This window comes from Cyrtonyx montezumae, unplaced genomic scaffold, assembly GCF_038088225.1.
Source record: "Cyrtonyx montezumae isolate F1298 unplaced genomic scaffold, pur_monq_1.0 scaffold_26, whole genome shotgun sequence".
Lineage (NCBI taxonomy): Eukaryota > Metazoa > Chordata > Aves > Galliformes > Odontophoridae > Cyrtonyx > Cyrtonyx montezumae.
The window spans coordinates 445,520-515,942 of record NW_027072003.1 but is presented as its reverse complement, the minus strand read 5'-3'; the positions used below and the strand labels follow the sequence as shown (position 1 = coordinate 515,942).

The 70,423-nt window shown below is 51.3% G+C and overlaps 1 protein-coding gene across 1 annotated transcript; it reads left to right on the top strand.

Moving 5' to 3' along the window:
• Positions 1 to 57,817: 57,817 nt before the first annotated feature.
• On the top strand, positions 57,818 to 60,110 carry LOC136050972 (sperm-associated antigen 4 protein-like). Its single transcript, XM_065740168.1, has 6 exons — positions 57,818 to 57,927; positions 57,991 to 58,052; positions 58,378 to 58,490; positions 59,047 to 59,214; positions 59,579 to 59,668; positions 59,892 to 60,110. Exons 1-6 carry the CDS (start codon positions 57,818 to 57,820, stop codon positions 60,003 to 60,005), a joined length of 657 nt encoding a protein of 218 aa, XP_065596240.1. The 3' UTR covers positions 60,006 to 60,110.
• The last annotated feature ends 10,313 nt before the right edge of the window (positions 60,111 to 70,423 follow it).

Genomic DNA, 70,423 nt, shown 5'->3' with positions numbered 1-70,423 from the left:
CTGAAGCAGTTCCAGCTCTTCTCCCTGAATGTTGCCACGGTGACCGCGATGCTGATAAAGAAGGATCCCCCCTTGGAGGTGGCACTGACACAGGCGCTGAGAGCCAGTCAGCAGCAGTTCAGCAACCAGCTGGTCAAGGAGCTGGAAGACTTCATCCAGAAGTATGATGCAGCGCACCTCAGGCACTGAGCAGGAGCAGAGGGGCTGCACTGGCAGAGCCTGGGGCTGTAGGGATGTGGCCTCTCTTGGAGATGGGGGAGGGTGGGGGAAGGGGATCTTAGTTGGGATCTGCTGTGTGCAGGCAGGTAGCTGGGGACTGTGGGCAGGGGACAAGCCGTATGTAAGCCTGTATTTCCAGAGGCATAGGTGGTTTAATTGGAGGGTGAAGGGAGAGCACAGCAGCTGATGGAGAGGGGCCATTCTATCTCCTTATTCTATTCCTGATTTTCTTAAACATTGTTTTAAAACTTTGAGTTTGTTCTTGTTTGCAAAAATAAACGAGTTAGTTATTGCAGCCCTGGTATAGCCTTTGCGCTGCTGTTGCTCTGTTCCTGGCCTCCTGAGGCCAGTGTGCACAGGGAGAGGTCTCACAGTCACACCCCTGCCCAGTCCTTCCCTGGGGCCCCTCAGCTCCCATCCAGCACACTTCTCCAGCAGCACGGTTAACACTGCTGCAAACCCAGACAGGAGAGAAACAGGCCAGGCACGGTCAGCTCTCCTGTATTCAGGTTTCAGCAGAGCTTTATTGGTGGAGCACTGTCTATCATGGCAGCAGAGCTGCCCTGCTGGTCACCCCCCTGCAGTGACGGGGCACGGACACACATGGGGCAGCATCAGCACTTGTCCTTCAAGATGTCCCTGCAGGTGAGAGATTCTCACCTGGCATCTGGATATGACCCTGGTGGCCAGATCACTCCTGTCCAATCTGGGCAGGAGTCCCTGCAGAAGGGGCCAGAGCAGTGCCTGCCCTTGTCCTAAGTCCTCGGCTGCTCTCCTCAGCACAGAGCTGCTCGCTGAGGCTTTGGGCTTGTCTGAGACAGCAGTCAGAGGCCACGCTCCAGTGCAGGCTGCTGGTTCTCTGCTCCCTGCTCGCTTTACCTGTTCCTAAATGAGGGAGAGGCCAGCAGGAACAGCACGCTGTGCTTTGCCAGCAGCTGCCGGTGAAAGATCCAAGTGTATTCTCCCTCCCCCTGCCCCCCCAGCCTTGGGCTGTGTCCAAAAGGGGCTTAGAATGCATTGAGACCACAACAAGTGCTGGCAGGGTGGCAGTGCCATACAAGGCTCTCTCCCACCCCGGTGCATTTGGCATCCTGCTGCCCCCCTGCTTAAAAACCATGCAAAGTGCCACCTTGCCCTGCTGCCTCTGCAGCACTTGGAGATCCCTGCTTGCTGAGTGTCCCTGTGCTAGGACACGCTGCAGTGCTTGCTGCTGCCCCGCAGCTTCGCCATCCTGCCCCCCACCCGCTCCAGGTGCTGGGGCTCCCTGACAAAGAAATTCTTCCCGGGCTTGGGGATGGGTTTCCCAAAGAAGAAACCCTCCTCTTCTGAGTCAGAGTCTGAGGATGAGGAGCAGGTGGGACACCAGGAGTCGTCTTCTTCCATGATATCTTGTGGATCAATGTTCTCCAGACATGTGCTAGGTCGGGCAGGGGACAGACCCTCTTGAAATTGTTGCTTTCCATCACCTGCCAGTGTTCGGGGGCCAGGACCTCCCAGAAGCCTGCTGGCACCCTCTGTGCTGGGCTGGGGGTCTGAGGGGTGGCTGGCTGGTGATCCCAGCATCCCTGTGCACACAGCATCCTTGCTCCTCTCCACAGCCGCTTCATGATCCTCAGGGTTCCTGAATGCAGGATGTGTGGAAGCCTCATCCAGTAGCATCTCTGGAAAAAGATAAACAAGGAAGGGTGAGGAAAGAGGAACATGAGCCTGCCTTGCTGCAACTGCTTGTGCAGTAAGGGCAGTCCCAGGATGCAAAGAAGAACTGTCCCAACCAAACCTCAGCTGTGGGAGGTGGGCTGGGGGCCTGCAGCTGCTGCTACAGCACTGAGTTAAATGTCTATATCAGCTCTTTACCTATTGAATAAGACATAAAAACAGTTGAAAATAGGAAGTTTCTAAAACGGTAGTGTAGGCAATTATGAGATGTGAGGGTTTTATATCTGTATAATTGTGCTTGACCCTTACAGTAGGTGTTCTGTTTTCTTAGAAATTGGCTGTTAGAAATCTACAATGTACCTTCAACTAATAGGCATCAATGATAGAAGCAGTTTTTTGCCAAAGATAACCACAGTAGATATTAAAGTGAAAACAGATGAAGATGTGGTGCCTACTTGAAGGAAAACTCCTCAAGCTGAGCTTCAGCGTTCCTTCTGAGTCCATCTTCCATTTCTGCAGCTCTCTGCCTCTGCCAAGAAAGATTCAGAGCCTTTGATCATGCTCTTGTGTTCGCAGGTGGTCTGAACGCAATCACCGTGAGAAGATTGGGGTCCATGTCCTCTTTGACCAGGTACTAAACATGGAACCTTACTGCTGCAGGGACTCTCTCTCCTCTCTTGACAAAGAGACCTTTGTCTATGACCTCTCCGCTGTGGTGATGCATCATGGTAAAGGGTTTGGCTCAGGACACTACACAGCATATTGCTACAACACAGAGGGAGGTGCGTGTGCCTTATTACAGGGAAACAAATTCAAGAAATTTGTGTTTTATTCCACAGATGCAGTGCATTGTAAAGCTTTGTGATCAAGGTTGTTTAGAAACAAGTTTCCTGACCTTCAGAAGTTTGTTTCCCAGAATATCTTGCTATTAGCATGTTTTCTTTCTCTCTCTCTCTTTTTTTCTTTTTTTTTGGTGTGTGTGTACAGACCATGGATTGCTGCTCTTTGCTTTGCCTCTTATTGCTCACTGTTAACAGCATGAATGCTTCATTTTCTCATGGGATGTAACTCTGTGGAGCTAATCCAGCTGGGTTTTTTCTCAGCATCCTTGGGATGGTGAGATAAACAGAAAGTGTTTTGAAAGTGGACAGGAAGTATTCATGAATAACATCCTCAGGGTTTTTGTGAATCTCCAGCAGTCTCTTTCTTCAACTGAATTGGCATTGATTCTGCCTTTTAACTGATGGAGAAAGAGGTACAAATTGGCTTTCTCCAGGGAATTCTTATTTACCTAATTGAGTTTTGGGGCTATCATATGCAATTGGTTAAATTATGATTTGATATTTCTCAACCATGTTAACAGCACAGAAACAGTAAAATGTTTTCAATATTAGAAACTCCTCCTCAAAGCATCTTTTGGGGAAAAGGCAGAGCAGAGGTGCCTTTTCTCCTACATAACTGTTTTTTCTCTGGGATGTCTTCTATGACCAATTCCAAAATGCAATCAGAAATTACTGACTCATGAAGGAATTGGCTGATGTAGTGGCCAGGCCACTCTCAGTGATATTTGAAAAGTGATGATCAGGTAAAAGCTGGTGACTGGGAAAAAATAATAAAAAAAAGCAGTATAGCTTTCTAACCTTTTCTAACCCTTCTCATTTTTTAAGAAGGGTTAGAGAGGACCCAGAGAACAAGCACTCTGTCTGCCTCTTCTCAGTGCCGTGGCAGATCATGAGTAGATCCTCCTGGAAGCTATGCTGAGGCCCCATAAAGGAGTAGGAGGTGTTATGGGATAACCAGCATGGCTTTCCCAAGGGCAGGTCCTGCCTGACCAACCTTGTCACTTTTTACAATGGTGTAACTGCAACAGTGGACAAGGGAAAAGCCACTTATGTCCTCTGTCTGGACTTCAGTAAGGCCTTTGACATTGTCACCCACGATGTCCTTTTGACGTTTTTATTCGGTGGGTTCATTTAATGGAACTGGTTATGGTATTGTACCTAGAGAGTGACAGTCAGTGTCCAGATGGAGATCGGCGATGAGTGGTTTCAGGGGTCAGTACTGGAACCAGTACTCTTTAACATCTTCATCAGTGACATCAACAGTGGGACTGAGTACAGCCTTAGGAAGTTTGCAGATGACACCAAACATGTGTGTGGTTCAATCCACGTATCTGAGGGACGGGATGCCACCAGAGAGACCCAGACAAGCTGAGAAGTGGGCCCGGGAGAACCTCATAAGGTTCAGCAAAGCCGAGTGCAAGGTCTGCACCTGGGTCATGGCAACCCACACTGTCAGTTCAAGCTGGGGGTGTAAGGATGGAAAGGAACTGGGGATACTGGTGGATGGCAGCTGGGCATGAGCCAGCACTGTGCCCTCACAGCCCAGAAAGCCAACCAGATCCTGGGTGCAATCAAAGCAGCACAGCCACCAGGGCCAGGGAGGGCATCTGCCCCTCTGCTCTGCACTGTGAGACTTCACCTGGAGCACTGCATCCAGATGTGGAGGACACAGACCCATTGGGGCGTATCCAGAGGAGGGACACAGAAGTGACCCCAGGGATGGGACACCTCCCTGCGAGGACAGGCTGAGAGCTGGGGCTGTGCAGCATGGAGAAGAGCAGGCTGTGGGGAGAGCTGAGAGCAGCCTTCAGTATCTAAAGGGGGGAACTATAAGAAGGAAGGGGACAGACTGTTTAGCAGAGTCTCTGTGATAGTACAAGGGGAAATGGTTTCAAACAGAAAGATGGGAGATCTATATTGGGCATAAGGAAGAAGCATTTTACAGTAAGAGCAGTGAGGCATTGGAATAGGTTGTCCAAAGAAGTGGCAGATACTCTATCCTTGGAGGCCTTTGTAGTTAGGCTGGACCAGACTTTGAGCAACCTTACTGAGCAGCAGATGTCGCTGCTCGTTGCAGGGAAGTTGGACTGGATGATCTTTAATGGTCCCTTTCAACTCAAAAGATTCTGTGGTTCTGTGATACCTCCCCTACTAATGTCCTCTTTCTCACTTTGATTCCTAGGCTTCTGGGTCCACTGCAATGACTCAAAACTGAATGTATGCAGCGTGGAGGAGGTGTGCAAAACCCAGGCCTACATTCTTTTTTACACTCAAAGAACCGTGCAGGACAAAGCAAGAATCTCAGAAAAACAACTCCAAGCTCAGGTGCTGTCCAAAAATACTGATAAAGACAGAAGACTGACGTTCCCATGATGGGAAGCTCTATAACTCAACCAACAGTCTCCTGTTTGTTTGTTTTTGTTTTTTAAACCATTGGTGTTTACACCTTTCCTCTATGTAGGGATAAAAGGCTGGCTGCAGGAAGGGGATCAGATCGTGGTGTTTGTTGCCAGGGGTTTGGAGAAGTGTATCAAGCTGTGCATTTCTCATGTGTAAGACTGTAGTCAGAAACTTGTTTTTTTCAACAGCGTTGTTGTTAAATTACTCAAAACAAAAAGAAAGAGTTTGATGCTTTGTATCATTAGTCTCATATTTTTGAGTTTGAGTAAGGTGTCTAAGAAATGAGCACAACCAAGAAATAGAAGCATTCAACTAGCATCCAAAAACCTTTAGTACCCAGCAATGCTCGTAAACCTCCAGAAGGAGTGGGTTTAGTACCTTCCTCTTAAACTATCAGTGGGATTTCCATCCATGTGTTTCTTTTATGGTTGTTGAATAGATGGAGCTGACTGCCCTAAAAGCCTAATTTGCTGAAGAAGTGTTTGGCATTCATCAACAAGAAGAAATGCTCGCCAGCCCTCAGCTATCTCTGTGGTACTGATTGCTTTGCCCTCCAGTAAGGGCAAACAAATGGCTGGCAACTTCTGTCAAGAGCTCTTTCTCTCAGTGTTACTGGGACTATATGCACACTTGATAGTCTATTCTCTAGACTGAACTGAACTGGCAGCTAAATTTGCTAGGAATGTAATTCTGGAAACAGTTCTGCTCTGGAGAATGTTTTTTGTTTTGTTTTATTTTTTAAAACAAATAAACCAAACACCCTGTAATAGAACAGGATCGTACGTGTATGATCAGAGTCATATCTGAGCAAAAACAAAGCCTATACTGCACATTTCTGCTGACATAACTTTGCTGATTGGGGTTAGAAAGAAGTGAAAACCCTGACTTGCACAGATGTGACAGCAGAAGCAGTTACACTGCAGATGAGCACTTTTTGTTTTGGGTTGTTTTCCAAGGTCTGGAGGTAACGCCACAGTGGTCGGTCAGAGCTAGGTGCTGTTAACTCCTGTCGTGGCAATACTGACATACTCTGCCTGTCACATGAGGCCCAGAATGACTGAAGGCAGAGAGGTTGGGCAGATTGAGTGAGTGGAATTTAAACTGTGAAGTTTTTATTCCTGCTGGGTCATAAAGGGAAGGAATTAAGTTAAATGTCATATTCCTCAGTGAGTTTGAAAAACTACGAAACGTGTCTGTAATTATCTTGATTTTAGAACATAAGGTTCTAATTGACTATTTCTAGTCAGTTCTCAGCCTACAGTTGGACCTCAGGAATTTTTATAATTTGGGGTTTGGCTGCTCACATTTCTTATTGGCATCAAATCTGAATATGTGGCTGTAAAGATACATGATGTATTTGAATCTTGATGGTTCCTTTTTCTCCTTTCCTGAAGCAGCTACGGGTTGAAGTATGAGGTTCTCCAAAAACCTGATTCCATTTTCAGGTAGGAGAGCTGGAATCATGCTTTTCTTCCCCTCCTACCTTTATGCTGGTCAGTATCAGATACAAACTGACAGCTGTGCATTATTGTTGGATAGTGCAAAGAGGAAAATCTCCCAAACACAATTCCTTTATTTTTATTTTTATTTTTTACTGCCATTACTGCAACTTTTGATTTCCTGTTCTGTGGGCACTTCAGCTGCTGTTAATCACTTTAGCCATGCAGAGATGAGCAGAGCAAACAAGAAACTCCTCTTCTGTTAGAGCACAGCGCTGTGCTATGTCTCCTCTGTCCGTAAAGAATTCTGTTTCCTCTGTCTCAGCAAAACCTCACTTTCTGAGCCTACACAAACTGATTTTTTAGCAACTAAGAATAATTTGAGTTTATATACTTGCTTTGTGGGGTTTTGTTATTATTGTTATCGTGTTTTATTTTGAGACAAGTCAGTGTGAAAGCTGTATGGGAACAAATTAAAAGGTTTTAATTCTGTTTCTTTAAATGTAGCACGGCCTGGAAGATTTCCTGTGAATGTCTGCGTATCTCTGTATTTACTAGGTAGCTTTATTTTTTTGTGCTCCTAGTAAATAAAATAAATAAAAATGCAATAGGCCAGACTGAGATACAGTGGAAATGTGACCCAGCTTGATGCAGGGGAAGCTGGTCTGGTTTCAGCACAGGCAGTCGTTGACATTTGTGAAAGAACAAAAATGAAATGCATGTGGTTTTCAGATCTGTGCATGAATCTCTGCTAGAGCAGAATACATGCTTTGTGAAGACTACATGTCTCAAAAGGAAAACGAAAGGAAAAAAATGTTCAGTGTTGCCTTCTTAATCTCAGAGGTAGAAGGGAAAATGGAACAGTCATGGTTTGCTGTGACTGCCAAATATTGTGACCAGGTTCTGAATCCCTTACCATGCTGGCCCTGTTCGTATGAAAATTGATTGTTGTTACTGAAGTGAGTTGAGACTCTTTGCTACGAATGCTCATCTTTTGACTGAGTGTTTTGCATTAATATTTGAATTCAGGTAGAAACATGGTTGTCATGTCAATTGACTAGATTACAGAAGGGAGTGGGAGCAGTACTGTCAGCCACGGGTGCGTCCGGTTGCTTAAGCAGATGGTGTAGTGTTTGCTGTTGACATCTTTTGACATTAGTGACTTCTCCATGTGACATTAGCCTCGTTGTGCTGAGATGTGGAGATACTGCAGTCAGAAAAAATATTGCCCTGATAGGGAAGGAACGAATTATACTTCAAAGTAAACTTGCTTTTTCCAGCACTGTGAGGTTTCTGTGATATTTAGCTTTTATTTGGAAGCGATAGCATATAGCATTTTTGATGCTGTTTGGTTTATATTTGTCTAATGCAGGCATCCTTATATAAGCGTAGTGCAATGTCCCTGCCATGGAGAACACTGTTCTATAGTGTCTTGTTTGCCAGAAATTAGAATGGGAAGTCACCTCTCTACATTACTAAGACAGAAATCCAGTTCGCAATTACTGCGATTCCCACTGAAATGAATGCCAGCCTAAGGCAGCCTGTAGTACAAGCTCTGTCCCTCCCTTAACGGTGTGTCTTGAAATCCTGTGAATATCCAGCTGTGTATTTAGAATAATTCCAAATGTAGGCTTTACTCTTGCAAACACCTGAACAAATGATGTAACTTAACTTAGGTCTGGAGGTCACGCAGGATTAGAACCTTTGTTTTGGTTGAACTGGGAGTGGAATTGTTTCCTGTACATGGCAGGCACACCTGTACTGGGGTTTCAGTCATGTAACAAGAAGCCAGTTGCCTTGAGAGGTGCTGAGAGCAAGTGTTAAGTTCTTGGCATTTTGCAGGTTGTTGTGTGAAGGCAAAGTAAACCACAGGATGCTTGCAGGCTGTCAGGCTCGAGAGCATGCAGCCCTTGGCACAGAGCTGTTCCCAGCGTAACGTTATCCTCTTCAGCTTGTACATAAACTGGTGTTCCCTAATTTTGTGCTTTCAAGAATGAAGAATTGTAATGTATTCATGGCCGGGTAGGGTACGACGTTGGCTGTAGTTATTGGAAAACACTTTATTTTAGCTAACATTATGCCTCTAGCAAGGTAGTTGTATAAATTTGCCTTTGTTACCCCTTTACTGCCTGCATGCCCAAGTTAAACTATGCATACTGCAGAAACAGTTTATCTGCAAAGCAGTGGGAAAAAAAAGGAATGAACAACTTTCTTTCCCCCCCCCCCTATTTTAAGCAGAACAATTCTCTGGTGTGGCTTTGAATTTGTCAATATGAAGCAGCAAACAATAATGTGCATTAAATGTCTGACGTCAAACTTTTCTGGGTGGCAGTGTCACCCCCATTTCCTTAGGGGATTCCAGCCATTCTTTTTCAGTGCAGGAATACAACTGGAAACAGTAAAAGCACTAAGTGCATCCTGTGGACTCACTATCAGAAGTTATTTTTGCTTCTGAAAGGCAGAAGACAAGACATCTTCCTAAATCTCCTCTCTTTTAGTTTGAGACCACATTCCCTTGTCCTGTCATACAGCCCCTGCTAAACATCTGTCCCCTTCTTTCTTACAGCCCCTTTAGATACTGAAATATTGTCTCGGTGGTAATTTAGACACATTCACATTGACTGTAACATCCCAAGGCCTGAGTGTGCTTAATTGCATCCTAACAAAACTTCTGGCTGCTGACAGATCCCCCAGGATAAGCTATAGTGGAAGAGACAATAGACAGACATTAGTTTTACCTGCCAATGCAATTTAGTGAGCTACTTTTTTATGATTCCTTAGATTTGGTGCCTTGTATCCATTAACATTTTGCATGGGACAGAAACACTGGGAAATAAGTTCTGGCCGAAGCAGCAGATTTGTGTATTCTCAGCATCACTGGCATTTTCACGTTTCATATCCATATGAAGAAGTTTACCAGCAAGCTCAGAAGCTATCTGTTTTTCATTGTATGTTTGAAATGTCTGTATATGTCATAATTCAAGGAACAAATTGTTCAAAGGCAAATTAGATCTAAATTTTCTTGTGTCCTCCAGGTCCCTTCCACTCAGGTCAGTGAGCTGACTTCTGGCAGAATGTCTGGTATACAGCAAGGAATAAAAGCTCCATTGGGAGTTCTTGGCAGAAAAGCTGTACCTTTGGAAACGGCTTTCTGTCACAAACCTAGGTTTGAATATAAAACCTCAATTAAGTGGCATCTTTCTCGTGTCCATTACATTGATATTAATACCTGTTCATTGCAGATGGGAATGTGAAGCATTCTGGCAAGCTTTTGAATCTTGAAAATCACAGCATAGACTAAATGATCAAAAGCTGAATGTTAGTCACTTGTACCAATTAGTGACTATTTGTCTCAGTTGATTTGAGGGGTATGCTTTTAGGCCGCTCCTGTTGTGCTTATTTTATGTTAAACTCCATGATTCTGTGTGTGTGAATGGGTCCCACGTGTTGAAAGGACAGCTTTACATGGTGGGCCAAAAGAGTTTTGAGAGACCTGATAGTCTTAATAATGCAGTTTGCAATGTACATTTCCAAAAGGGAGGGTGTGGGGGGTAGAGAGAGGAGAAAATTAAAAAACAGACCAGCCCAATGGGCCCAAGGCTGACTTTAACCACTGCTATTTATTGTTCTGAAGTGTATGTGTGATACAGAGGACTGCACTGCAGTTACAGTGAAGTGGTGTACTACTGAGTTTGTACAGGCTGGGGACAGGGAAAGAGAAAGGGAGAATGAAACAACTGGAAAAATAAAACCAAGCTGAGCACAGCAGTGATCTACTTCCAGTGGAGACAGGAAGCATTTGATCTGGTGACCTTATGTGTCAGAGGATCATGTATTTTGTGGGCAGGGACATTAACAAAATCCAAATGCAGTCTCATTAGCTGCAGTCTGGGGGCAAAAATTTCTCCTAGCAGTAATCTCATACTGACAAATGAATGGTGCTTTTCCATTAAATATTCCTAAGTAACAGGACCCTAAATTCTCAAGTTTTAAGAAGGAGTCACCCATTTAAAGCCCACCATGTCACTGTAAATGGTGCTGTACTGGAAGTGAGGAAAAAAAGAGATCATACAGCTGATGATTGGACACCATTTGATTTGCACTTCTTAGCCTCAGTGACTTACTTTCTGTGGAGGTGGCAGGTAGTGAATTTGATTCTTGCTGAACTGCTGGGTCTGGGCCCTGACTTGTCAAGCTAGGACTTTGCGGGGTACAAAATGGCTCCCTCTGTTTCCGCTCCTGCTTTACAGACACTTTCCATGTGAGCACTTCTTCATTGGGTTATAGGGCTCTTGAGTGTGAGGAACTAGCACACCCCTCCAGCATGGGCAGCGTTAAGTGTAAAACCCTTAGGCTATAGCCTTATCTCCTTAGAGAACCATAGCTATGCTACGGGCATCACTGTTATACAGAGTTAGTATGAGTGAATCAATGCAGCATTCATGGATAGACAAGGTTAAAGAATGTATTATACATAACATGGGCAAACCAGAGCTTTGCAGATGAGTAATGTCACTGCAAGCTTGTGGTGCATTGTTGAATGGAATCTGTGGCTGAGGAATTAAGATAGCTACTCGTGTGGCTCCTTCTCTTCTGCACAGAGAGTGTAATGCCTGTTCTGTATAACTCTATACCTCTGACTTAACAAGTTCATCTTCATTCTCCTTACATTTGTTAAATGATGTTACTAAGCCTGGCCCTGATGGCTGTTGCCTATTTTGAGATGAACTACAAATACCCATATGGAAACTAAGTGTATAGCTTGTCAGACATGCTGAGTACAGTAACATGCCACTGACAACCTGTTGAGCCCATTTGGAAGAGGCCCTGTTTCTTTTCTGCTAAACCTAAGCTTTGGTTAAGCAGTCACAAGGCATTTAAGTCACGGCCTTCTACACGTCTACCAAAATGAGAGGTTTACAGGGAAGGAACAAGTGGATAAGTTTATTTCCAGTTAAATTTTAACTACTTTGCTTTTGGGTTAAAACAAAGGTAGTTGCAATGTTAAGGATGGTTAAAACAGCATCTCCAAAAAGAGTGCAACCCAGGCAAGCTCCCTTAAGTTGACAGGCTTTCATTGGATGCTGCCAGGGGAGCCCCCTGTTCTGCTTGTGCGCTGAAAGCTCCACTGTTGACCTGAGCAAGGGCAGAAGGAAAGCTAATCTTCAGAACCTCCTTCGTGCAGGGATCAGGGCTGGAACAATACTTTGGCGACCTGTCACACTTCGATGGGAGGGGGCTCCAAGCCTTTCCCTGGGAGGTAGGTGGGGCTGCAGTTAGGACTGGGAGCACAGGAGCTCTGTGGGACTTGTCTCTGGGGCAGTGGGTGTGGGTACCCTCTACTCCATCCCTTGGGATGCTGAGAAGCTGGGAGAGCACCTCTGTGGTACAGGAGGGAACTGGAAAGGCTGGGAGCTGTGTGTGACTTCAGATGGGAGGGTTTGGGGCTCCCCATCCCTGCCTGGCATGCTGGTGGTGGAGAGGGAGGCTGCAGCAGCGGGGAGGAGGATGCATCCTGCTTTCCTCTCCTTGTGTCCTCTCTGCAGCCCTGTCCGAATCAGGCTGGGCTACCATGTTCCTATGCCCCTGGCCCCTGGGATGCCTACGGTGATGCTCTGTGGGAGCACGAGCGCTGGAGAGCCAGAGGAAGAAGGCATCCGGTAAGAGATCGGGGTGAGCAGCTGTGCAGTGTGGAGTGGGCAGAGCTGTTGGGGTTCTCCTCCAAATTTGGGTTGGCCAAAGGGTGGGAAGAGGAGAGCTGGGGAGAGCTCAGGAGGCAGGGGAACCCAGAGCAAATCCAGCATCCCCATGAAAGCCTGCAGGATGCATGGCTGCTCCGAATGAGCTGTTGTCACTTGTGGTGATTTGCTTTGTCAGACTGATCCCTGGCAGCCCAGGCCTTTCCCTGGCCCTGCTGACTTACACCAGCATGATGAGAATGGGAGATGGGCCGCCCAGAACTATGGTGTGCTGCCACCTCCCTGGAACCACAGAGAGGACCAGCAAAGCCATGAGGTAATGCTTGTCAGGGACTTGGACTCAGTGAGGAGAGGTGGGCTGGGGAGGTATAGGCAGAGAGCAAAAGGGGGCATGGGTGCTTTAGTGGCCTGTGATGAGGATGGCAAACAGTGCTGTTTCCCTGAGCTGTGCTGGCAGCAATGGCAGTGCTCCTCTGCCCTCATGCCAGCTGCTGTGTCTCCTTACTTGCTCACGATGTAAATCACTGCTACTCTCCCCAGAACCTTCGTGGCCCTGTCTCGAGATCGAGACGCTGCCGCTTCCTTCGCCCCATCAAGAGAGAGCCAACAGACCGCAGCCGTTCTCCATCTCCCAGGCGCTCCCAAGGTTGGTGCTGCTGCAGTGCTGGCTGCCAGCAGCTGCCCAGGACCCCTCTGTGGTGTGTGCAGCCAGCAGCTCTGCATGGGGAGGGTGGGCATTTGGGGTATTAAGTGCTGCTGTGTTTCCGCAGGGTACCGTGCATCTTCCAGGCCCTCTCGGTCCTGCTCCCCATTGAGCCAGCCAGGGCTCAGAGAGTACCTTGATGCTCCCCTGTCACCTACGGCCAGCAAGAGCAACATGCAAAGCAAGGAGCAGGTGGATGAGGTAGGTTTTCCCCTGGTACACAGTGGTGACTCAAATGTCATGGCCACCTGGATCTCCTGGTGCTGCTATGCCCTTGACCAGAAGGATTTCCTGCAGGACCTGCTGGTGGGAAGCAGCCAGGCACTGGAACTGGCCAGGCATGCAGAGAAGAGCCCAGAGAAGAGCCCAGCCACTGACCTCCAGGCAGCGGAGGAGCAGCCAGCAGCAGGATCACAGCAGGTATGTGTGCACACCTCTTTCGCAAGTGCATACTGAGATACTTTCACTCCAGGAGCTGCCCAGCTCAAGGGATCCCTTTGAGCTGAGTTAACACCTCGCTTCTCTTTACCTCTTCACCTCAGTATCTCCTGGACAGAATTGGAAGCAGGATGCTTTCCTGACTCTTTTGAGCTGCAAAGCCCTGTTTCCTTTGGGTTTTAGCACTCTGTCTGTCCTGTCTCGCAGCACTTTTCTCTGGGACAGATGACTATCCCTGCCTCACACTATTGCGTGCCTGCAGGTTGAGCCAGATTGTGGACAGGAAGCTGCAGACATCCAGCAGCCCTTTGTTTGGGATTTTGAGCATTTCTCATCAGCAGAGATAAGCTTCGCTGAGAGTGAGGAAAGTTTGGAGATGGTATGTGCTCATGTATCTGTCTCCTCTTTCTGCCTACATGTCGTGCCATGAGGGGGGTGGGGTTTTGCAGTCCCTTCCATGAACCTCACTTTTCCATTTGCTCGGGGTATATCAAAGTGCCTGTCTGTGGACTCTGAAATGTAACTGTGGTGCTTTACACAGATAAATCTGGGCAAAGTGAGGATGGTGCAAGTGCTGAGTCGTATCCCTACAGTCCATTATCTCTGGAGCCCTCTGAGACTCTTAATGCTGACCTGATGATTTTGGAGGTACGTGCTGGGCTCTGCCTGCCCTCCCAGGGTTGGTGGCATCTGCCACATGTTGCTGGTGAAGCCAGTGCAGCAGCTGCCTGAGATGGGGTGGCTTTTAGCCTGTGGCTGCACTACTCTGCGTGGTTTCCTCCTGGGACAGAGTGCTTGAGGATCCCCTTCCTTTCCTGAAGGCAGAAGCATTAGCTTGCAATGTTGGCTCCTGCTGCTCTCACACAGCTTCTGCCTTCATCCCCTGGTTGCTTTCCCACTGCTTCTCTGTGGCCTTCACCAATCTGAAAACTCACAGATCCCACTGGAAGCTACTGTGGAGCCCAGCACGCAGCACAGCAAGGCCAGCTCCAACGTCTGCACTGAGGCAGCAGCATCACCCTGGAGTGTGTGCCCTACCAGGGATGAGACAGAGCTGGTATGTGCACAGCCCTGCCCTCTCCTGAGCACTGTGCAGGAATGGTGCCCTTGTGTCTCTGGGAAGTACCTGCAGGGAGGCTCAGGAACACTGGGGGAGGAGGAGCCTGGGGGGAGTTTCTCTCTGGCATTCCCAGTCACAGGATTATGTCCTGGGGTTAAAACCTTGCTTTGTTTGGGTGCGGAGCCCACATCAGCCCTGGTGCTGGATGTTCAGGAGAGGCTGGTATATTGGAGACAGTTTAGAGAAAGGCCAAAAAAATGACCTGGGGACTGAGAGCGTGCCAGAGCGTGAGCAAGTCCAGGAGTTGAGCTTTAATGAAGCAAACATTTAATTCATGCCTGGTGGGGAAAAGAAATCAGCCAATGAGACCCTCAGGCCTTGAAGGCAAGGCTGCTGGGGCTGCAGTGGAAGAGGGAAGCAAGGGGCAGCAGCCAGCATGTGAGGGGAGGTTGGTGAGGTCCCAGCAGGTTCCCCCACAGGGTGACTGGTCCCCAGCTGGCAGCTCCGGTGTACTGCCAGCTCCACACCTGTTCCCTTGCCCAGACCTTCTCCCCTTCAAAGCATCCAGCTTTACCTCGCTTCTTCCACTGCCCAGGCTGCAGGCTGCCAGGACTTACCCCGCTTCTTTTGCTCCACACCTCCCTGCACCACTGCAGACCCACGCTCTGCCACCATCTTCACCAAGGAGAACATCGAGCAGGTGAGTCCCAGCAGAGAAGGGGGCATTTGGGACTGCTCATGGAGAGGAGAACTCTCAGGAGGTTGAAACCTAACATGGGCAAAAAGCAGTGCTGGGTGATGGGCGGTTCAGCATAGGTGCTGCGGGAAGAGGCTGCCACCTATGGGACACCCTAAAGGAAAAAGAAAATTCCCAGGCAGGGGGTTTCATGCTGCTGGTGGGGATGATTTGGGGTGCCCCGTGCTGACCCCATTCTGCTCCCTGAAGCAGTTCCAGCTCTTCTCCCTGAATGTTGCCACGGTGACCGCGATGCTGATAAAGAAGGATCCCCCCTTGGAGGTGGCACTGACACAGGCGCTGAGAGCCAGTCAGCAGCAGTTCAGCAACCAGCTGGTCAAGGAGCTGGAAGACTTCATCCAGAAGTATGATGCAGCGCACCTCAGGCACTGAGCAGGAGCAGAGGGGCTGCACTGGCAGAGCCTGGGGCTGTAGGGATGTGGCCTCTCTTGGAGATGGGGGAGGGTGGGGGAAGGGGATCTTAGTTGGGATCTGCTGTGTGCAGGCAGGTAGCTGGGGACTGTGGGCAGGGGACAAGCCGTATGTAAGCCTGTATTTCCAGAGGCATAGGTGGTTTAATTGGAGGGTGAAGGGAGAGCACAGCAGCTGATGGAGAGGGGCCATTCTATCTCCTTATTCTATTCCTGATTTTCTTAAACATTGTTCTAAAACTTTGGGTTTGTTCTTGTTTACAAAAATAAACGAGTTAGTTATTGCAGCCCTGGTATAGCCTTTGCGCTGCTGTTGCTCTGTTCCTGGCCTCCTGAGGCCAGTGTGCACAGGGAGAGGTCTCACAGTCACACCCCTGCCCAGTCCTTCCCTGGGGCCCCTCAGCTCCCATCCAGCACACTTCTCCAGCAGCACGGTTAACACTGCTGCAAACCCAGACAGGAGAGAAACAGGCCAGGCACGGTCAGCTCTCCTGTATTCAGGTTTCAGCAGAGCTTTATTGGTGGAGCACTGTCTATCATGGCAGCAGAGCTGCCCTGCTGGTCACCCCCCTGCAGTGACGGGGCACGGACACACATGGGGCAGCATCAGCACTTGTCCTTCAAGATGTCCCTGCAGGTGAGAGATTCTCACCTGGCATCTGGATATGACCCTGGTGGCCAGATCACTCCTGTCCAATCTGGGCAGGAGTCCCTGCAGAAGGGGCCAGAGCAGTGCCTGCCCTTGTCCTAAGTCCTCGGCTGCTCTCCTCAGCACAGAGCTGCTCGCTGAGGCTTTGGGCTTGTCTGAGACAGCAGTCAGAGGCTCCGTGTCGTAGTGTCCCCGTCGCCTCTTTCCGTCCATCGGAGCGTCTCGATAGCCGCTTGCCACGCAGCTTTATCCTCGCTGCCTGCCCTCACCGGGGCGTCGGAGCTCTCCGTTCGCAGCCCGGCTTGCCGAGCTCCAGGGGCGGCCCCACCTCGGGGACAGCTCCGCATCAACCGGTGCGAATCCCACCCCAGTCCTTCTGCGCACTCGGCGTTCTTGCTCGCAGCCCGCTCATCCCGGCCCCGGCCCCGGCCCCGGCCCCGGCCCTCTGCCCCCGATGGATGACCGACGCCGTTCCCAGGCGCGCAACTGGCCCTGCAGGCACAGGCTGAGCTGCGCAGGGAGTCTGGGGAGCGCTGCGTGCTGTGAGGGACAGGGTCTGCACCGCCTTCCTTCGCTGTTGGTGGTGCTGCACTGTGCTTCAGGGGGCCCAAGTGCTCAGGGATCAGCTGAGCAGGGACAGCTGCTGATAACCCACACCTCTTTCTTTGCAGCTGAGTGCTCCAAAAGAGCTAAGGAGCTCTTCCCTGTAGAGACCAAGGCTAGAACAGCTCCTTGGCAAGATGTACTCACAGTTATGCAGGAGTGAGCCCCAAACCTTTCCCTGGGAGGTAGGTGGGGCTGCAATTGGGGCTGGGAGTGTGCATGGATACCCATTGCTCCATCACTGGATGGATCAAGTTGTCACTTGTGGTGATTTGCTTTGTCAGACTGATCCCTGGCAGCCCAGGCCTTTCCCTGGCCCTGCTGACTTTCACCAGCATGATGAGAATGGGAGATGGGCCGCCCAGAACTATGGTGTGCTGCCACCTCCCTGGAACCACAGAGAGGACCAGCAAAGCCATGAGGTAATGCTTGTCAGGGACTCGAGAGGAGAGGTGGGCTGGGGAGGAACAGTGGTGTGATGAGGGTGGCTGACAGGGTCCTGTTTCCCTGACCTGTGCTGCTAGTGGAGGCAGATGAGGAAGGCTGCTGTTATGGATGCTCCGGATCACTGAGTGCCGAGCCTGCCTTGTATCCATGCACACACTGTGGCACATAGAGAAGGTCTCAGTGGGAAGAAAGAGCGCTTTCTCGCTCGCTTCTGGGTACATGCTGTGTTGCCTTTCTGTCTTTTGAGACAATAAGGGCTGGAGAGCACTGCCACCTGGAGCAGCCAATGTTTTTTGCACCCCAACTGTAGCAGTTCTTGCTTCTGCCTTATCCCCCTGCCCTTCTTTCCTCAGCCACTGGGGTTTGTCCTTTTAGAATCCTGTTCCACTGCTCCAAGAGCTGCAGTTTCAGTCTTTGCTGCTTGTTTTTTCTCTTTTGCTTTTTTTTTTCTTTTTTGAGAGCAGCTCCTGGCAGGATGCTCAGGGTGCTTGCCTGCCCTGGCTGCCCCGGCAGCCTGCTTGTCCCCAGGTTGGTGGTGTCGGGTCAGAGCCAGCCCTGCTTGCCTTGGTGGTATCCTGTGCAATGAGCACTGAACCCACTGTGGGGAGAGGTCACCAGTGCATTCCCAGTCCTGGTATCTCTACAGAGTTCAGCCCCTGCAGAGAGCAGGGACTGTGTCTGACTCTGGGGCAGCGTGAGCAGCTTGTCTGTGAGCCGACACAATAGGAACAATAGTGGGGTGCTGCTGCCAGGCACTGTGACCTGTGCAGTGTGCCCCCGGCATTGGAAGCATCGCAGTGAGCAGGTGCAGATCTGGGATGGGTGGGGAGACACAGGAGCAGACGTGTGCAGTGTGAGGGAACAGCAGCAGCACTGCGGGGGACCTTGTCCCCTCCAGGGATGGGGAGAGGGTCTGCACCGCCTTTGCTGAGTGCTGCAGCACGCAGTGTGCTTCAGGGGGCCCAAGTGCTCGGGGCTCAGCAGAGCAAGGACAGCTGTGGGTGGCACCCCTGGGAAACTGAACCCAAAGAGATGGTAATGCCCGTCCTGCAGGATGTGCTCACCCATACCTCTTTCTTTGCAGCTGAATGAATACTCACTGAGGACCTCCTTCGTGCAGGGATCAGGGCTGGAACAATACTTTGGCGACCTGTCACACTTCGATGGGAGGGGGCTCCAAGCCTTTCCCTGGGAGGTAGGTGGGGCTGCAGTTAGGACTGGGAGCACAGGAGCTCTGTGGGACTTGTCTCTGGGGCAGTGGGTGTGGGTACCCTCTACTCCATCCCTTGGGATGCTGAGAAGCTGGGAGAGCACCTCTGTGGTACAGGAGGGAACTGGAAAGGCTGGGAGCTGTGTGTGACTTCAGATGGGAGGGTTTGGGGCTCCCCATCCCTGCCTGGCATGCTGGTGGTGGAGAGGGAGGCTGCAGCAGCGGGGAGGAGGATGCATCCTGCTTTCCTCTCCTTGTGTCCTCTCTGCAGCCCTATCCGAATCAGGCTGGGCTACCATGTTCCTATGCCCCTGGCCCCTGGGATGCCTACGGTGATGCTCTGTGGGAGCACGAGCGCTGGAGAGCCAGAGGAAGAAGGCATCCGGTAAGAGATCGGGGTGAGCAGCTGTGCAGTGTGGAGTGGGCAGAGCTGTTGGGGTTCTCCTCCAAATTTGGGTTGGCCAAAGGGTGGGAAGAGGAGAGCTGGGGAGAGCTCAGGAGGCAGGGGAACCCAGAGCAAATCCAGCATCCCCATGAAAGCCTGCAGGATGCATGGCTGCTCCGAATGAGCTGTTGTCACTTGTGGTGATTTGCTTTGTCAGACTGATCCCTGGCAGCCCAGGCCTTTCCCTGGCCCTGCTGACTTACACCAGCATGATGAGAATGGGAGATGGGCCGCCCAGAACTATGGTGTGCTGCCACCTCCCTGGAACCACAGAGAGGACCAGCAAAGCCATGAGGTAATGCTTGTCAGGGACTTGGACTCAGTGAGGAGAGGTGGGCTGGGGAGGTATAGGCAGAGAGCAAAAGGGGGCATGGGTGCTTTAGTGGCCTGTGATGAGGATGGCAAACAGTGCTGTTTCCCTGAGCTGTGCTGGCAGCAATGGCAGTGCTCCTCTGCCCTCATGCCAGCTGCTGTGTCTCCTTACTTGCTCACGATGTAAATCACTGCTACTCTCCCCAGAACCTTCGTGGCCCTGTCTCGAGATCGAGACGCTGCCGCTTCCTTCGCCCCATCAAGAGAGAGCCAACAGACCGCAGCCGTTCTCCATCTCCCAGGCGCTCCCAAGGTTGGTGCTGCTGCAGTGCTGGCTGCCAGCAGCTGCCCAGGACCCCTCTGTGGTGTGTGCAGCCAGCAGCTCTGCATGGGGAGGGTGGGCATTTGGGGTATTAAGTGCTGCTGTGTTTCCGCAGGGTACCGTGCATCTTCCAGGCCCTCTCGGTCCTGCTCCCCATTGAGCCAGCCAGGGCTCAGAGAGTACCTTGATGCTCCCCTGTCACCTACGGCCAGCAAGAGCAACATGCAAAGCAAGGAGCAGGTGGATGAGGTAGGTTTTCCCCTGGTACACAGTGGTGACTCAAATGTCATGGCCACCTGGAACTCCTGGTGCTGCTATGCCCTTGACCAGAAGGATTTCCTGCAGGACCTGCTGGTGGGAAGCAGCCAGGCACTGGAACTGGCCAGGCATGCAGAGAAGAGCCCAGAGAAGAGCCCAGCCACTGACCTCCAGGCAGCGGAGGAGCAGCCAGCAGCAGGATCACAGCAGGTATGTGTGCACACCTCTTTCGCAAGTGCATACTGAGATACTTTCACTCCAGGAGCTGCCCAGCTCAAGGGATCCCTTTGAGCTGAGTTAACACCTCGCTTCTCTTTACCTCTTCACCTCAGTATCTCCTGGACAGAATTGGAAGCAGGATGCTTTCCTGACTCTTTTGAGCTGCAAAGCCCTGTTTCCTTTGGGTTTTAGCACTCTGTCTGTCCTGTCTCGCAGCACTTTTCTCTGGGACAGATGACTATCCCTGCCTCACACTATTGCGTGCCTGCAGGTTGAGCCAGATTGTGGACAGGAAGCTGCAGACATCCAGCAGCCCTTTGTTTGGGATTTTGAGCATTTCTCATCAGCAGAGATAAGCTTCGCTGAGAGTGAGGAAAGTTTGGAGATGGTATGTGCTCATGTATCTATCTCCTCTTTCTGCCTACATGTCGTGCCATGAGGGGGGTGGGGTTTTGCAGTCCCTTCCATGAACCTCACTTTTCCATTTGCTCGGGGTATATCAAAGTGCCTGTCTGTGGACTCTGAAATGTAACTGTGGTGCTTTACACAGATAAATCTGGGCAGCCAAAGTGAGGATGGTGCAAGTGCTGAGTCGTATCCCTACAGTCCATTATCTCTGGAGCCCTCTGAGACTCTTAATGCTGACCTGATGATTTTGGAGGTACGTGCTGGGCTCTGCCTGCCCTCCCAGGGTTGGTGGCATCTGCCACATGTTGCTGGTGAAGCCAGTGCAGCAGCTGCCTGAGATGGGGTGGCTTTTAGCCTGTGGCTGCACTACTCTGCGTGGTTTCCTCCTGGGACAGAGTGCTTGAGGATCCCCTTCCTTTCCTGAAGGCAGAAGCATTAGCTTGCAATGTTGGCTCCTGCTGCTCTCACACAGCTTCTGCCTTCATCCCCTGGTTGCTTTCCCACTGCTTCTCTGTGGCCTTCACCAATCTGAAAACTCACAGATCCCACTGGAAGCTACTGTGGAGCCCAGCACGCAGCACAGCAAGGCCAGCTCCAACGTCTGCACTGAGGCAGCAGCATCACCCTGGAGTGTGTGCCCTACCAGGGATGAGACAGAGCTGGTATGTGCACAGCCCTGCCCTCTCCTGAGCACTGTGCAGGAATGGTGCCCTTGTGTCTCTGGGAAGTACCTGCAGGGAGGCTCAGGAACACTGGGGGAGGAGGAGCCTGGGGGAAGTTTCTCTCTGGCATTCCCAGTCACAGGATTATGTCCTGGGGTTAAAACCTTGCTTTGTTTGGGTGCGGAGCCCACATCAGCCCTGGTGCTGGATGTTCAGGAGAGGCTGGTATATTGGAGACAGTTTAGAGAAAGGCCAAAAAAATGACCTGGGGACTGAGAGCGTGCCAGAGCGTGAGCAAGTCCAGGAGTTGAGCTTTAATGAAGCAAACATTTAATTCATGCCTGGTGGGGAAAAGAAATCAGCCAGTGAGACCCTCAGGCCTTGAAGGCAAGGCTGCTGGGGCTGCAGTGGAAGAGGGAAGCAAGGGGCAGCAGCCAGCATGTGAGGGGAGGTTGGTGAGGTCCCAGCAGGTTCCCCCACAGGGTGACTGGTCCCCAGCTGGCAGCTCCGGTGTACTGCCAGCTCCACACCTGTTCCCTTGCCCAGACCTTCTCCCCTTCAAAGCATCCAGCTTTACCTCGCTTCTTCCACTGCCCAGGCTGCAGGCTGCCAGGACTTACCCCGCTTCTTTTGCTCCACACCTCCCTGCACCACTGCAGACCCACGCTCTGCCACCATCTTCACCAAGGAGAACATCGAGCAGGTGAGTCCCAGCAGAGAAGGGGGCATTTGGGACTGCTCATGGAGAGGAGAACTCTCAGGAGGTGTAAACCTAACATGGGCAAAAAGCAGTGCTGGGTGATGGGCGGTTCAGCGTAGGTGCTGCGGGAAGAGGCTGCCACCTATGGGACACCCTAAAGGAAAAAGAAAATTCCCAGGCAGGGGGTTTCATGCTGCTGGTGGGGATGATTTGGGGTGCCCCGTGCTGACCCCATTCTGCTCCCTGAAGCAGTTCCAGCTCTTCTCCCTGAATGTTGCCACGGTGACCGCGATGCTGATAAAGAAGGATCCCCCCTTGGAGGTGGCACTGACACAGGCGCTGAGAGCCAGTCAGCAGCAGTTCAGCAACCAGCTGGTCAAGGAGCTGGAAGACTTCATCCAGAAGTATGATGCAGCGCACCTCAGGCACTGAGCAGGAGCAGAGGGGCTGCACTGGCAGAGCCTGGGGCTGTAGGGATGTGGCCTCTCTTGGAGATGGGGGAGGGTGGGGGAAGGGGATCTTAGTTGGGATCTGCTGTGTGCAGGCAGGTAGCTGGGGACTGTGGGCAGGGGACAAGCCGTATGTAAGCCTGTATTTCCAGAGGCATAGGTGGTTTAATTGGAGGGTGAAGGGAGAGCACAGCAGCTGATGGAGAGGGGCCATTCTATCTCCTTATTCTATTCCTGATTTTCTTAAACATTGTTCTAAAACTTTGGGTTTGTTCTTGTTTACAAAAATAAACGAGTTAGTTATTGCAGCCCTGGTATAGCCTTTGCGCTGCTGTTGCTCTGTTCCTGGCCTGCTGAGGCCAGTGTGCACAGGGAGAGGTCTCACAGTCACACCCCTGCCCAGTCCTTCCCTGGGGCCCCTCAGCTCCCATCCAGCACACTTCTCCAGCAGCTCGGTTAACACTGCTGCAAACCCAGACAGGAGAGAAACAGGCCAGGCACGGTCAGCTCTCCTGTATTCAGGTTTCAGCAGAGCTTTATTGGTGGAGCACTGTCTATCATGGCAGCAGAGCTGCCCTGCTGGTCACCCCCCTGCAGTGACGGGGCACGGACACACATGGGGCAGCATCAGCACTTGTCCTTCAAGATGTCCCTGCAGGTGAGAGATTCTCACCTGGCATCTGGATATGACCCTGGTGGCCAGATCACTCCTGTCCAATCTGGGCAGGAGTCCCTGCAGAAGGGGCCAGAGCAGTGCCTGCCCTTGTCCTAAGTCCTCGGCTGCTCTCCTCAGCACAGAGCTGCTAGCTGAGGCTTTGGGCTTGTCTGAGACAGCAGTCAGAGGCTCCGTGTCGTAGTGTCCCCGTCGCCTCTTTCCGTCCATCGGAGCGTCTCGATAGCCGCTTGCCACGCAGCTTTATCCTCGCTGCCTGCCCTCACCGGGGCGTCGGAGCTCTCCGTTCGCAGCCCGGCTTGCCGAGCTCCAGGGGCGGCCCCACCTCGGGGACAGCTCCGCATCAACCGGTGCGAATCCCACCCCAGTCCTTCTGCGCACTCGGCGTTCTTGCTCGCAGCCCGCTCATCCCGGCCCCGGCCCCGGCCCCGGCCCCGGCCCCGGCCCCGGCCCCGGCCCTCTGCCCCCGATGGATGACCGACGCCGTTCCCAGGCGCGCAACTGGCCCTGCAGGCACAGGCTGAGCTGCGCAGGGAGTCTGGGGAGCGCTGCGTGCTGTGAGGGACAGGGTCTGCACCGCCTTCCTTCGCTGTTGGTGGTGCTGCACTGTGCTTCAGGGGGCCCAAGTGCTCAGGGATCAGCTGAGCAGGGACAGCTGCTGATAACCCACACCTCTTTCTTTGCAGCTGAGTGCTCCAAAAGAGCTAAGGAGCTCTTCCCTGTAGAGACCAAGGCTAGAACAGCTCCTTGGCAAGATGTACTCACAGTTATGCAGGAGTGAGCCCCAAACCTTTCCCTGGGAGGTAGGTGGGGCTGCAGTTGGGGCTGGGAGTGTGCATGGACACCCATTGCTCCCTCACTGGATGGATCAAGTTGTCACTTGTGGTGATTTGCTTTGTCAGACTGATCCCTGGCAGCCCAGGCCTTTCCCTGGCCCTGCTGACTTTCACCAGCATGATGAGAATGGGAGATGGGCCGCCCAGAACTATGGTGTGCTGCCACCTCCCTGGAACCACAGAGAGGACCAGCAAAGCCATGAGGTAATGCTTGTCAGGGACTCGGGAGGAGAGGTGGGCTGGGGAGGAACAGTGGTGTGATGAGGGTGGCTGACAGGGTCCTGTTTCCCTGACCTGTGCTGCTAGTGGAGGCAGATGAGGAAGGCTGCTGTTATGGATGCTCCGGATCACTGAGTGCCGAGCCTGCCTTGTATCCATGCACACACTGTGGCACATAGAGAAGGTCTCAGTGGGAAGAAAGAGCGCTTTCTCGCTCGCTTCTGGGTACATGCTGTGTTGCCTTTCTGTCTTTTGAGACAATAAGGGCTGGAGAGCACTGCCACCTGGAGCAGCCAATGTTTTTTGCACCCCAACTGTAGCAGTTCTTGCTTCTGCCTTATCCCCCTGCCCTTCTTTCCCCAGCCACTGGGGTTTGTCCTTTTAGAATCCTGTTCCACTTCTCCAAGAGCTGCACTTTCAGTCTTTGCTGCTTGTTTTTTCTCTTTTGCTTTTTTTTTTCTTTTTTGAGAGCAGCTCCTGGCAGGATGCTCAGGGTGCTTGCCTGCCCTGGCTGCCCCGGCAGCCTGCTTGTCCCCAGGTTGGTGGTGTCGGGTCAGAGCCAGCCCTGCTTGCCTTGGTGGTATCCTGTGCAATGAGCACTGAACCCACTGTGGGGAGAGGTCACCAGTGCATTCCCAGTCCTGGTATCTCTACAGAGTTCAGCCCCTGCAGAGAGCTGGGACTGTGTCTGACTCTGGGGCAGCGTGAGCAGCTTGTCTGTGAGCCGACACAATAGGAACAATAGTGGGGTGCTGCTGCCAGGCACTGTGACCTGTGCAGTGTGCCCCGGGCATTGGAAGCATCGCAGTGAGCAGGTGCAGATCTGGGATGGGTGGGGAGACACAGGAGCAGACGTGTGCAGTGTGAGGGAACAGCAGCAGCACTGCGGGGGACCTTGTCCCCTCCAGGGATGGGGAGAGGGTCTGCACCGCCTTTGCTGAGTGCTGCAGCACGCAGTGTGCTTCAGGGGGCCCAAGTGCTCGGGGCTCAGCAGAGCAAGGACAGCTGTGGGTGGCACCCCTGGGAAACTGAACCCAAAGAGATGGTAATGCCCGTCCTGCAGGATGTGCTCACCCATACCTCTTTCTTTGCAGCTGAATGAATACTCACTGAGGACCTCCTTCGTGCAGGGATCAGGGCTGGAACAATACTTTGGCGACCTGTCACACTTCTATGGGAGGGGGCTCCAAGCCTTTCCCTGGGAGGTAGGTGGGGCTGCAGTTAGGACTGGGAGCACAGGAGCTCTGTGGGACTTGTCTCTGGGGCAGTGGGTGTGGGTACCCTCTACTCCATCCCTTGGGATGCTGAGAAGCTGGGAGAGCACCTCTGTGGTACAGGAGGGAACTGGAAAGGCTGGGAGCTGTGTGTGACTTCAGATGGGAGGGTTTGGGGCTCCCCATCCCTGCCTGGCATGCTGGTGGTGGAGAGGGAGGCTGCAGCAGCGGGGAGGAGGATGCATCCTGCTTTCCTCTCCTTGTGTCCTCTCTGCAGCCCTATCCGAATCAGGCTGGGCTACCATGTTCCTATGCCCCTGGCCCCTGGGATGCCTACGGTGATGCTCTGTGGGAGCACGAGCGCTGGAGAGCCAGAGGAAGAAGGCATCCGGTAAGAGATCGGGGTGAGCAGCTGTGCAGTGTGGAGTGGGCAGAGCTGTTGGGGTTCTCCTCCAAATTTGGGTTGGCCAAAGGGTGGGAAGAGGAGAGCTGGGGAGAGCTCAGGAGGCAGGGGAACCCAGAGCAAATCCAGCATCCCCATGAAAGCCTGCAGGATGCATGGCTGCTCCGAATGAGCTGTTGTCACTTGTGGTGATTTGCTTTGTCAGACTGATCCCTGGCAGCCCAGGCCTTTCCCTGGCCCTGCTGACTTACACCAGCATGATGAGAATGGGAGATGGGCCGCCCAGAACTATGGTGTGCTGCCACCTCCCTGGAACCACAGAGAGGACCAGCAAAGCCATGAGGTAATGCTTGTCAGGGACTTGGACTCAGTGAGGAGAGGTGGGCTGGGGAGGTATAGGCAGAGAGCAAAAGGGGGCATGGGTGCTTTAGTGGCCTGTGATGAGGATGGCAAACAGTGCTGTTTCCCTGAGCTGTGCTGGCAGCAATGACAGTGCTCCTCTGCCCTCATGCCAGCTGCTGTGTCTCCTTACTTGCTCACGATGTAAATCACTGCTACTCTCCCCAGAACCTTCGTGGCCCTGTCTCGAGATCGAGACGCTGCCGCTTCCTTCGCCCCATCAAGAGAGAGCCAACAGACCGCAGCCGTTCTCCATCTCCCAGGCGCTCCCAAGGTTGGTGCTGCTGCAGTGCTGGCTGCCAGCAGCTGCCCAGGACCCCTCTGTGGTGTGTGCAGCCAGCAGCTCTGCATGGGGAGGGTGGGCATTTGGGGTATTAAGTGCTGCTGTGTTTCCGCAGGGTACCGTGCATCTTCCAGGCCCTCTCGGTCCTGCTCCCCATTGAGCCAGCCAGGGCTCAGAGAGTACCTTGATGCTCCCCTGTCACCTACGGCCAGCAAGAGCAACATGCAAAGCAAGGAGCAGGTGGATGAGGTAGGTTTTCCCCTGGTGCACAGTGGTGACTCAAATGTCATGGCCACCTGGATCTCCTGGTGCTGCTATGCCCTTGACCAGAAGGATTTCCTGCAGGACCTGCTGGTGGGAAGCAGCCAGGCACTGGAACTGGCCAGGCATGCAGAGAAGAGCCCAGAGAAGAGCCCAGCCACTGACCTCCAGGCAGCGGAGGAGCAGCCAGCAGCAGGATCACAGCAGGTATGTGTGCACACCTCTTTCGCAAGTGCATACTGAGATACTTTCACTCCAGGAGCTGCCCAGCTCAAGGGATCCCTTTGAGCTGAGTTAACACCTCGCTTCTCTTTACCTCTTCACCTCAGTATCTCCTGGACAGAATTGGAAGCAGGATGCTTTCCTGACTCTTTTGAGCTGCAAAGCCCTGTTTCCTTTGGGTTTTAGCACTCTGTCTGTCCTGTCTCGCAGCACTTTTCTCTGGGACAGATGACTATCCCTGCCTCACACTATTGCGTGCCTGCAGGTTGAGCCAGATTGTGGACAGGAAGCTGCAGACATCCAGCAGCCCTTTGTTTGGGATTTTGAGCCAATCTCATCAGCAGAGATAAGCTTCGCTGAGAGTGAGGAAAGTTTGGAGATGGTATGTGCTCATGTATCTATCTCCTCTTTCTGCCTACATGTCGTGCCATGAGGGGGGTGGGGTTTTGCAGTCCCTTCCATGAACCTCACTTTTCCATTTGCTCGGGGTATATCAAAGTGCCTGTCTGTGGACTCTGAAATGTAACTGTGGTGCTTTACACAGATAAATCTGGGCAGCCAAAGTGAGGATGGTGCAAGTGCTGAGTCGTATCCCTACAGTCCATTATCTCTGGAGCCCTCTGAGACTCTTAATGCTGACCTGATGATTTTGGAGGTACGTGCTGGGCTCTGCCTGCCCTCCCAGGGTTGGTGGCATCTGCCACATGTTGCTGGTGAAGCCAGTGCAGCAGCTGCCTGAGATGGGGTGGCTTTTAGCCTGTGGCTGCACTACTCTGCGTGGTTTCCTCCTGGGACAGAGTGCTTGAGGATCCCCTTCCTTTCCTGAAGGCAGAAGCATTAGCTTGCAATGTTGGCTCCTGCTGCTCTCACACAGCTTCTGCCTTCATCCCCTGGTTGCTTTCCCACTGCTTCTCTGTGGCCTTCACCAATCTGAAAACTCACAGATCCCACTGGAAGCTACTGTGGAGCCCAGCACGCAGCACAGCAAGGCCAGCTCCAACGTCTGCACTGAGGCAGCAGCATCACCCTGGAGTGTGTGCCCTACCAGGGATGAGACAGAGCTGGTATGTGCACAGCCCTGCCCTCTCCTGAGCACTGTGCAGGAATGGTGCCCTTGTGTCTCTGGGAAGTACCTGCAGGGAGGCTGAGGAACACTGGGGGAGGAGGAGCCTGGGGGGAGTTTCTCTCTGGCATTCCCAGTCACAGGATTATGTCCTGGGGTTAAAACCTTGCTTTGTTTGGGTGCGGAGCCCACATCAGCCCTGGTGCTGGATGTTCAGGAGAGGCTGGTATATTGGAGACAGTTTAGAGAAAGGCCAAAAAAATGACCTGGGGACTGAGAGCGTGCCAGAGCGTGAGCAAGTCCAGGAGTTGAGCTTTAATGAAGCAAACATTTAATTCATGCCTGGTGGGGAAAAGAAATCAGCCAGTGAGACCCTCAGGCCTTGAAGGCAAGGCTGCTGGGGCTGCAGTGGAAGAGGGAAGCAAGGGGCAGCAGCCAGCATGTGAGGGGAGGTTGGTGAGGTCCCAGCAGGTTCCCCCACAGGGTGACTGGTCCCCAGCTGGCAGCTCCGATGTACTGCCAGCTCCACACCTGTTCCCTTGCCCAGACCTTCTCCCCTTCAAAGCATCCAGCTTTACCTCGCTTCTTCCACTGCCCAGGCTGCAGGCTGCCAGGACTTACCCCGCTTCTTTTGCTCCACACCTCCCTGCACCACTGCAGACCCACGCTCTGCCACCATCTTCACCAAGGAGAACATCGAGCAGGTGAGTCCCAGCAGAGAAGGGGGCATTTGGGACTGCTCATGGAGAGGAGAACTCTCAGGAGGTGGAAACCTAACATGGGCAAAAAGCAGTGCTGGGTGATGGGCGGTTCAGTGTAGGTGCTGCGGGAAGAGGCTGCCACCTATGGGACACCCTAAAGGAAAAAGAAAATTCCCAGGCAGGGGGTTTCATGCTGCTGGTGGGGATGATTTGGGGTGCCCCGTGCTGACCCCATTCTGCTCCCTGAAGCAGTTCCAGCTCTTCTCCCTGAATGTTGCCACGGTGACCGCGATGCTGATAAAGAAGGATCCCCCCTTGGAGGTGGCACTGACACAGGCGCTGAGAGCCAGTCAGCAGCAGTTCAGCAACCAGCTGGTCAAGGAGCTGGAAGACTTCATCCAGAAGTATGATGCAGCGCACCTCAGGCACTGAGCAGGAGCAGAGGGGCTGCACTGGCAGAGCCTGGGGCTGTAGGGATGTGGCCTCTCTTGGAGATGGGGGAGGGTGGGGGAAGGGGATCTTAGTTGGGATCTGCTGTGTGCAGGCAGGTAGCTGGGGACTGTGGGCAGGGGACAAGCCGTATGTAAGCCTGTATTTCCAGAGGCATAGGTGGTTTAATTGGAGGGTGAAGGGAGAGCACAGCAGCTGATGGAGAGGGGCCATTCTATCTCCTTATTCTATTCCTGATTTTCTTAAACATTGTTCTAAAACTTTGGGTTTGTTCTTGTTTGCAAAAATAAACGAGTTAGTTATTGCAGCCCTGGTATAGCCTTTGCGCTGCTGTTGCTCTGTTCCTGGCCTCCTGAGGCCAGTGTGCACAGGGAGAGGTCTCACAGTCACACCCCTGCCCAGTCCTTTCCTGGGGCCCCTCAGCTCCCATCCAGCACACTTCTCCAGCAGCACGGTTAACACTGCTGCAAACCCAGACAGGAGAGAAACAGGCCAGGCACGGTCAGCTCTCCTGTATTCAGGTTTCAGCAGAGCTTTATTGGTGGAGCACTGTCTATCATGGCAGCAGAGCTGCCCTGCTGGTCACCCCCCTGCAGTGACGGGGCACGGACACACATGGGGCAGCATCAGCACTTGTCCTTCAAGATGTCCCTGCAGGTGAGAGATTCTCACCTGGCATCTGGATATGACCCTGGTGGCCAGATCACTCCTGTCCAATCTGGGCAGGAGTCCCTGCAGAAGGGGCCAGAGCAGTGCCTGCCCTTGTCCTAAGTCCTCGGCTGCTCTCCTCAGCACAGAGCTGCTCGCTGAGGCTTTGGGCTTGTCTGAGACAGCAGTCAGAGGCTCCGTGTCGTAGTGTCCCCGTCGCCTCTTTCCGTCCATCGGAGCGTCTCGATAGCCGCTTGCCACGCAGCTTTATCCTCGCTGCCTGCCCTCACCGGGGCGTCGGAGCTCTCCGTTCGCAGCCCGGCTTGCCGAGCTCCAGGGGCGGCCCCACCTCGGGGACAGCTCCGCATCAACCGGTGCGAATCCCACCCCAGTCCTTCTGCGCACTCGGCGTTCTTGCTCGCAGCCCGCTCATCCCGGCCCCTGCCCCGGTCCCGGCCCCGGCCCTCTGCCCCCGATGGATGACCGACGCCGTTCCCAGGCGCGCAACTGGCCCTGCAGGCACAGGCTGAGCTGCGCAGGGAGTCTGGGGAGCGCTGCGTGCTGTGAGGGACAGCGTCTGCACCGCCTTCCTTCGCTGTTGGTGGTGCTGCACTGTGCTTCAGGGGGCCCAAGTGCTCAGGGATCAGCTGAGCAGGGACAGCTGCTGATAACCCACACCTCTTTCTTTGCAGCTGAGTGCTCCAAAAGAGCTAAGGAGCTCTTCCCTGTAGAGACCAAGGCTAGAACAGCTCCTTGGCAAGATGTACTCACAGTTATGCAGGAGTGAGCCCCAAACCTTTCCCTGGGAGGTAGGTGGGGCTGCAGTTGGGGCTGGGAGTGTGCATGGATACCCATTGCTCCATCACTGGATGGATCAAGTTGTCACTTGTGGTGATTTGCTTTGTCAGACTGATCCCTGGCAGCCCAGGCCTTTCCCTGGCCCTGCTGACTTTCACCAGCATGATGAGAATGGGAGATGGGCCGCCCAGAACTATGGTGTGCTGCCACCTCCCTGGAACCACAGAGAGGACCAGCAAAGCCATGAGGTAATGCTTGTCAGGGACTTGGACTCAGTGAGGAGAGGTGGGCTGGGGAGGTATAGGCAGAGAGCAAAAGGGGGCATGGGTGCTTTAGTGGCCTGTGATGAGGATGGCAAACAGTGCTGTTTCCCTGAGCTGTGCTGGCAGCAATGGCAGTGCTCCTCTGCCCTCATGCCAGCTGCTGTGTCTCCTTACTTGCTCACGATGTAAATCACTGCTACTCTCCCCAGAACCTTCGTGGCCCTGTCTCGAGATCGAGACGCTGCCGCTTCCTTCGCCCCATCAAGAGAGAGCCAACAGACCGCAGCCGTTCTCCATCTCCCAGGCGCTCCCAAGGTTGGTGCTGCTGCAGTGCTGGCTGCCAGCAGCTGCCCAGGACCCCTCTGTGGTGTGTGCAGCCAGCAGCTCTGCATGGGGAGGGTGGGCATTTGGGGTATTAAGTGCTGCTGTGTTTCCGCAGGGTACCGTGCATCTTCCAGGCCCTCTCGGTCCTGCTCCCCATTGAGCCAGCCAGGGCTCAGAGAGTACCTTGATGCTCCCCTGTCACCTACGGCCAGCAAGAGCAACATGCAAAGCAAGGAGCAGGTGGATGAGGTAGGTTTTCCCCTGGTGCACAGTGGTGACTCAAATGTCATGGCCACCTGGATCTCCTGGTGCTGCTATGCCCTTGACCAGAAGGATTTCCTGCAGGACCTGCTGGTGGGAAGCAGCCAGGCACTGGAACTGGCCAGGCATGCAGAGAAGAGCCCAGAGAAGAGCCCAGCCACTGACCTCCAGGCAGCGGAGGAGCAGCCAGCAGCAGGATCACAGCAGGTATGTGTGCACACCTCTTTCGCAAGTGCATACTGAGATACTTTCACTCCAGGAGCTGCCCAGCTCAAGGGATCCCTTTGAGCTGAGTTAACACCTCGCTTCTCTTTACCTCTTCACCTCAGTATCTCCTGGACAGAATTGGAAGCAGGATGCTTTCCTGACTCTTTTGAGCTGCAAAGCCCTGTTTCCTTTGGGTTTTAGCACTCTGTCTGTCCTGTCTCGCAGCACTTTTCTCTGGGACAGATGACTATCCCTGCCTCACACTATTGCGTGCCTGCAGGTTGAGCCAGATTGTGGACAGGAAGCTGCAGACATCCAGCAGCCCTTTGTTTGGGATTTTGAGCCAATCTCATCAGCAGAGATAAGCTTCGCTGAGAGTGAGGAAAGTTTGGAGATGGTATGTGCTCATGTATCTATCTCCTCTTTCTGCCTACATGTCGTGCCATGAGGGGGGTGGGGTTTTGCAGTCCCTTCCATGAACCTCACTTTTCCATTTGCTCGGGGTATATCAAAGTGCCTGTCTGTGGACTCTGAAATGTAACTGTGGTGCTTTACACAGATAAATCTGGGCAGCCAAAGTGAGGATGGTGCAAGTGCTGAGTCGTATCCCTACAGTCCATTATCTCTGGAGCCCTCTGAGACTCTTAATGCTGACCTGATGATTTTGGAGGTACGTGCTGGGCTCTGCCTGCCCTCCCAGGGTTGGTGGCATCTGCCACATGTTGCTGGTGAAGCCAGTGCAGCAGCTGCCTGAGATGGGGTGGCTTTTAGCCTGTGGCTGCACTACGCTGCGTGGTTTCCTCCTGGGACAGAGTGCTTGAGGATCCCCTTCCTTTCCTGAAGGCAGAAGCATTAGCTTGCAATGTTGGCTCCTGCTGCTCTCACACAGCTTCTGCCTTCATCCCCTGGTTGCTTTCCCACTGCTTCTCTGTGGCCTTCACCAATCTGAAAACTCACAGATCCCACTGGAAGCTACTGTGGAGCCCAGCACGCAGCACAGCAAGGCCAGCTCCAACGTCTGCACTGAGGCAGCAGCATCACCCTGGAGTGTGTGCCCTACCAGGGATGAGACAGAGCTGGTATGTGCACAGCCCTGCCCTCTCCTGAGCACTGTGCAGGAATGGTGCCCTTGTGTCTCTGGGAAGTACCTGCAGGGAGGCTGAGGAACACTGGGGGAGGAGGAGCCTGGGGGGAGTTTCTCTCTGGCATTCCCAGTCACAGGATTATGTCCTGGGGTTAAAACCTTGCTTTGTTTGGGTGCGGAGCCCACATCAGCCCTGGTGCTGGATGTTCAGGAGAGGCTGGTATATTGGAGACAGTTTAGAGAAAGGCCAAAAAAATGACCTGGGGACTGAGAGCGTGCCAGAGCGTGAGCAAGTCCAGGAGTTGAGCTTTAATGAAGCAAACATTTAATTCATGCCTGGTGGGGAAAAGAAATCAGCCAGTGAGACCCTCAGGCCTTGAAGGCAAGGCTGCTGGGGCTGCAGTGGAAGAGGGAAGCAAGGGGCAGCAGCCAGCATGTGAGGGGAGGTTGGTGAGGTCCCAGCAGGTTCCCCCACAGGGTGACTGGTCCCCAGCTGGCAGCTCCGGTGTACTGCCAGCTCCACACCTGTTCCCTTGCCCAGACCTTCTCCCCTTCAAAGCATCCAGCTTTACCTCGCTTCTTCCACTGCCCAGGCTGCAGGCTGCCAGGACTTACCCCGCTTCTTTTGCTCCACACCTCCCTGCACCACTGCAGACCCACGCTCTGCCACCATCTTCACCAAGGAGAACATCGAGCAGGTGAGTCCCAGCAGAGAAGGGGGCATTTGGGACTGCTCATGGAGAGGAGAACTCTCAGGAGGTGGAAACCTAACATGGGCAAAAAGCAGTGCTGGGTGATGGGTGGTTCAGCGTAGGTGCTGCGGGAAGAGGCTGCCACCTATGGGACACCCTAAAGGAAAAAGAAAATTCCCAGGCAGGGGGTTTCATGCTGCTGGTGGGGATGATTTGGGGTGCCCCGTGCTGACCCCATTCTGCTCCCTGAAGCAGTTCCAGCTCTTCTCCCTGAATGTTGCCACGGTGACCGCGATGCTGATAAAGAAGGATCCCCCCTTGGAGGTGGCACTGACACAGGCGCTGAGAGCCAGTCAGCAGCAGTTCAGCAACCAGCTGGTCAAGGAGCTGGAAGACTTCATCCAGAAGTATGATGCAGCGCACCTCAGGCACTGAGCAGGAGCAGAGGGGCTGCACTGGCAGAGCCTGGGGTGTAGGGATGTGGCCTCTCTTGGAGATGGGGGAGGGTGGGGGAAGGGGATCTTAGTTGGGATCTGCTGTGTGCAGGCAGGTAGCTGGGGACTGTGGGCAGGGGACAAGCCGTATGTAAGCCTGTATTTCCAGAGGCATAGGTGGTTTAATTGGAGGGTGAAGGGAGAGCACAGCAGCTGATGGAGAGGGGCCATTCTATCTCCTTATTCTATTCCTGATTTTCTTAAACATTGTTCTAAAACTTTGGGTTTGTTCTTGTTTGCAAAAATAAACGAGTTAGTTATTGCAGCCCTGGTATAGCCTTTGCGCTGCTGTTGCTCTGTTCCTGGCCTCCTGAGGCCAGTGTGCACAGGGAGAGGTCTCACAGTCACACCCCTGCCCAGTCCTTCCCTGGGGCCCCTCAGCTCCCATCCAGCACACTTCTCCAGCAGCACGGTTAACACTGCTGCAAACCCAGACAGGAGAGAAACAGGCCAGGCACGGTCAGCTCTCCTGTATTCAGGTTTCAGCAGAGCTTTATTGGTGGAGCACTGTCTATCATGGCAGCAGAGCTGCCCTGCTGGTCACCCCCCTGCAGTGACGGGGCACGGACACACATGGGGCAGCATCAGCACTTGTCCTTCAAGATGTCCCTGCAGGTGAGAGATTCTCACCTGGCATCTGGATATGACCCTGGTGGCCAGATCACTCCTGTCCAATCTGGGCAGGAGTCCCTGCAGAAGGGGCCAGAGCAGTGCCTGCCCTTGTCCTAAGTCCTCGGCTGCTCTCCTCAGCACAGAGCTGCTCGCTGAGGCTTTGGGCTTGTCTGAGACAGCAGTCAGAGGCTCCGTGTCGTAGTGTCCCCGTCGCCTCTTTCCGTCCATCGGAGCGTCTCGATAGCCGCTTGCCACGCAGCTTTATCCTCGCTGCCTGCCCTCACCGGGGCGTCGGAGCTCTCCGTTCGCAGCCCGGCTTGCCGAGCTCCAGGGGCGGCCCCACCTCGGGGACAGCTCCGCATCAACCGGTGCGAATCCCACCCCAGTCCTTCTGCGCACTCGGCGTTCTTGCTCGCAGCCCGCTCATCCCGGCCCCTGCCCCGGTCCCGGCCCCGGCCCTCTGCCCCCGATGGATGACCGACGCCGTTCCCAGGCGCGCAACTGGCCCTGCAGGCACAGGCTGAGCTGCGCAGGGAGTCTGGGGAGCGCTGCGTGCTGTGAGGGACAGCGTCTGCACCGCCTTCCTTCGCTGTTGGTGGTGCTGCACTGTGCTTCAGGGGGCCCAAGTGCTCAGGGATCAGCTGAGCAGGGACAGCTGCTGATAACCCACACCTCTTTCTTTGCAGCTGAGTGCTCCAAAAGAGCTAAGGAGCTCTTCCCTGTAGAGACCAAGGCTAGAACAGCTCCTTGGCAAGATGTACTCACAGTTATGCAGGAGTGAGCCCCAAACCTTTCCCTGGGAGGTAGGTGGGGCTGCAGTTGGGGCTGGGAGTGTGCATGGATACCCATTGCTCCATCACTGGATGGATCAAGTTGTCACTTGTGGTGATTTGCTTTGTCAGACTGATCCCTGGCAGCCCAGGCCTTTCCCTGGCCCTGCTGACTTTCACCAGCATGATGAGAATGGGAGATGGGCCGCCCAGAACTATGGTGTGCTGCCACCTCCCTGGAACCACAGAGAGGACCAGCAAAGCCATGAGGTAATGCTTGTCAGGGACTTGGACTCAGTGAGGAGAGGTGGGCTGGGGAGGTATAGGCAGAGAGCAAAAGGGGGCATGGGTGCTTTAGTGGCCTGTGATGAGGATGGCAAACAGTGCTGTTTCCCTGAGCTGTGCTGGCAGCAATGGCAGTGCTCCTCTGCCCTCATGCCAGCTGCTGTGTCTCCTTACTTGCTCACGATGTAAATCACTGCTACTCTCCCCAGAACCTTCGTGGCCCTGTCTCGAGATCGAGACGCTGCCGCTTCCTTCGCCCCATCAAGAGAGAGCCAACAGACCGCAGCCGTTCTCCATCTCCCAGGCGCTCCCAAGGTTGGTGCTGCTGCAGTGCTGGCTGCCAGCAGCTGCCCAGGACCCCTCTGTGGTGTGTGCAGCCAGCAGCTCTGCATGGGGAGGGTGGGCATTTGGGGTATTAAGTGCTGCTGTGTTTCCGCAGGGTACCGTGCATCTTCCAGGCCCTCTCGGTCCTGCTCCCCATTGAGCCAGCCAGGGCTCAGAGAGTACCTTGATGCTCCCCTGTCACCTACGGCCAGCAAGAGCAACATGCAAAGCAAGGAGCAGGTGGATGAGGTAGGTTTTCCCCTGGTGCACAGTGGTGACTCAAATGTCATGGCCACCTGGATCTCCTGGTGCTGCTATGCCCTTGACCAGAAGGATTTCCTGCAGGACCTGCTGGTGGGAAGCAGCCAGGCACTGGAACTGGCCAGGCATGCAGAGAAGAGCCCAGAGAAGAGCCCAGCCACTGACCTCCAGGCAGCGGAGGAGCAGCCAGCAGCAGGATCACAGCAGGTATGTGTGCACACCTCTTTCGCAAGTGCATACTGAGATACTTTCACTCCAGGAGCTGCCCAGCTCAAGGGATCCCTTTGAGCTGAGTTAACACCTCGCTTCTCTTTACCTCTTCACCTCAGTATCTCCTGGACAGAATTGGAAGCAGGATGCTTTCCTGACTCTTTTGAGCTGCAAAGCCCTGTTTCCTTTGGGTTTTAGCACTCTGTCTGTCCTGTCTCGCAGCACTTTTCTCTGGGACAGATGACTATCCCTGCCTCACACTATTGCGTGCCTGCAGGTTGAGCCAGATTGTGGACAGGAAGCTGCAGACATCCAGCAGCCCTTTGTTTGGGATTTTGAGCCAATCTCATCAGCAGAGATAAGCTTCGCTGAGAGTGAGGAAAGTTTGGAGATGGTATGTGCTCATGTATCTATCTCCTCTTTCTGCCTACATGTCGTGCCATGAGGGGGGTGGGGTTTTGCAGTCCCTTCCATGAACCTCACTTTTCCATTTGCTCGGGGTATATCAAAGTGCCTGTCTGTGGACTCTGAAATGTAACTGTGGTGCTTTACACAGATAAATCTGGGCAGCCAAAGTGAGGATGGTGCAAGTGCTGAGTCGTATCCCTACAGTCCATTATCTCTGGAGCCCTCTGAGACTCTTAATGCTGACCTGATGATTTTGGAGGTACGTGCTGGGCTCTGCCTGCCCTCCCAGGGTTGGTGGCATCTGCCACATGTTGCTGGTGAAGCCAGTGCAGCAGCTGCCTGAGATGGGGTGGCTTTTAGCCTGTGGCTGCACTACTCTGCGTGGTTTCCTCCTGGGACAGAGTGCTTGAGGATCCCCTTCCTTTCCTGAAGGCAGAAGCATTAGCTTGCAATGTTGGCTCCTGCTGCTCTCACACAGCTTCTGCCTTCATCCCCTGGTTGCTTTCCCACTGCTTCTCTGTGGCCTTCACCAATCTGAAAACTCACAGATCCCACTGGAAGCTACTGTGGAGCCCAGCACGCAGCACAGCAAGGCCAGCTCCAACGTCTGCACTGAGGCAGCAGCATCACCCTGGAGTGTGTGCCCTACCAGGGATGAGACAGAGCTGGTATGTGCACAGCCCTGCCCTCTCCTGAGCACTGTGCAGGAATGGTGCCCTTGTGTCTCTGGGAAGTACCTGCAGGGAGGCTGAGGAACACTGGGGGAGGAGGAGCCTGGGGGGAGTTTCTCTCTGGCATTCCCAGTCACAGGATTATGTCCTGGGGTTAAAACCTTGCTTTGTTTGGGTGCGGAGCCCACATCAGCCCTGGTGCTGGATGTTCAGGAGAGGCTGGTATATTGGAGACAGTTTAGAGAAAGGCCAAAAAAATGACCTGGGGACTGAGAGCGTGCCAGAGCGTGAGCAAGTCCAGGAGTTGAGCTTTAATGAAGCAAACATTTAATTCATGCCTGGTGGGGAAAAGAAATCAGCCAGTGAGACCCTCAGGCCTTGAAGGCAAGGCTGCTGGGGCTGCAGTGGAAGAGGGAAGCAAGGGGCAGCAGCCAGCATGTGAGGGGAGGTTGGTGAGGTCCCAGCAGGTTCCCCCACAGGGTGACTGGTCCCCAGCTGGCAGCTCCGGTGTACTGCCAGCTCCACACCTGTTCCCTTGCCCAGACCTTCTCCCCTTCAAAGCATCCAGCTTTACCTCGCTTCTTCCACTGCCCAGGCTGCAGGCTGCCAGGACTTACCCCGCTTCTTTTGCTCCACACCTCCCTGCACCACTGCAGACCCACGCTCTGCCACCATCTTCACCAAGGAGAACATCGAGCAGGTGAGTCCCAGCAGAGAAGGGGGCATTTGGGACTGCTCATGGAGAGGAGAACTCTCAGGAGGTGGAAACCTAACATGGGCAAAAAGCAGTGCTGGGTGATGGGTGGTTCAGTGTAGGTGCTGCGGGAAGAGGCTGCCACCTATGGGACACCCTAAAGGAAAAAGAAAATTCCCAGGCAGGGGGTTTCATGCTGCTGGTGGGGATGATTTGGGGTGCCCCGTGCTGACCCCATTCTGCTCCCTGAAGCAGTTCCAGCTCTTCTCCCTGAATGTTGCCACGGTGACCGCGATGCTGATAAAGAAGGATCCCCCCTTGGAGGTGGCACTGACACAGGCGCTGAGAGCCAGTCAGCAGCAGTTCAGCAACCAGCTGGTCAAGGAGCTGGAAGACTTCATCCAGAAGTATGATGCAGCGCACCTCAGGCACTGAGCAGGAGCAGAGGGGCTGCACTGGCAGAGCCTGGGGCTGTAGGGATGTGGCCTCTCTTGGAGATGGGGGAGGGTGGGGGAAGGGGATCTTAGTTGGGATCTGCTGTGTGCAGGCAGGTAGCTGGGGACTGTGGGCAGGGGACAAGCCGTATGTAAGCCTGTATTTCCAGAGGCATAGGTGGTTTAATTGGAGGGTGAAGGGAGAGCACAGCAGCTGATGGAGAGGGGCCATTCTATCTCCTTATTCTATTCCTGATTTTCTTAAACATTGTTCTAAAACTTTGGGTTTGTTCTTGTTTACAAAAATAAACGAGTTAGTTATTGCAGCCCTGGTATAGCCTTTGCGCTGCTGTTGCTCTGTTCCTGGCCTGCTGAGGCCAGTGTGCACAGGGAGAGGTCTCACAGTCACACCCCTGCCCAGTCCTTCCCTGGGGCCCCTCAGCTCCCAACCAGCACACTTCTCCAGCAGCACGGTTAACACTGCTGCAAACCCAGACAGGAGAGAAACAGGCCAGGCACGGTCAGCTCTCCTGTATTCAGGTTTCAGCAGAGCTTTATTGGTGGAGCACTGTCTATCATGGCAGCAGAGCTGCCCTGCTGGTCACCCCCCTGCAGTGACGAGGCACGGACACACATGGGGCAGCATCAGCACTTGTCCTTCAAGATGTCCCTGCAGGTGAGAGATTCTCACCTGGCATCTGGATATGACCCTGGTGGCCAGATCACTCCTGTCCAATCTGGGCAGGAGTCCCTGCAGAAGGGGCCAGAGCAGTGCCTGCCCTTGTCCTAAGTCCTCGGCTGCTCTCCTCAGCACAGAGCTGCTCGCTGAGGCTTTGGGCTTGTCTGAGACAGCAGTCAGAGGCCACGCTCCAGTGCAGGCTGCCGCCATGCCGCCCGCGTCGCGGAATACTGACTTCTCCTCAGGATCGCAGCGTGGGGGCGAGGCAATTTCTGGAAACGTCTCGTCCTCTGCGCATGCGCAGTAACGGCCAACGACGTGCGGCCGCCTCGCGCGCGTCATTGCTGCGGTTACGGCAGCTGCGCTCCGCTCCTCGTAGTGCAAGCAGCTGCTTGCACGGCGCACCGAGCTCCGTGTCGTAGTGTCCCCGTCGCCTCTTTCCGTCCATCGGAGCGTCTCGATAGCCGCTTGCCACGCAGCTTTATCCTCGCTGCCTGCCCTCACCGGGGCGTCGGAGCTCTCCGTTCGCAGCCCGGCTTGCCGAGCTCCAGGGGCGGCCCCACCTCGGGGACAGCTCCGCATCAACCGGTGCGAATCCCACCCCAGTCCTTCTGCGCACTCGGCGTTCTTGCTCGCAGCCCGCTCATCCCGGCCCCGGCCCCGGCCCCGGCCCCGGCCCTCTGCCCCCGATGGATGACCGACGCCGTTCCCAGGCGCGCAACTGGCCCTGCAGGCACAGGCTGAGCTGCGCAGGGAGTCTGGGGAGCGCTGCGTGCTGTGAGGGACAGGGTCTGCACCGCCTTCCTTCGCTGTTGGTGGTGCTGCACTGTGCTTCAGGGGGCCCAAGTGCTCAGGGATCAGCTGAGCAGGGACAGCTGCTGATAACCCACACCTCTTTCTTTGCAGCTGAGTGCTCCAAAAGAGCTAAGGAGCTCTTCCCTGTAGAGACCAAGGCTAGAACAGCTCCTTGGCAAGATGTACTCGCAGTTATGCAGGAGTGAGCCCCAAACCTTTCCCAGGGAGGTAGGTGGGGCTGCAGTTGGGGCTGGGAGTGTGCATGGACACCCATTGCTCCCTCACTGGATGGATCAAGTTGTCACTTGTGGTGATTTGCTTTGTCAGACTGATCCCTGGCAGCCCAGGCCTTTCCCTGGCCCTGCTGACTTTCACCAGCATGATGAGAATGGGAGATGGGCCGCCCAGAACTATGGTGTGCTGCCACCTCCCTGGAACCACAGAGAGGACCAGCAAAGCCATGAGGTAATGCTTGTCAGGGACTCGTGAGGAGAGGTGGGCTGGGGAGGAACAGTGGTGTGATGAGGGTGGCTGACAGGGTCCTGTTTCTCTGACCTGTGCTGCTAGTGGAGGCAGATGAGGAAGGCTGCTGTTATGGATGCTCCGGATCACTGAGTGCCGAGCCTGCCTTGTATCCATGCACACACTGTGGCACATAGAGAAGGTCTCAGTGGGAAGAAAGAGCGCTTTCTCGCTCGCTTCTGGGTACATGCTGTGTTGCCTTTCTGTCTTTTGAGACAATAAGGGCTGGAGAGCACTGCCACCTGGAGCAGCCAATGTTTTTTGCACCCCAACTGTAGCAGTTCTTGCTTCTGCCTTATCCCCCTGCCCTTCTTTCCTCAGCCACTGGGGTTTGTCCTTTTAGAATCCTGTTCCACTGCTCCAAGAGCTGCAGTTTCAGTCTTTGCTGCTTGTTTTTTCTCATTTGCTTTTTTTTTTCTTTTTTGAGAGCAGCTCCTGGCAGGATGCTCAGGGTGCTTGCCTGCCCTGGCTGCCCCGGCAGCCTGCTTGTCCCCAGGTTGGTGGTGTCGGGTCAGAGCCAGCCCTGCTTGCCTTGGTGGTATCCTGTGCAATGAGCACTGAACCCACTGTGGGGAGAGGTCACCAGTGCATTCCCAGTCCTGGTATCTCTACAGAGTTCAGCCCCTGCAGAGAGCTGGGACTGTGTCTGACTCTGGGGCAGCGTGAGCAGCTTGTCTGTGAGCCGACACAATAGGAACAATAGTGGGGTGCTGCTGCCAGGCACTGTGACCTGTGCAGTGTGCCCCGGGCATTGGAAGCATCGCAGTGAGCAGGTGCAGATCTGGGATGGGTGGGGAGACACAGGAGCAGACGTGTGCAGTGTGAGGGAACAGCAGCAGCACTGCGGGGGACCTTGTCCCCTCCAGGGATGGGGAGAGGGTCTGCACCGCCTTTGCTGAGTGCTGCAGCACGCAGTGTGCTTCAGGGGGCCCAAGTGCTCGGGGCTCAGCAGAGCAAGGACAGCTGTGGGTGGCACCCCTGGGAAACTGAACCCAAAGAGATGGTAATGCCCGTCCTGCAGGATGTGCTCACCCATACCTCTTTCTTTGCAGCTGAATGAATACTCACTGAGGACCTCCTTCGTGCAGGGATCAGGGCTGGAACAATACTTTGGCGACCTGTCACACTTCTATGGGAGGGGGCTCCAAGCCTTTCCCTGGGAGGTAGGTGGGGCTGCAGTTAGGACTGGGAGCACAGGAGCTCTGTGGGACTTGTCTCTGGGGCAGTGGGTGTGGGTACCCTCTACTCCATCCCTTGGGATGCTGAGAAGCTGGGAGAGCACCTCTGTGGTACAGGAGGGAACTGGAAAGGCTGGGAGCTGTGTGTGACTTCAGATGGGAGGGTTTGGGGCTCCCCATCCCTGCCTGGCATGCTGGTGGTGGAGAGGGAGGCTGCAGCAGCGGGGAGGAGGATGCATCCTGCTTTCCTCTCCTTGTGTCCTCTCTGCAGCCCTATCCGAATCAGGCTGGGCTACCATGTTCCTATGCCCCTGGCCCCTGGGATGCCTACGGTGATGCTCTGTGGGAGCACGAGCGCTGGAGAGCCAGAGGAAGAAGGCATCCGGTAAGAGATCGGGGTGAGCAGCTGTGCAGTGTGGAGTGGGCAGAGCTGTTGGGGTTCTCCTCCAAATTTGGGTTGGCCAAAGGGTGGGAAGAGGAGAGCTGGGGAGAGCTCAGGAGGCAGGGGAACCCAGAGCAAATCCAGCATCCCCATGAAAGCCTGCAGGATGCATGGCTGCTCCGAATGAGCTGTTGTCACTTGTGGCGATTTGCTTTGTCAGACTGATCCCTGGCAGCCCAGGCCTTTCCCTGGCCCTGCTGACTTACACCAGCATGATGAGAATGGGAGATGGGCCGCCCAGAACTATGGTGTGCTGCCACCTCCCTGGAACCACAGAGAGGACCAGCAAAGCCATGAGGTAATGCTTGTCAGGGACTTGGACTCAGTGAGGAGAGGTGGGCTGGGGAGGTATAGGCAGAGAGCAAAAGGGGGCATGGGTGCTTTAGTGGCCTGTGATGAGGATGGCAAACAGTGCTGTTTCCCTGAGCTGTGTTGGCAGCAATGGCAGTGCTCCTCTGCCCTCATGCCAGCTGCTGTGTCTCCTTACTTGCTCACGATGTAAATCACTGCTACTCTCCCCAGAACCTTCGTGGCCCTGTCTCGAGATCGAGACGCTGCCGCTTCCTTCGCCCCATCAAGAGAGAGCCAACAGACCGCAGCCGTTCTCCATCTCCCAGGCGCTCCCAAGGTTGGTGCTGCTGCAGTGCTGGCTGCCAGCAGCTGCCCAGGACCCCTCTGTGGTGTGTGCAGCCAGCAGCTCTGCATGGGGAGGGTGGGCATTTGGGGTATTAAGTGCTGCTGTGTTTCCGCGTGGGGCAGCATCAGCACTTGTCCTTCAAGATGTCCCTGCAGGTGAGAGATTCTCACCTGGCATCTGGATATGACCCTGGTGGCCAGCAGGAACAGCACGCTGTGCTTTGCCAGCAGCTGCCGGTGAAAGATCCCAGTGTATTCTCTCCCCCCCTTCCCCCCCCAGCCTTGGGCTGTGTCCAAAAGGGGCTTAGAATGCATTGAGACCACAACAAGTGCTGGCAGGGTGGCAGTGCCATACAAGGCTCTCTCCCACCCCGGTGCATTTGGCATCCTGCTGCCCCCCTGCTTAAAAACCATGCAAAGTGCCACCTTGCCCTGCTGCCTCTGCAGCACTTGGAGATCCCTGCTTGCTGAGTGTCCCTGTGCTAGGACACGCTGCAGTGCTTGCTGCTGCCCCGCAGCTTCGCCATCCTCCCCCCACCCGCTCCAGGTGCTGGGGCTCCCTGACAAAGAAATTCTTCCCGGGCTTGGGGATGGGTTTCCCAAAGAAGAAACCCTCCTCTTCTGAGTCAGAGTCTGAGGATGAGGAGCAGGTGGGACACCAGGAGTCGTCTTCTTCCATGATATCTTGTGGATCAATGTTCTCCAGACATGTGCTAGGTCGGGCAGGGGACAGACCCTCTTGAAATTGTTGCTTTCCATCACCTGCCAGTGTTCGGGGGCCAGGACCTCCCAGAAGCCTGCTGGCACCCTCTGTGCTGGGCTGGGGGTCTGAGGGGTGGCTGGCTGGTGATCCCAGCATCCCTGTGCACACAGCATCCTTGCTCCTCTCCACAGCCGCTTCATGGTCCTCAGGGTTCCTGAATGCAGGATGTGTGGAAGCCTCATCCAGTAGCATCTCTGGAAAAAGATAAACAAGGAAGGGTGAGGAAAGAGGAACATGAGCCTGCCTTGCTGCAACTGCTTGTGCAGTAAGGGCAGTCCCAGGATGCAAAGAAGAACTGTCCCAACCAAACCTCAGCTGTGGGAGGTGGGCTGGGGGCCTGCAGCTGCTGCTACAGCACTGAGTTAAATGTCTATATCAGCTCTTTTTTTTTTTTTTTTTGGTGTGTGTGTACAGACCATGGATTGCTGCTCTTTGCTTTGCCTCTTATTGCTCACTGTTAACAGCATGAATGCTTCATTTTCTCATGGGATGTAACTCTGTGGAGCTAATCCAGCTGGGTTTTTTCTCAGCATCCTTGGGATGGTGAGATAAACAGAAAGTGTTTTGAAAGTGGACAGGAACTATTCATGAATAACATCCTCAGGGTTTTTGTGAATCTCCAGCAGTCTCTTTCTTCAACTGAATTGGCACTGATTCTGCCTTTTAACTGATGGAGAAAGAGGTACAAATTGGCTTTCTCCAGGGAATTCTTATTTACCTAAATGAGTTTTGGGGCTATCATATGCAATTGGTTAAATTATGATTTGATATTTCTCAACCATGTTAACAGCACAGAAACAGTAAAATGTTTTCAATATTAGAGTCTTACAGAGTCTGAGAGCCTTACAGAGTCTGACAGAGTCAGAGAGTCTTACAGAGTCAGATAGACTGAGAGTCAGAGAGTCTTACAGAGTCTTACAGTCAGAGAGTCTCATAGATTCTCATGGAGTGTCATGGAGTCTCATGGATTCTCCTAGAGTCATAGAGGCTTACAGTGTCATATAGGCTTAGTGTCATAGAGGCTTACAGTGTCTTACAGAGCCTTACAGTCAGAGAGTCTTACAGAGTCTTACAGAGTCAGTCTTACAGAGTCAGAGAGCTTTACAGAGTCTTACAGAATCTGAGAGTCTTATGGATTCACCTAGAGTCATAGTGTCTTACAGTGTCGTGGAGGCTTACAGTGTCTTACGGAGTCACAGAGTCTTACGGAGGAGTCTTAGTGAGCCTTACAGAGTCGTACATGGTCAGAGACTCTTTCAGAGTCAGAGACTCTCAGGGAGTCTCACCGAGTCTCACAGAGTCAGAGAGTCTCAGAGAGTCTTACAGAGTGTCACAGAGTCTCAGAGAGTCAGAGAGTCTTACAGAGTCTTAGAGCCTTACAGAATCAGAGAATCTTGCAAAGTCTTACAGAGTCTTAGTCAGAGAGTGTTATAAAGTCAAATGGAGTCTTAAAGAGTCAGAGAGTCTTACAGACTCAGCGAGTCCCTTAGATTCTCATGGAGTGTCATGGAGTCTCACGGATTCTTCAAGAGACATAGAGGCTTACAGAGTCATAGAGGATTACAGTGTCATAGAGGCTTACAGTTTCATAGAGCCTTACAGAGCCTTAGAGAGTCCTCCAGAATCTTACAGAGAGCCTTACAGAGTCCTACAGAGTAAGAGAGCCTTACAGAGTCTTACAGATTCAGAGAGTCTTACAGAGTCAGAGAGACTTAGAGTCTTACAGAGTCAAATAGACTGAGAGTCAGAGAGTCTTACAGAGTCTTACAGTCAGAGAGTCTCATAGATTCTCTGAGGAGAGCATACAGACATATCAAGTCGGCCTGAAAGGGTTGCATAAAGATTACAGATAACATCTCCTGAAAGGGAGAGGTATATGAAGCGATCTTGGGTAGGTCTGTACAACTCTGAACATTCCGTGACAAAGTACTGAAAGGGTTGCATAAAGATTACAGATAACATCTCCTGAAAGGGAGAGGTATATGAAGCGATCTTGGGTAGGTCTGTACAACTCTGAACATTCCGTGACAAAGTACAGGTGCAAAGTAAAAAGAACTACCACATGAATACATGAACAAAATAATCAGTTTGGCGATCAGTAACAAACCACAATGATTATGTAACTAACAGATGTAATTAACTTAGAACAAAGGATTCGCTTCATGTAACTAGCATCTAACATGATATAAATAACAGTGCTATTCAAATAAACTTTGCTACATGCCAGCAGAGCAGTAGCCTGTCTGTTCTTCAGGCGTCCTTGTGAGCTGGTCTCCGTCATTTGGTGCTGAAACCCGGGAAACATCGGTCACCAAGGGACAGGACGTCGCTTGCCCTATGAGCCGCGGTTGGTGAGTTATTGGGAAAGGGTAAAGGACTGCTTATAGACAGATGTAAACAAAATGAGGGTAGCCTCCAGCAAAGAGCGTAGTATATTTGCTGCAATGTTAAAATCCCTTTTAACGGCAAGAGGGATAAAAGTTACTAAGAAACAAATAGATCGGTTTTTAGAATTTGTAGAAACTGTGTGCCCTTGGTTTCCTAGAGATGGCACTATCAATCTAGAAACATGGAATAAAGTTGGAGATAAGATTCAGGGATATTATGCAGTTCACGGACCTGAAAAGGTCCCTATAGATACTTTTACTCTATGGTCTTTAGTTAAGGAATGTCTGAGGGGAGACACAGGTGATGAGAAGTGGCACAGGGAAATGCATTACATTAAGACCCCGTTAGTACGGTCAAAATCTCTCGACAATTTCCCTTCCATTCCTTCTGCCCATCCACCTTCCCCTCCTAGATACGAGCAACCTTTGGTGTCCCCGCAAAAATCCCTCAAAAATGAAATAAAAAAATGAACAATTAAGCCCGGAAGATTGGGATGAATTAAATAATGAAGCAGTCTAATACCATCCCAAAGAACTTGCTGCCTTCCCAGCCATAAAAGAAGTCGGGGTTCAGGCGCAAGCAATAGAGCAGCCTGTTAATATTTTGCCAGCTTTTCGAGAAAGCCCCCCACTTTAGGACCAGAGGATCTTATAATGCAAGATTCTCCTTTACGATTAGCTTTAAAAGAAGCCAGAAAGGCTGGTGAAATAATGGTAGGATTTTCAGTACAGGCATATCCAGTGATACAACGACAAAATGAAGCGGGAGGATTTCTTAATGACTACGAGCCAATTCCTTTTAAACAACTGAAGGAATTGAAAGTTGCTAGCGCGCAGTACGGACCCACAGCCCCCTTTACTCTTGCAGTTTTACAGACAATTACATCTCATATGCTCCCGCCATCAGACTGGAAATCCTTAGCTAAAGCAGTACTGACCGGGGGAGAATACTTACTATGGACTTCTGATTATTCTGAGCATTGTGATTCCTATGTACGCTCTCCGCAGTGCCAGCAATTAGGAATAACTTATGATCAGTTGGTAGGAGCAGGTAATTTTGCAGGAGTATTTCAACAACTTAATTATAACCCGCAAATCTATGATTTCATACGAGAAATTGGATTGGCTGCCTGAAAAAAAAAGAAAAAGAAAAGAGAAAAAAAAAAGATTACCAAAATCTGGAGTACAAAAGGAGGAACTGACCAAAATAAGTCAGAGTCTTGATGAACCCTACCAGGATTTGGTAGCTAGGCTGTTACAAACTTCAGCTAGAGTAATAGAAGACTCAGACTCAGCTTTATAAAAACAGACAATGGTCCTGCCTATACCAGTCAAGCTTTTACAAAATTCTGCCAACAACTGAACATCCAACACAAAACGGGGATCCCGTACAATCCTCAAGGTCAGGGCATCATTGAAAAATATAACCATCTGCTGAAAACGCAACTGAATAAAATAAATAAGGGGGAATGGGGAATAGGGATTAAAGATACCCCTTTCTCTTTAATATCTCATGCATTATTTGTTCTGAATTTTTTACCTTTTGATGATGATGGATTAACTGCTGCCGATAGGCACTGGAATCCATCACGAAAAGAGAAACCTTTGGTTTTCTGGAAAGGTCCAGTAGACGGAAAAATGCGCGGTCCAGAACCAGTACTAATGTGGGGTCAAGGATATGTTTGTATATTTCCCACAGATGAGACATCTCCTCGCTGGATCCCAGAGCGCTGCGTACGCCATGCCCAAAACAAGAATGGGAAACTATGACGGAGGATGCAAAGATTGTTCCTGAATCGGAATGAGGAAAACATCCGACGTCGAAGAATTCAACTACTAGCCCTACTACTAATTACCCTCTAGATTCTAAGATGAGGATGTGCAGCTGAAACATATTGGGCTTTTATCCCTAATTCACCAGTTATTCATCCTGTAACATGGATATTTATATGAATTTTATTTATATGCATATTTATAATAACCAAACAATGTTTATGGGACAGTATTTGGACACACATATTAGAACTTATTCTGCTAAAATCAACTATACTGGAAAACTTAATGGTCTACCTATATGTTTTCAAACCAATCAAACATCGCCCCTGTGTGAAAAAGTTGTTATGCGACATGATTGGGATACTAATGTGACAGCGGGAATACAATTGGGCCTAATTTTTATTACCCTGAATTAGCACAAGGAAAAAGGGGGCGTGGAATCCCTCCTCCAAACATTCCTCCATGCTGATACGTATCTGTTCAAAGAGGGAGTCTTGCTCCTGTCTGGAGAATATGTCATTCGAATGAAACGGTATGCTTGAATACCTCTTTATGTGATTGGAGTTCCCTAGACGAACAAAATAGACCCATTAATTTGGTAACAGGGATATGGACAAAAAATAATCACACCTATTATTCCCAATTATGGAAGGCAGTAGCAGCATTGGGCGAAATAAAAGCTAAAAAGATTGAACATGGAAGCAAATAGAAAATGTATGGGCAATGGAGGAAAGTCAAAATGTAACAAAGATATATATGCGAGCATGTTTACCAGAACCCTATGCACTCACAGGAAATGGAAAATTGCAAATAGACAATAATACTATTAATTGTAGTAACTGCCAGATTTCAAATTGTCTAAATAGCACCTATAATTCCTTCATTATAGTAAAGCAACCTGATTATGTATATTTGCCTGTCAATCTTACACATGACTGGTATGCTGACAGAGGAACTGAAGTGTTAGAAATAGTCACTCAAAAACTATTGCGAAGATCAAAGAGGGTAATCGGATTAATAATTGCTGGAATAGCGGCACTAATTACTGCTATAGCTGTAACCACAATAGCCTCTATATCTTTAACAACAGGTATACAAACATCTACGTTCATTAATGAATTATCAGTCAATGTGACAAAAGCGCTTCAAAGCCAAGAGCGGTGGGATGAAAAAATAGAAATGCGACTAAATTATCTTAAAGACACAGTCGATCTTTTGGGGAGACAAGTTCAAATCCTAAATATCCGCGAATCCCTCATATGCCATGCTGAATTTCGTGTAATTTGTGTAACACCAGTAAAATACAATCAAACTCAATTTGAATGGTCAAAAGTACAAAATCATCTCCAAGGGATATGGGATAATGCAAACACCTCGCTAGATCTGCAAGAATTAAAACATCATATAAAAGACATGATTAATTCAGAAACATTAGATCTTTCAATAGCTATCGAGCTAAGGGTTTTGTAGAAACCCTGAAAGCCTTTCCTGTCCTTCGACCTTTTTAAATATAATCTGTATAGTATTATTGTGTTGAGTACACTAATCTTTGTGATCTTACTGATCTGCCCATGTGTCATAAAAATAATCACCAAGCAAATATCATGGATTACCATTAATTTGAAAAGGCTTCAGATGGAGCAACGAAAAAATATAGGACCCCTACCTACAATTTAAAAATTAAAAAGAAAAGGGTGGAATGAGGAGAGCATACAGACCTATCAAGTCGGCCTGAAAGGGTTGCATAAAGATTACAGATAACATCTCCTGAAAGGGAGAGGTATATGAAGTGATCTTGGGTAGGTCTGTACAACTCTGAACATTCCGTGACAAAGAACAGGTGCAAAGTATAAAGAACTACCACATGAATACATGAACAAAATAATCAGTTTGGCGATCAGTAACAAACCACAATGATTATGTAACTAACAGATGTAATTAACTTAGAACAAAGGATTCGCTTCATGTAACTAGCATCTAACATGATATAAATAACAGTGCTATTCAAATAAACTTTGCTACATGCCAGCAGAGCAGTAGCCTGTCTGTTCTTCAGGCGTCCTTGTGAGCTGGTCTCCGTCAATTCTCATGGAGCATCATTGATTCTCCTAGAGTCATAGAGGATTATAGTGTCATAGAGGCTTACCATGTAATAGAGGCTTACAGTGTCTTACAGAGTTTTACAGTCTTACAGTGTCAGATAGCCTTACAGAGTCTTACAGAGTCCTACAGAGTCCTACAGAGTCCTACATGGTCCTAAAGAGTCAGAGTGCCTTACAGAGTCTTACAGAGTCAGAGATTCTTATAGAGTCAGAGATTTTTCCAGTGTCCTACAAAGTCCTAAAGAGATTCTTACAGAGTCACAGGCTGTTCAAGACACCTACAGAGTTCTACAGAGACCTACAGAGTCTTACAGAGTCAGAGAGAGTTACAGTCAGAGTCTTACAGTCAGAGAATCACATAGATTCTCATGGATTGTCATGCAGTCTCATCGATTCTCCTGGAGTCATAGAGGCTTACATTGTCATAGAGGCTTACCATGTAATAGAAGCTTACAGTGTCTTTCTGAGTTTTACAGTCTTACAGTGTCAGATAGCCTTACAGAGTCTTACAGTCCTACAGAGTCCTACAGAGTCTTACAGACTCAGAGAGCCTTACAGAGTGTTACAGAGTCAGAGAGTCTTACAGAGTAAGAGTCCTACAGAGTCCTACAGATTCCTACAGTGCCTTACAGAGTCCTACAGTCAGAGAGTCTCATAGATTCTAATGGAGTGTCATGGAGTCTCATGGATTCTTCTAGAGTCATAGAGGTATATAGTGCCATAGAGGCTTACAGCATCAGAGAGTCTTACAGAGTCAGAGAGTATTATGGAGTCTTACAGAGTCTTACAGATACTCTCTGACTTGGTAAGACTCTGTAAGTCAGATAGTCTAACAGAGTCTTACAGTCAAAGAGTCTCGTAGATTCTAATGGAATGTCATGGAGTCTCATGGATTCTCCAAGAGTCATAGGGGCTTACAGTGTCATAGAGGCTTACAGAGGCTTACAGAGGCAGTCTTACAGAGTCTTACTGAGTCAGAGAGTGCTACAGAGTCCTACAGAGCCTTACAGAGTCCTACAAAGTCCTACAGAGTACTACAGAGTCCTGCCAAGTCCAGCTGAGCCTTACAGAGTCTTACAAAGTCAGAGAGCCTTACAGTGTCTTTGAGTCAGAGAGTCTTTCAGAGCCTTACAGAGTCTTATAGAGACTTAACTGACTGTTAACAGATTCTTACGGATTCATAGAGGCTTACAGTGTCTCACAGAGTTTTACAGAATCTTACAGTGTCAGATAGCCTTGAAGAGTCTTACAGAGTCCTACAGTGTCCTACAGAGTCCTACAGAGTCTTACATAGTCAGAGTCTTACAGTCAGTCTTACAGAGAGTCATACAGAGTCCTGCCGAGTCCTACAGAGACCTGCTAAGTCCTACAGAGTCCTGCCGAGTCCTACAGAACCTTACAGAGTCTTACAGTCAGAGAGTCTAACACAGTTTTACAGAGTCTTAACAGAGTCTAAACAAAGTCTAACATTCAGAGAGCCTTACAGAGTCTTACAGAGTCAGTCTTATAGTCCTACTGATTCAGAGTTTTACAGAGAGTCTTACAGATTCTTATAGTCAGAGAGTCTTACAGAATCTTACAGAGTCAGAGTCTTAAAGAGTCCTACAGATTCCTACAGTGCTTTACAGAGTCTTACAGACAGAGAGTTTCATAGATTCTAATGGAGTGTCATGGAGTCTCGTGGATTCTCCTAGAGTCTCCTGGATTCTCCTACAGTCATAGAGGCTTACAGTGCCATAGAGGCTTACAGAGTCTTACAGACTAAGAGTCTTACAGACTAAGATTCTTACAGCCTTAGAGAGTCTGTAGAGTCAGAGAGTATTATGGAGTCTTACAGAGTCAGAGAGCCTTAGATTCAGATAGTCTTACAGAGTCTTAACAGAGTCAGAGAGTCTTAGAAAACTCTCTGACTCTAATACTCTCTGACTTGGTAAGACTGTGAGTCAGAGAGTCTAACAGAGTCTTACAGTCAAAGAGTCTCATAGATTCTAATGGAGTGTCATGGAGTGTCATGGATTCTCCGAGAGTCATAGAGGCTTACAGTGTCATAGGGGCTTACAGTGTCATAGGGGCTTACAGTGTCATAGGGGCTTACAGAGTCTTACAGAGGCAGAGTCTTACAGATTCATACAAAGTCATAGAGTCCTACAGAGTCTTACAGAGTCTTACTGAGTCACAGAGTGCTACAGAGTCCTACAGAGTCCTACAGAGCCTTACAGAGTCTTAAAGAGTCAGAGAGTCTTACAGAGTCTTACAGAATCTTATAGAGTCTTAACAGTCTTAACAGCGTCTTACAGTCAGATAGCCTTACAGAGTCATTCAGAGTCAGAGTCCTACAGAGTTGTGCCGAGTGCTACAGAGTCCTTCAGAGTCTTACAAAGTCAGAGAGCCTTACAGTGTCTATGAGTCTGAGAGTCTTTCAGAGCCTTACAGAGTCTTATAGAGACTTAACTGTTAACAGATTCTTACAGATTCAGAGAGGCTTACAGCGTCTTACAGACTCCTACAGAGTCTTACAGATTCAGAGATTCTTACAGAGTCAGAGACATTTCAAGAGACCTACAGAGTCCAACATAGCCTTTCAGAGTCCTAGAGAGTCCTACGGAGACCTACACAGTCCTACAGAGCCTTACAGTGTCAGACAGCCTTACAGAGTCTTACAGAGTCCTATAGGGTCCTAAAGAGTCCTACAGGGTCCTAGAGAGTCAGAGAGCCTTACATAGTCTTATAGAGTCAGAGATTCTTACAGGGTTAGAGACTTTTCAAGAGACCTACAGAGTCCTACAGAGACCTACAGAGTCCTACAGAGTCCTACAGAGTCTTACAGAGTCAGATAGCCTTACAGAGTCTTTCAGAGTCAGAGAGCCTTACAGAGTCTTACAGGTTCCTACATGGTCCTAAAGAGTCATACAGTGTCCAACAGATTCAGAGAGCCTTACAAAGTGTAACAGTGTCAGAGAGTCTTACAGAGTGAGCAAGTCCTACGGAGTCCTGCAGAGTCCTACAGAGTCCTTCAGAGCCTTACAAAGTCAGAGAACCTTACATAGTCTAACAGAGTCTGAGAGTCTTACAGAGTCTTACAGAATCTTACAGATTCCTACATGGTCCTAAAGAGTCCTACAGGGTCCTACAGATTCAGAGAGCCTTACAAAGTTTTACAGAGTCTGAGAGTCTTACAGAGTCAGACTGTTACAGTATGAGTCTTACAGAGATTCTTACAGAATTCTACAAAGTCCTACAGAGTCCTGCTGAGTCCTACAGAGTCCTACAGTCTTACAGAGTCTTAACTGACTGTTAACAGAATCTTACAGATTCATAGAGGCTTACAGTGTCTTACAGAGTTTTACAGAATCTTACAGTGTCAGATAGCCTTAAAGAGTCTTACAGAGTCCTACAGTGTCCTATAAAGTCCTACAGAGTCCTACAGAGTCAGAGTCTAACAGAGTCTTACAAATTCAGAGATTCTTACAAAGTCAGAGACTTTTCAAGAGACCTACAGAGTCCTACAGAGACCTACAGAGTCCTACAGAGTCTTAAAGTGTCAGACAGCCTTACAGAGTCCTACAGGGTCCTGCAGAGTCCTACAGGGTCCTACAGAGTCCTACAGAGTCCTGCAGAGTCCTACAGGGTCCAACAGATTCAGAGAGCCTTTCAAAGTCTTACAGAGTCAGAGTGTTACCGTCAGAGTCTTACAGAGATTCTTACAGAGTTCTACTGAGTCCTACAGAGTCCTACAGAGTCCTACAAAGTCTTAAAAAGTCAGAGAGCCTTACAGAGTCTTACAAAGTCAGAAAGCCTTACAATGTCTTTGAGTAAGAGAGTCTTTCAGAGCCTTACAGAGTCTTATAGAGACTTAACTGACTGTTAACAGATTCTTACGGATTCATAGAGGCTTACAGTGTCTTACAGAGTTTTACAGAATCTTACAGTGTCAGATAGCCTTGAAGAGTCTTACAGAGTCATACAGTGTCCTACAGAGTCCTACAGGGTCCTTCAGAGTCAGAGAGTTCATAGGTTCATAGGTTCATAAGGTTGGAAAGGACCTACAAGATCATCTAGTCCAACCATCCTCCTATCACTATCCCTACCCAAGTACTAAATCAAATCCCTTAGCACCTCATCTAAACGCTTCTTGAACAGCACTAGGGATGGTGCCTCAACCACCTCCCTAGGCAGGCCATCCCAGTGCCTGACCACTCCTTCAGAAAAAAAATGTTTCCTCAGGTCTAATCTAAATCTTCCCCGGCGCAACTTCTGGCCATTCCCTCTCGTCCTGTCATTATTTGTCAGGGAGAAAGGAGGAGGCCCACCCTCTCCTCACCAGAACCCCCCCTTCAGGAAGTGGTAGAGTGCAATAAGGTCTCCTCTGAGCCTCCTCTTCTCCAGACTAAACAATCCCAGCTCCCTCAGCCGCTCCTCATAAGACTTGTGCTCCAGACCCCTCCCCAGTTTTGTTGCCCTTCTCTGAACACACTCCAGGGCCTCAATGTCCTTCTTGTAGTGAGGGGCCCAAAATTGAACACAGTACTCGAGGTGCAGCCGTACCAGAGCTGAGTACAGGGGGATGATCACCTCCCTGCTCCTGCTGGCTACACTATTTCTAATACAGTCTTACAGAGTCTTACAGAGTCTTACAGAGTCAGAGATTCTTACAGAGTCAGAGACTTTTCAAGAGACCTACAGAGTCCTACACAGTCCTACAGAATCTTACAGTGTCAGATATCCTTAGAGTCCTACAGGGTCCTACAGTGTCCTACAGAGACTTACAGAGTCAGAGAGAATTACATACCCTTCAGCAAGTGAAACATCAGTCCAAAATGGGAAGGGCTCAGAGTTGCTCTGCCCCGTGATGTCTAGAATGCACCGCACGCCCTTGGGATGGTCAGTGTACGTGTGCTGGTCCTGGGACAGAGTACTGCGGCCTGAGGCTGGGGAACTGGGCTGGTATGAAGTGTTACCGATGGGCTGCCCTGACAGAGGCCGCAGTTGAGCTTTGTTTGCTTCGTGACCATTGCAAGTTTGAGCCCCCAGCACGAGAGAGATGTGGAGCAGCTGGAGCAGGTCCAGAGGGGGCCAGAAGGATGCTCTGAGGGCTGGAGCTCCTCTCCTGCGAAGGGAGCCTGAAGGAGCTGGGGGTGTTCATCCCAGAGAAGAGATGGATCTGGGAGACCACGTGGTGGTCTTGCGCCCCTTAAAGGGTATTGACAAACAGGAGGGAGAGAGACTCTGAACGTGGGCAGGAGGTTATAGGCTGGGAGCTCGGCGGGGGGGGATTGTTTTACATTAAAAGAGGGGAAACTGAGGTGAGATGTGAGGAGGGAATTCTTTACTGAGAGGGCGGTGAGGCCGTAGCAGTGCTGCCCAGTGCACTGTGGCTGCCCCGTCCCAGGTGCGTGAGGCCATGGGAAGGGTCCTGGGCAGCTGGAGCTGGGGCGGGCAGCCAGTCCATGGCAGGGCTGGGGCTGGGGGGGCTGTGAGGTTACTTCTAACAGCACCATCATTTGATTTTATGGTTCTGTGAACCTTACTGTCTTTTACAACCCATCTATTCTTTGTTCTAGGATCTTTAAGGTCGCTTCAATGCCAGCTGCACAGTGATGCTTTCATTCTGTAAGTCAGATGTGGAGAGCCACCCCACTACCCCTCTATGGCAATGGTGAGACTGGGTGGGGATAGGGGCAGTGACAGTAGCACCAGTGGGATTGGGTGGGGCACACGGGGACACTGCATGGGAGGGGGGAGTGATGACTACAGCAGGCACCAGGATGGACAGATGCCACCTGGGGACAGCACTGATGGCACCAGGCCCTGCCTAGGACAGTGTCCTTTCCGGCTGGCAACATAAGAAGCTGTTGTGGTGTTGTGGTTTGTATGCCAGTATTCCACATCAGGACATCATGCAGGCAGTTAAGGAGATAATGCTGCTGGGGAGCAGCAGAGGCTTGGAGCTCCACACCGGATGCCACGCCCGCTCTCTCTCTTGGTGCTCCCTCCACTGCTGCTGCGGAGAATCAGCACATGTGCCTCCCTTGCAGTTCCTCCCTAAGGTAAGCTCTCAGTTTTGGTTTGGAAACTTTGTCTCTCTGAACTGTTAAATTTGATTAGATTTAGTAAAGTTACCGTTCCTTGTCAAATCGTGCTGTTGTTTTTTTGTAGACCCATCTATTCCCTGTTTCCCCCTCCCCCCGGAGCGCACAGCTCTGCTCGGGCAGCCACGTGGCCACTGACAGTGCAGGTTTTTTTCTCTCTCTCTCCCTTCTCAGTTTCCCTTGTGTCACTGTCACGGGTAACACCGTGACACAAGCATAGAGGACAAGCTCTGCTAGTGTCCCACGGGGACAGCCCCATTGTCCCTAGTGCGTGTCACCCTGACAAGACAGAGATGCCACTCAGCTTCTGAAAGTGACCTCAGAAATAGTTTTATTTAACAGAGGTGCCAAGTGGCTTGAGAGAACCAGTCTGAATTTAGAGAGAAAAGTTGGACCGAGGCTGCCATGGAGGCAGTCGGGCATCAGATGGGTGACCGGGTGGGTGACCTGGAAATGGATGCCCCGGTTCCTCAGCCAGTGGGGAAAGGGAGCGGGTCTCATGTGGCTGGGAGGTAGGGACTGGAAGGGGTTGGAGCTTTGAGAATGTCTGAGAGTTTCTACAGCAGTTTTTGTTCAAGGCAGAAAATCCTTTAGTCGAAAAAGGTTACGTGTTCAGAACCCCTCTATCAGCTCTTGGAACCTACAACTCTGGCAAAACATTTCTGAACACCGCAGTGGGTCTGGGGGTGCAGGGAGGTCCCTTCCAACCCAACTCTGCTGTCATTCCATGGCGCTACGCTCTTCAAGGTCCCTTCCAACCCAATGGTGCAGTGAATCTGCAATTTGGTGAAGAAAACCTGTGTGCATCACAGGGAGAGCTGAGGCTGAAATTTGGCCAGCCTCCTTCTCCCCTCAGGTCTGACATGACACGTCCACCCAGATCTCATGGATCAGTGCCAAGATGCAGAGATCACTGCTTAGTGTGCTGCCTGTTGCTTTTCCCCTAGTGCTGGATGACATCTGCAGAGTCAGTTTTCTGGAGAAAAAGGCAGACTGAGGAGGAACTGGGAAATTGCCCTCCACCTCCCTGACTGCTCAGCCTGCCTGGCTCATGGTGCTGGGCGTGGCCCTGCCCTCTATGACATCACAACTGCCTCTGCTCACTGCAGTGGCAGCAGCGTTCCATAGAACAAGTGGGCGCAGAGCTCTCGGGACAACCGTGCTGAAAGGTTGTGCTGCCTCCAGGGCTCTTGCTGAGGAGAAGGTCTCCAAGAAGGGCATCCAGAGGCTCCCCAAGAAGCCAGGCTGGCAAGAAGGGGCGGCAAGTCCCCGCAAAGAGTGCAACAATGCCGAAGGAAGAGTACAAGGTGGGGCGAAGGCGTACCAGGGCCCGTCCTCTGGTGACAGCCTCTGCAGAGGCTGATCCTGCCTGCCTGGGCTTGAACAGATCAGGGTTGGTGCACAGCCAGACTGCTTCTTCCCACAGAAGCCTCCAGGAGCAGGCGGAATCGAGGAGGCCAATTTCAGAGTCAGCTCCTGCCTCTGCCAGCTAACAACACGCAACGTGGAGTGACATGGCCACGCAAATTGTGACAAAGCTGGCTGCTGCTGTTCCAGGACTGAAGATGAACTTCAGAGCGTTTATCGTGCTGACTCTTGGTGAGTGCTGGTGAGCAAACACCCAGCAGCGACCACAGGATCGTGCTGGATGCTGTCAGCGTGAGAAGACACCTAGAGGCGGCCCTGGAGCACCAGAGTAGCACCTTCTGCCTTCCCGTCCCAGCCACTCAGCTGCTCCAGAGCTGCTCTCCACCAATAGGGCCCACTCAGCCCGAGAGCTGCTCTGGGCCTCCCAGCATTAGGATGCGGTCTGAGTAGGACCCCGTGGTCCTGGTGCCGCTTCCCAAGGACATCCTCATGTTGGCCTTGCTTTGGCCTCGCAGTAGGGCTGGTGGCCTGCCTGCCACACTGCTTTCAGTGCCACTGGGTGCACCCAGCAGAAATGGGAGCAGCTCTGGGGCACTGAGCTGCATGGCCATGGAGCTGCAGTGCCCTGATGGCCGCGGGCAGAGACGCATCCTCAGTCCGCACCATTCCCTGCATCCTCCGCTCACCTGCTGCCTCTCAGGCAACCAGGAGGAGACAGTGTGAGTTCGGGGACCAGCAGCAACCTCAGTATAGTAACCATCTTTCTATTGTTTGAACTGCAGTAGTGGCGAGTGTGTTCCTCTTCTGGACTTCATGGACAGTGCAGGGAAACAGTGCGGCACAGGTCAGTGACCGTGGGCATGGACATCCTTCCTCAGTTCGGGGCTCCTGTGCCCACCAGCAGGGAGCTCACAGCCCTCTGGACGTGGCTTGCCTTGTGTGTCGACCTCTGGGTGCTGGCAGCCTCACTGAGCTGCCCACTGACGTGGTTGTGTCCTGACATAATTTCTGTCTTTCCCAGGAGATACAGGAATTGCAGCGGCAGTGCTTTCATACACCAGTCTGGGAACTGAAGAGCTTGGGTGAGAACACAGGCAGGCAATCCCTGCTACACCATGCTTCTTCACGTCTGCAGCCTCTTGCAGCCATCTCCTCCCTCATCATTTCAGGTGCTACCATTGACATACAGAGAACTTCTCGGACATACGAATGCACAGAGAGGTGGTATTGCAAGCTCATCCGACTCTTCACCACCACAAACCATCCGGATACTATACTGCAGGTATTGTGGTGGCAATCAGCAGTGCTGGTTGCAGCCCTCGCTCCCCCCTCAGGGGTCTCCCCTCAGCCCCGTTGTGCTGCTCAAGCCCTGAACCCAAAGGTCCGATATGGGGCTTGATGTGCTGGAAATCGGTGGCTCCCCTGAGGGGGACACCTGAGCTCAACTGCTGTGTGCGGCCCGCAGTCCTCAGTCACAGCTGGGTGAGGGAGCTCCTTCCTGGTGATGTGGCATTACAGTGCCACAGCAGTCCCAACTGTCCCTCTGTGGGGGTAGAGCTGGCGGCCTGCAGAGCCAGTGCTGGAGAGAGATGGCTCCCTGAGTCCCCACTCCAATGCTTTGCTAGCCGCTGTCTTCCCCGTTTCAGTAACACTGAGAGCTGCTTTGTCGGGCAGGAAACTAAGGCCCTGTGTTTCTGCCCGTTTCCTCACATCTAAGCCACTCACGAGCAGAAGTACGACCCACAGACACTCCTTTGTGCCTTTGCCTTCACCTAAATGAGGAGTGGTGTGGCCCCAGCACTCCCTCCTACTTCTCGGCTCTCTCATTCTCTTTGCAGCCAAGCACTTCACCAGGAAAATGCTGGCTAATGGAAGGATATCAGGGCCAGGTGGTGATCAGGTTGTCAGCTGAAATCCTACCCATTTGCATCACCGTGCAGCACATCTTCCGAGAGATGCCCCCGTCTGTCACCGTCAGCAGTGCACCCAAAGATGTCGCTGTCTTGGTAGGTCTCCGCTGGGCACTTCTGCCTGGGATCTGGCCAGGGGACAGTGCCGGAGCTGGGACTTGCTTCCTTGCTTTCGGACATCCTCAGACACTTGTGTCCCGGTGTCTTCCGAGCACTGCGGTGCCCCAAGGAGTTACTGCAAAAGTTGGAGAGGCGGAGTCCCTCCTGAGCCTTGCTTTGCCAAGCGTCTTGGGGTTCTGGATCAAATTGCAAGGTGGAGACTGAGCTCCACCAGAAGCAGTGCCAAACTACTGCCAGAGCCCCAGGGCAGCGGGGGTGGACAGCTGCATGCTGAGACAGCATGCACCTTTGCTCTTTGTGGCGTGAGTCTGAGTGGCACTCCTTGTGCTTTCCTTGCAAGGGACTGGATGTGGACAGAAAAGAGGAGGTTCTCCTTGGGTCGTTCACCTTCGATGTGAAGAAGGAGCCCATTCAGACCTTCGTGCTGAAGGTATGGATGCACAGGGACAGCATGCCAGGGAGGATGCCTGCTATCTGTCCCTCCCTGTGTCCTCAGATGCCAGCAGCCCCGCTACATGGAGCCCTCCGGTCCCACGGCTGCGCTCTCCCGCTCTCTGGAACTCCTTAGCAACAGGACTGGCAGGGGGAGAGCCATTGAGCACAGTGTGGGGCTTTACATCCCCATTTCTTTTTCCTCCCCATTTCCTTTGCAGAAGAATCCTCCTAGAGCCTTTCGGCATATCAAGTTTCTGGTGAAGAGCAACTGGGGAAATCCAGCATACACCTGCATTTATCGAGTGATGTTGCACGGGAAAGTGGTGAACTAGGAAACCTGAAACTGGAGAAGAGACAGAAGATGAAGAAATCAACTACTTGTACAATTGAGCCTGGGGAGAGATAGGGCACAGATATGAAGGGTGGGCAGCTCATCATTCATCTCCACCCTCCCAAAGCTTTGTGCTGGGCTCAGCAGTGCTCTCCTGAAACCAACACGGCGACCACTCGCTACAGTGGCCAGGCTGAGGCAGAAACCCATGTTGGCTGGTGCCAACAAGGAGCAATCTGCACAGGCAATGAGGACCAAGATAAGCTTCCGGGAGGAGGGCCCTGCAACAGAGCACCCCTCCAGAAGTCCAGATGTCATCGCAAAAGGTACAGGACCCACAGCCACCATGGGGCATTGTTGTGACTGGGTCCTGGCAATGAGTAGGCCAGAGCCAGCGCTGTGAATGCCTCGGGGCTGTCTCCATTTGGGACCAGGGACAGCGGTGACACTTTGCATCTGCCACCTTGCTCCTGCTCTGAGGCAGTTAGGGTGCTGAGGAAAAGCAGATGCAGTGTGTGAGCTGCTTTTCCTTTGCCCTGCAGAGCGAGTAGCCGTCCGGGATGTGGTGGCCGTTTGTGTGTAAAACAGCAACTTTTGCTGCTTTAGGTGCGCAAGGTGGATCAGAACCTGCTTCCCGCCTGTCTGCTTGGAGGGGAGCAGAGTCCCCTTGGCCCTAGGCCATGGAATGCAGCAACTCTTCCCCTCCCTGGAAAGTAGGAAACTTCCCCCAAAGACCCTATGAAGTACCAATGTGCCTCCCACGAGTGCAGCACCACCTATGGGAGGTGGTGGTGTATCTCCGGACTGATCCCAGTTGCTGGGGGCCTCTGGATTCCAGGAGGCTTCTTCCACCCGGACTGCTGTGCTGTAGTTTGGAGGGCAAACTCATAGCCCAGGGAAAAGCAGCAGAGGCAATAAAAGCTCAGAGGTGTACAGGAGAAGGAGGAGTGGTGAAGCCAGCACTGGTGAGCCAGTTTCAGGGCAAATACACAGCCAAAGCTCCAGCACGAGAGACAGGTGGAGCCCAGGCAGTGGAAGCTTGGAGCTTCAGAGGGGAAGGACGAAGAGTGGAGAAAATTATCCATGATGGCAGAGTGCTGGAGACAACCAAAGAAAAGTTGTTTGGCCCTCGTGGAGCCCGGACTGCAACGATAATACCCAAAATAGTGATTGAATCAGCATCAGGCTGCGTAAGAAGTCCACCTCCCTTCTGATGCCACCACAACACATCCACAAACGATCCTGAGAGAGGCTGCAAAACAGGTGCATGATTCCTATCTGCATCATTCTGGGGTGCCATCTCCTTGTAGAACAGCCAAAGTGGAGGAACAGCGGGGACTCTCCCAGACCCCTTGGCTCTGAGGGATGGGATGACTACATTTGTTGGAGCTTTGGGTCATCACATCACCAGAGGAGAGTTACTCATTCTCCATTGTCATGCTGGTTATCATGCTGTAGCTACAATAGGAGCTTTATTATTTCATGAAAATTTTAGGACCAGAGGCAAGAGCAATCAGCTGTTAGACTTTTCACCAAGGGTTGCTCCTGAGCCTTTTGGGAAAAAGTGGGATCCTGTGCCTGAATTACATTTACATTTTGTTTGCTTTGTGTAGATTTATTATAAGTTGATAACTTATCATAATCCAACAGATGGTATTTCATCTGGCTATGCTAAAGGATCACCTAAAGTCCAGTGATTTTGAATGGTTAATTATACAAGCAATTTAATTTAAGAGTTTAAGCTGTTTAAAGGAACAGTCTGCATTGTGTCAAATATTGTTTACAATATCTGCTTTAAGTTCAAATATTCATAACCCTGGAACAATGCACATACAAAGCAGTGGATTTTTGTTGTTCTTTCCCAGTTGCCGTTTAGTCATCTATCTGGAATTAATTACTTCTGCACTGCATTCCTCCCAGCTCTCGTAGATGTTTCTGTTCCAGCCACTCTCATACACAGCTGTGCACACCCTTGTGGGCTTACAGGGCTTTGGGACTGCCGTGACCCACTGCTTATCCTACTTCGGGACCCTTGAAAGATTGAGGACAGACCTCAGGGCTCTGGTTACAGGCTGTGTGTCAGAAATACATAAACAATTTAGCAAGCAGAACAGCCTACTTTTACCTACAATTTCTAGCACATAGCATAGCTTGATGTTGCACAGAACTTCTAGCAATTAGTGTAGCTTTCTTACTGCCTAGAATCCTTAGTTTCCCTGACTTGTCACTCACCCAAATCCTTGGAAACTTGCTGTTCACCAGCACTGAGACCACGGGCTTTGCACCAGCTCTGGTCTGAGCCCTGCTTAGAGTGTTCTCCTGCTGGATGTTCTGGGTGTTCTATCAGTTTTGCTTTCAATTCTAGTCTTTGAACATTCTTACAGGAAGAACTCTGCTGCCTGCAGAATCCTGATCCAAAATGTGTGTTCCCAAGAGCTGGGTGACACAATAGAGGAGAAGGAATTGGGGTAACACTTGAGGGGTTGTTTCTGTGCACAGCGTTGTGTAACAGTGTGGAATCAAGGAAACGGAGAATCTAGAGTCAGAGAATCAGAACAGAATAGAAACTTCAAAGAAATTGCTCATTAGTGTTATGCTTCAAAGCACACAGGCTGTTGGAACACTGAAGGATAAAACTCCATCATCACAGAGAGTACACGATCCCAAATTTCTACATGCAAAGTAGTGTGTTTGTTGTTTTTAACTTTAGTCTCTGTGTTTTTGCTGCAAATGAAATTCTTGAAAATGTGCTGAGTGTGGAAAAAGAAGATGGATCAATTGCAGGAAACAAATAACGTAATTTTATTTTTATTTTTTTTCCCCCACAGAGCATTAGAGTTGCCATGTGCAAGTCTATGAGGTTCCCTGGGATGTTCTTTTTGCTTGTGTAGTGCATGTGAACACTCTTCCATGAACCATACTGAAGGTTTTGAGAAGGGTACAGCAGTGTTGGATTTCTCTCAGAAAGATTATAAATCTTAGTTGCTTCCTGTATTAAATTTAGTATTAGAAATAGAATTTAAAATACCTCTTTTGAGGAAGAAGACCTCTAAGCATCTGTAACTTGCAGTGCTCTGATATTCTACATAACTCATCCCATAAGGAGTGCTGAGTGATGCTGTTTAATGCCATCACCTGTGAACTGGCAAAATTTATCTCAGAGAGAGTGAGGAAGCAAAATGTGGTTTTGTGCCCAGCAATTTCTGTTAATGCTGATTTTTTTTCTGCCCAGGACAAAATCAGGAGGACTGCAAAGGTGTTGTGAGGCCACGCAGGGAGAAATTAGAAGGGCAAACCACAGCTGGAGCTTCCTCTGGCTTCTGCCATTAAAGACAATTAAAAATGCTGTTCTAAATATATGAGCATGTAAAGGAGAACACAGGAGAATTTCCATTCCTTATGAGATGGGAGGGAAATGCAGTGAAGGAAAGGCTGAGGTATTCAGTGTTTGCTTGCCTGTATCATGTTCTGTGAGAATTCCATGATTCCTTGATTTCAGAGTACTTTGAGAACAATTAAGGGTACTTTGCTTCTATGTTCTATCACAATTCTAAGGATTTTGACTGTTTTTCTACAATTGTATATTGTTATGTTTATATGATGATTCAGTACTTCCAGATTCTCCAGTTCTGATTCATAGAATCACAGAACTGCAGGGATTGGAAGGGACCTCAAGAAATCATCAAGTCCAACCCCCGCTAAAGCAGGTTCTCTACAGTAGGTTGCACAGGTAGACATCCAGATGGGTCTTAAATATCTCTAGAGAAGGAGACTCCACAACCTCTCTGGGCAACCTGTTCCAGTGCTCCATCACACTTACTGTGAAGAAGCTCTTCCACATGTTTGTGTGGAACTTCTAATATTCAAGTTTTAGGCCATTGCTCCTTGTCATATCACTACACACCAAGAAGAGCCTGGTTTCTTCTATTTGCCTCACATCTCTCTTTAGATATTTATAAGCATTCATCAGATCCCCCCTCAGTCTTCTTTTCCCCAGGCTGAACAGACCAAGGTCACGCAACCTTTCCTCATATGAGAGATGCTCCAGGCCCTGTATCATCTTTGTGGCTCTCTGATGAACTCTTTCTAGGAGATCTCTGTCTTTTCTGAACGGGGGAGCCCAGAACTAGTCACAGTATTCTAAATGTGGCCTCACCAGGGTGGAGTAGAGAGGGAGGATCACCTCCGTTCGCCTGCTGTCCATGTTTCTTTTAATGCACCCCAAGATACCATTGGCCAGCTTGACCACAAGGGCACACTACTGACTCACAGGCAACCTGTTGTCCATCAGAACCCCCAGGTCCTTCTCTGCAGAGCTCCTCTCCAGCAGGCCATCCCCTAATCTGATGAGTGTGAGAAATACTCAGCTTCAATAATTTTCATTCAGGCAAAGATCTCAGTGAAGCAGCAAAGTTTTTTTGTTCATTATTGCAATAGCAGGTGTGGATCCCCTCCTAGCAAGGGAGAAATTATGCAATGAAACACTTCCTGTGGGAATACAAGAAAGTATATTTAGAGCAGAAGCTGTGGAACAGGATAAACAGCATGAGAAAGGAAGGCTGAGAACCAAGGACACTTCCAGATGAAATGGAAAACAAGCTCAAGTAAGCTGTGGGATGGCAGACGCTAATCAGAGGAAGAGTGCCTGGCTTGGAACGACTCATGGCCCTGATTGCATAAGCGCCTGTATGCACGGTTAAGGACTTCTTTGGGGAGTATCTCGTTGACATGTAAAGGAGGGTAGGAAAGTTATGTGGAAGTAGATAAGGGATGTTAAAACCTGTAATAAACGATTTGGATTGTCCACATCTGAGTCTGTGCCTCAGACACTGCAACTTCCCACTATGTGCCCTTTTCTCCTGATGCAGGTAGTTCTATTGGCTCAGTTATCCAGGCTCACCATCTATGTGGTGCATTTGCTAATCCGTCCGTGACAGTGACCCAAGGGAAACCGAGAAGGGAGAGAGGAGAGAAAAAGAAACTGCGTCAGTGGCCGCGCGGCCGCCCGAGCAGAGCCACGCTCCGGGAGGGGGAGGAGGAAACAGAGGGAAGAGATGGGTCTACAAGAAAACAACGGCACGATCTGAGAAGGAACGGTAACTTTACTAAATCTAATAAAATTGAACAATTGAGAGAGAGAGATAAAAATTTCCAAACCAAAAGCTGTGAGCTTACGTTAAGGAGGACCTGCAGGGGAAGCACACGTGCTGAACCTCCACGGCAGCCCAGAGAAACGCGCCCAGACCGAGCACCACCTCGCATCCGGTGCGGAGCTCCGCCCCTCTGCTGCTCCCCCAGCATTAACTCCTTAACTGCTGCATGATGCTCTGATGTGGAATACCGGCATCAAAACCACAAAACCACAACATTCCACCCCTTATTCCACATCATCACATCATGCTTAACACACATCTATACATAACCAAACAGTAATAACATAAGTTACATAGAAACATATATATATATATACATACATACACACGTAATTACAGACTGCATTCCCCCAATATCAAATTCCCTTGTGGGACACACTGGACGTCCCCATTTTTATCCATTACCCACCAGGTGCACCCAGGTCCCTGCGCAAAAACGGTTCCACGGAGGGGTTTGCCCTTTCCAGAGGCTGGAAGGACCCACACCGCTTTTCCCAACATGCTCCTTACATGTACCACAGGGACCTTATCTCCCTCTATGGTCTGTAGGGAGCCGGACTGTGTAGGACCCTCTCGGTTGACTGATCCCCTAGTGTTGACCAGCCAGGTGGCTTCTGCCAGATGCTTCTCCCAGTGCTTAAATGTACCACCAACCATTGCTCTCAACGTGGTTTTTAACAACCCGTTGTAGCGCTCGATCTTACCAGCAGCTGGTGCATGGTAGGGGATATGGTAGATCCATTCAATGCCGTGTTCTTTGGCCCAGATATCCACAAGAGAATTTTTGAAATGAGTCCCATTATCAGACTCAATTCTCTCTGGAGTGCCATGTCGCCATAGGACTTGTCTCTCGAGCCCTAAGATGGTGTTTCGGGCGGTAGCATGGGGTACTGCGTATGTCTCAAGCCACCCAGTGGTCGCCTCCACCATGGTGAGCACGTAACGCTTACCATCGCGAGTTCGTGGCAAGGTGATATAATCAACCTGCCACGCCTCCCCATATTTATACTTTTCCCATCTCCCTTCCTGCCAGAGGGTTTTCATCCTCTTGGCCTGTTTAATTATGGCACATGTGTCACAGTCATGGATAACCTGTGCAACGGCATCCATAGTTAAGTCCACTCCTTGGTCTCTAGCCCACTTATAGGTCGCATCCCTTCCTTGATGGCCTGAGGTCTCATGGGCCCACCGAGCTAAAAATAGCTCTCCTTTGTTCTGCCAGTCCAAATCGTTCTGAGACACCTCAATTCTGGCAGCTCGATCTACCTGATGGTTATTTCTCTGCTCTTCAGTAGCTCGATTCTTGGGCACATGAGCATCTACATGGCGCACCTTTACACCCAACTTTTTTGTTCGGGCAGCAATGTCTTTCCACAGTTCAGCAGCCCAAATAGGTTTACCCTTCCGTTGCCAGTTGTCCTGTTCCCACTGCTGCAACCACCCCCATAAAGCATTTGCCACCATCCAAGAGTCAGTATAAAGATATAGCATGGGCCACCTCTCCCATTCAGCCACATCTAAGGCCATCTGGACAGCCTTTACCTCCGCAAATTGGCTTGACTCTCCTTCTCCTTCAGTGGCCTCTACAACTCATCATGTGGGGCTCCACACAGCAGTCTTCCATCTGCGATGCTTCCCAACAATACGACACGATCCATCAGTGAAGAGGGCATACGTCTTTTCATTCTCTGGTAGTTCGTTATATGGTGGGGCCTCTTTAGCACATGGTATCTCCTCTGATGGGGATGTTCCAAATTTCTTGCCTTCAGGCCAGTCCATGATCACCTCCAGGATTCCTGGATGGTTGAGGTTCCCCATCCGAGCTCGCTGTGTAATCAGCGCAATCCACTTACTCCAGGTGGCATCGGTAGCATGATGGGTGGGGGGAACCTTTCCTTTGAACATCCAATTCAGCACTGGCAGTCGAGGTGCCAGGAGGAGCTGTGTCTCAGTACCAATTACTTCAGAGGCAGCCCGAACCCCCTCGTATGCTGCCAAAATCTCCTTCTCAGTTGGAGTGTAGCACTCCTCTGAACCCCTGTATGCTCTGCTCCAAAATCCAAGGGGTCGGCCTCGGGTCTCCCCAGAGGCTCTTTGCCACAGACTCCAAGTGGGACCTTTCTCTCCAGCAGCAGTGTAGAGGATGTTTTTCACATCCTGTCCCAACCGTACTGGCCCCAGGGCCACAGCACGGGCTATCTCCTGCTTAATTTGCTCAAAGGCCTGCTGCTGTTCAGGACCCCATGCAAAATTATTCTTTTTTCGAGTCACTTGATAGAGGGGGCTTACTATGAGGCTGTAGTTTGGGATGTGCATCCTCCAAAAACCTACTACACCCAGAAAAGACTGTGTCTCTTTCTTGCTAGTGGGTGGTGACATACTGGTGATTTTGTCAATCACATCTCCTGGAATGTGACGACGTCCATCTTGCCATTTTACTCCCAGGAACTGAATTTCTTGGGCAGGTCCCTTCACTTTGTTCCGTTTAATAGCAAAAACAGCACCCAGAAGAATTTGGATTATTCGCTCTCCTTTTTTAAAAACTTCCTCTGCTGTATCACCCCACACAACAATGTCATCGATGTACTGGAGGTGCTCAGGTGCCCCACCCTGTTCCAGTGTGGTTTGAATCAGCCCACGGCAAATGGATGGGCTGTGTTTCCACCCCTGGAGCAAACGGTTCCAGGTGTACTGAACGCCCCTCCAGGTGAAAGCAAACTGTGGTCTGCACTCTGTGGCCAAAGGAATAGAAAAGAATGCATTGGCAATGTCAATGGTGGCATACCACTTGGCTGCTTTTGACTCCAGTTCATACTGCAGCTCCAACATATCTGGCACAGCAGCACTCAGTGGGGGTGTGACTTCATTCAGGCCACGGTAATCTACCATCAGCCTCCATTCTCCACTGGCTTTACGCACCGGCCATATGGGGCTGTTAAAAGGTGAGTGAGTTTTGCTGATCACTCCCTGGCTCTCTAGCTGACGGATCAAGTTATGAATGGGGAGCAAGGAATCCCTGTTGGTGCGGTACTGCCATCTGTACACCGTTTCTGTAGCAATTGGTGCCTGTTGCTCCTCCACTTGTAGCAACCCCACAACAGATGGATCTTCTGACAGGCCAGGTAAAACAGATAGCTGCTTAATGTTGTCTGTGCTCACAGCAGCTATTCCAGAAGCCCATTGGTACCCCTTGGGATCCTTAAAGTGCCCCCTTCTGAGATAGTCAATACCGAGTATGCATGGAGCCCCCTGTCCAGTCACTATAGGATGCTTCTGCCAGTCTTTACCAGTGAGGCTTATTTCTGCCTCCAACACAGACAATTCCTGAGAGCCCCCAGTCACTCCAGAGATATAGATCAGTTCTGTCCCTTTATAGCTCGAAGGCATTAGAGTACACTGTGCACCAGTATCCACCAGTGCCTCATAGTTTTGTGGTTCTGATGTGCCAGGCCACTGAATCCACACAGTCCAATACACTCTATTATCCCTTTCCCTCCTCTGGCTGAGGGCAGGGCCCCTCTATTGGTTACCTGTAGTGACAGGAACAACTTCACTGGTCATTGGTCTGTGTTGTAATTCTCTCACCTGTGCTCGCAGTGCAGGGGTGGGCTTTTGATGCCATTCCTTCGTATCTTCTCCATTTTCACGTAAGTAACTCCACAGAGCCTAGCGTGACGTGAAGTTAGTGAAGTGAGTGCTGTCATTTGCTCGAGCAGGACGGCGTTTGCTTCTGATAGCTGCAATCATTTCAACCCTATCAATCAGTCGGGATACTTTCTCTAACACGTCTCCCATCTGTCCTTCTAACCTTGATATGTCTGAAATGGAAGCATGTGATGGTGGAAATTTTTGTTCAAAGTTTTGAAGTGTAAGAATCAGTTCAAAAACTGGGGCTTTTCTGTCTTGGTCCTCATATCTGTTGAACGTTGTCACTAGTGTACCGGCGTATCTTTCTGGTGCTGTTTTTGAAAGCTTCTGACATATTTTGGGTGTAATCCTTACTTTCTCCGGATCATGGTCCCAATCTTCAGGATCAAACGTGGGATCATACAGCATTTCCGCCACAGCTGTTTCTCTCAAATACTGGATGCTTTCCTCAATAGTTTTCAATCTTTTCACTTTAGGTGCCAGGTCACTCTTGTAGGGATATCTTTCCCTCACAGCTACTAACATTCGTTGCCAGAGGCTGGCGGTTCCATCCATATACCTGCTGATCCCTCTGTCGACAGCCGGATCATGGGCAATGTTTCCTAGTTGGCGAGCTTCGTTACAGTCAAGGGACACGCTTATGGCCTATTGTCCCAACACCGAGGCAATCAAGTGACAATACTCTCATCCAAACGTCAAATAAACTCCTTTCTTGAGCCTTGGATCTCAGACATTTTCATGGCTCGACGAAACGTGGTAACTTTGACTCTCTCATCATCCTCATCATCACTATGTCCATGCCTCTCACTTTTCTTTGTTGCCTTTCTTGGTTGTGGTGGTGTTGAGGCCTCCCCCTCGCCTGTATCTTCCTCTTCTTTCGCCACCTCTTCTTTGCGTTCTAGGCGTGAGGACACACGTTTCCATTTCTGGCCTTCCACCGGGGCAACTGACTTTGATACCGGAGCTTTCTTTGGCTGGTCAGATGTGCCTGGGAGGTTTTCCTCTTTGGTCTGAGCCTCAGTTTGGACACTCTCTCTCTCCAGAACAGTACATATACCTCGGTAAGCATAAGCCAAGCCCCAGATAAGCTGTTCCACCTCAGATCTTTCTGAGCCGCAACACCCATTACTCAGATACAGGCCTAGCTCCTCAGGATCCTGTAAGTGTTCAGGAGTAAAATCCCATGGCACCAGGGAACCCCATGCTTCTAATTTCTTTCCTAAAACTCTCCACTTTCCCTGCCATTCAACATTCTCTGTTTCTAGGAAAAGCTTCCTCCACATGGTGTAAAGTGCTATTATAAGGGATATATTCAAAAGGACCAAATGCTAACATAGTCCCTAAGCTGTAATCTTGAAAATTCATAAGGAACTGAGAGGAAAACCTGGACACCCATTCAAATATTGTTTGGTTTGTTAACATGGTATGGTTTGTTACATTAGCCGGGGTGCCCAGGTATCTGGCAGGTGCCTCCATCACAGCTTTTAGTTTATCATATAGGGACCAGACTCCATGAATCAGAATGGCAAGCTTAACCAAGTTCCAGTACGTTTTGAGCACTAAAAGGGAAAAAGCAATGCAATACGATCCCTGTAAGGGCAGTTTTAACAGAAACAGT

Excerpts from the sequence above, each read along its gene's own strand:
- LOC136050972 (XM_065740168.1), top strand. The coding sequence starts at position 57,818 with ATGGAGCTGCAGTGCCCTGATGGCCGCGGGCAGAGACGCATCCTCAGT. Across the intron at positions 57,928-57,990 it reads GGCAACCAGGAGGAGACAGT|TAGTGGCGAGTGTGTTCCTC; the intron begins GTGAGTTCGGGG and ends TTTGAACTGCAG. Across the intron at positions 58,053-58,377 it reads AGGGAAACAGTGCGGCACAG|GTGCTACCATTGACATACAG; the intron begins GTCAGTGACCGT and ends TCATCATTTCAG.